Source organism: Pongo abelii, chromosome 11, assembly GCF_028885655.2.
Source record: "Pongo abelii isolate AG06213 chromosome 11, NHGRI_mPonAbe1-v2.0_pri, whole genome shotgun sequence".
Taxonomy (NCBI): Eukaryota; Metazoa; Chordata; class Mammalia; order Primates; family Hominidae; genus Pongo; species Pongo abelii.
Genome location: NC_071996.2, coordinates 142,063,800 through 142,135,888, shown reverse-complemented (window position 1 = coordinate 142,135,888; position 72,089 = coordinate 142,063,800). Strand labels below are relative to the sequence as shown.

At 49.9% G+C, this 72,089-nt stretch overlaps 1 long non-coding RNA gene across 4 annotated transcripts; it reads left to right on the top strand.

The window, feature by feature from the left end:
• The first annotated feature begins 36,421 nt into the window (after positions 1–36,421).
• LOC129058191 (uncharacterized) lies at positions 36,422–61,157 on the top strand. 4 transcript variants are annotated; one of them, XR_008523147.1, is made up of 4 exons: positions 36,422–38,064; positions 39,599–39,789; positions 40,979–41,115; positions 55,073–61,157. It is a non-coding gene; the product is annotated as an uncharacterized LOC129058191 (long non-coding RNA). The 4 variants fall into 4 exon arrangements; XR_008523145.1 differs by lacking the exon at positions 39,599–39,789; XR_008523148.1 differs by lacking the exons at positions 36,422–38,064; positions 39,599–39,789; positions 40,979–41,115 and adding an exon at positions 52,676–54,021.
• The last annotated feature ends 10,932 nt before the right edge of the window (positions 61,158–72,089 follow it).

Here is a 72,089-nt window from a genome sequence, read left to right as displayed (position 1 = left end):
CTATACACAACAGCCAAAAGGTAGACACCACCAAAGCGGAATAGTATGCAGCCTTAAAAAGGAGGAGAATTCTGACCCATGCTACAACATGATTAAACTTGAAGAAATTATGCCAAGCAAAGTAAGGCACAGAAAAACAAATACTATATGTTTCCACTTATATGAGATATCTAGAAGAGTCAAATTTATAGAGACAAAAACTAGGATGGTGGTTGCCAGAGGCTGTGGGTGAGAGGGAATGGGAAGTTAGTGTTTAATGGGGACAGAATCTCTGCTGTCCAAGATGCAAAGAGATGTGAAACCTTGGCAAAGTGCCAGGCATTTGACAAGCATTCTAGAAGCAAGCCAGCTCTGGTCTGTGGAGGAATGGCGGAGTGGTGATAAAGATAGTGCAACAATGTGAATGTATTCATAGTTAATGCCACTGACCTGTGCACTTAAAAATGGTTAAGATGGTAAATTTTTGTTATGTGTATTTTATCACAACTTGAAAAAATGCACATCATTTGACCTAACATTTCTACTTCCTTTTTTTTTTTTTTTTTTTTTTTTGAGACAAGGTCTGGCTTTGTTGCCCAGGCTGGAGTGTAGTGGCGTGATCTCAGCTCACTTCAACCTTAACCTCCTGAACTCCAGCAATCCTCCCACCTCAGCCTCCCAAGCAGCTAAGACCACAGGCACACACCACCACGCTCAGCTAATTTTTTTTTATTTTTTGGAGAAATGGGGTTTCGCCATCTTGTCTGGGCTGCTGTACTTCTAGTTTATTATTTCACCCGATTGGTTTTCAATTACAGAGTTCTAGCTACAAGCAGGTTCTTATCCATATTATTATTTTAAAAAAAATTTTAACAACCTAAATATTCAATAAGAAAGAGTTAGAATTCTGGGCAAGCATTAAAAATGATACGAGGCCGGGCACGGTGGCTCACACCTGTAATCCCAGCACTTTGGGAGGCTGAGGCGGGTGGATCACCTGAGGTCAGGAGTTCAAGACCAGCCTGACCAACATGGAGAAACCCCGTCTCTACTAAAAATACAAAAATTAGCCAGGGTGGTGGCACATGCCTGTAATCCCAGCTACTCGGGAGGCTGAGGCAGGAGAATCGCTTGTACCTGGGAGATGGAGGTTGTGGTGAGCCAAGATCTCACCATTGCACTCCAGCTTGACGCACCATTGCACCCCAGCCTTGGCAACAAAAGCAAAACTCCGTCTCAAAAATAATAAAAATAAAAAAATAAAAATGACATGAAAATATGTGTTGATGCAATTTTTGTAAAAAATAATTATAGTCATATATATGAAAAAATCTGAAAAGATCTACAACAAAACGTTAATTATAGATTATCTCTGAATAATACAATATTTCATTTTTGCTTAAATCTCTATTTTCTGCTTTTTTTCTTATACGTATATAATAGTTAAAATTTTACAAGCCAAAACATTATCTTGGAGATGCAACACTTTCTTTAATTATTATTATATTGATATTGCAGAAGCACCTTCAATATATTAGCTGCCATCACACAGATTATCCTATTTCATCATCAAAGAATTAAATAACAAAAAGACTTTTCCCATTTCACCACTGAAAAGCCTGAGTGCCATCCAGGCTTGGTCTAGAGCGTGCTTTCATAGCACCTCCTCATTTCTATAACACATTAACACACAGTTTTATTGCATGTTTGATGTAGACACAGTGGGTAAAGCAGAAATTGTCATCTCTATTTTCTACAGATGAGAAAACCCAGGTGCACAGAAGTTAAAAATCCCTGCCCCGCCATCGCCGCTGTGGCTAGTGGTCCTGCCTCTTGACTTTCCAATATCACCTGCGCATCTCACAAGCGGGAGAAGAAGAAGCAGTTGGCACAGTGATGTAGACCACTAGAAGTGGATCAACACACAGGCCCCGAGCCTGCCTCTGACACCCCAGGGGTTGGGTAGTGTAGTGCAGGGCCCAGTGACAAACCAGCAGATTCCTCGGGGGCTGAGCCAGCCACTGAGCCCTCCAGAAGCCAACCTTTGCCTCCTTGCCTGGTCCAGTCTGCAAAACAAGCCTCCCTGCTCTATGCCCCCATGCTCAAATGGAGCATCTGTGAGGACCTGGGCTGGGCTCAGCGGTCAGGGGCTCCGGACACACAGGTGTCCATCTACCTGCAAATTCGGCTGACACAGTGAGCAGGCCTGGCGGGTCTCCACCCAGAACTGCTTATTCCAGTCCTCTCCCAGCCCCCCAGGGAGCTCAGGGTCACCCACTCCTGCCTTCCCCTCTGGGATGATGCAGCTGCCACCTCCCGCAGGTGCTAGGGCAGGCCCTTCCTCAGGACAAAGCTGAGCTGAGGCAAGGGCTGCTCCTGGTCTCCTTGGTGCTCCTGTAGTCCTGCCCAGCCCAGACCCCAAAACAGGGCCCAGGGTCACCTGCTGGATCTTAGAAGGCTTCCCCAATTTCCCTGTGCTTCCAGTAAGGGGGGTGTAGAGCGGTAGAGCTTGGCAGCGCCCACTGCTAGGCAAAACGGCCTGTGAACGGGTTAGGAAGAGATGTCCCTGCTGGACAGCATAGGCCTGTGGGTGGGGGCTTGGCATCCTATCCTCCAGGCGAAGCTGCCAGGTGTGGGAAGCCAGCCTGCCCTCCCTGTGGTGGTAGCCCTGAGAAGGGTCTGCAGACCTAAAACCTACATGGCCTCTGGCCAAAAGTCAGTATTGGCATGTGGGCTATCGGTTTGGGGACTTTTACTCCAGACAGTAGACTATTCTTAGGATGCTAATGACAGTATTTACTGTAAAAGTTTTACCAACGTAAGAGCTATTTGGAATCCTCTGACTGAAGAAGCACTTCCTGGGTGTCCTAAATGAGCCCTAAACAGCACATATGCAGACTGGGGTACAGTCTGCCTTCTGCCTCCCAAATCACTGAAGCTGAGCTTGGCATGAGGAACTTGGGTTTTCAAAGCTCTAGGATAGAAAACTTCAGACAGCGGCTGCCTGGGGGTAGCCTGGCCAGTCATCCACTCTTCTGTCACCGTTGTGTGACAGCTACATGCCTTGTCCCTACACAAAAGGACCCTGGAGCAGGACGCCACCCACCTCCCCCCCCACAACCAAAGGATGGGGACGTGAATGCCTCTTGATGCCTCTGTCCCTCCAGAATGCACATCTGGCACATGACCTCTGACCCTCACTACACTTGACCAGGAGAGGCCTCCAATCCCAGGGCTCTGCTGCTACACCCCATTCCCCCCTTAAGGGAAACTCCAAGGGGCTGAGTAGTCATAGTCAGGGGTTATCTCGTGGTGCCCAGTTCCTGGTTACATTTGAAACGCTAATCGTTTAAATTAAAGAAAGGATGCTAGTATAGGCTACAAATCCCAGATTCAGTGCAGTGCATCGGAAATGGTGAAAGTCTTCCATCTTACCATATTCCAGGGCAGGACCTAAATGCATAGGCTGAGATTGGGAGAGAGTGAGGGGATGAGTTCAGGAAGGCTTGAGTCCAGGAGCCTGCAGAAATCCACCCTGGCTCACACAAATCATTGTCACTTATGGAGACAAGCTAGAAGATGAACCAACAGGCAGGGATATTTTGTCAGTAAATACTTCAGAACAATTGCCATGGGAAGCCGCTGAAGAACAAATAAAGGATGGATCTTCAAGGGAGGTGCACGATCCATCGAAACGAGAAGAGAGATTTTTGTAGTTTGTTCAGCAGGCCAAGTCCTGGCTGGGCCCCATGTGGGCATGAGAGACCCAGGCTCCCAGCCCCACCTGCAGCAGGAAAGCTGGTACTATAATACGTGGTTTAAAAGTGTAAATTGTCCCCAAAAGCCTGTCATTTCTTAGTCTCCCATGCAGGCTGTAGTGGGTTGAATGGTGGCCTCTAAAAGATATGCCCACCCAGAGCCTGTGAATGGGATCTTGTTTGGAAAAAGGGTCTTTGCAGATGCAATTAAGAATCTTGAGATGAGATCTTCCTGGATTAGGGTGGGCTCTAAATCCAATGACAGGAGGCTTCATAAAGAAAGAGAAGGAGACAGATGCAGAGAAGAGAAGGTGACGTGAAGACAGAGGAGGTTGAAGCAACACATACCTAAGCCTAGGACCACAAGGGCGGCTGACGCATCCCCAAGCCTAGGACCACAAGGGTGGACACGTCACCAAGCCTAGGACCACAAGGGTGGCAGCATCTCCAGAAACTAGATGAAAAGCAAGGAACCAGTTCTCCCCTAGAGGCTGTGGGAAGAGCGTGGCCCTGTGGACACCTTGGCTTTGGACTGGCTCGTCTCCAGGACTGTGAGGGAATGCATTTCTGTTGTTTAAGGCCCCAGGTCGGGGCAGTTTGTTACAGAAGCCCTTGGCACAGACCTAAGAGTGCCCATTCAGTGGGCAATTTCTCTGATTAATCTTAAGAGCCTCTACCTGCCCACCCACTGACTGACCTGCCGATTTCTTTGAACTCTCTTGTGATTGGGCTCCGCAAGAGGACAAAAGAGGGAGGAGTCTTCGAGGTGGGTGCATGACTCGTTGAAACCAGGAAGAGATGCCTGGGTTTGCTCAGTGGGTGAGCCAAGTCCTGGATGGGTCCATGTGGGCATCAGAGGCCCAGGCTCCCAGCTCCACTTGCAGCAGGAAGCTCTGATGTGACCAGTGGGTCCTGCGATGGCACCAAGTGACCCTGCACAGCCCAGGAGATGCCACATTGGTGATGGTTCTCCTGGCCAACAACCACTGCCCAAATGGCCCTCAAATGGAACCTTCAAGTCTTGGCTCAAATGTCCCCTTCTCAGTGTCCCCTTGGTCCCCCAGGCAGTACCCCTGGCTCACCCACCCTCGCTCTTCCTTTTCTTTTTTCTGTAGCTCTCATTACTATGTTGTATACTATGAGGTTTTCATATTTACTATATTCTGGATGGAAGCGCCAAGAAACAAGCTTGCTCAGTCTCTTGCTCCCTGACATTCCTGGTCCCTGGGACCCTGCACGACCGTGGCAGGTGCTCTGTGACACACCAGCTTGATGAAATGGGGGATCGAGTTTGCATCCAGGAACCAGATGGAATGCTACATATTGCATTCTCTGCTCCCTGCCTGGGGGCTTTCTCTGGCCAAAGGAACTGCTTAGCCCTCTATAGAGCAGCCCAGAAGTACCAGGGACTTAAAGCCAGAGCCAATGAAGCATGCAGCCTGCTTTAGAGTCCCTTGGGGGAACAACAGTTCCTCAGAGGATCCTAGGGCTGAGTCCCAACGACCACAGCAGGACCCTGCTCACTGACTTCCCCCTCAGCTCTCCTCCCTGCTCTCTCTCCCAGGTCACAAGCCTCACCTGGCATCTCCTCCCAACTAAACCACTTGCATCCAAGTCTTCCTTCCCTGTTTTCAGGGAAGCCCAGACTAACACACAAACGTGGGATTCCACTGGCTGCTCCCTCACTCAGCAGCTAAAATATGCTCTTTGTAGTCAGGGGACTCACATGGGTCCTGAAATGAAGTCTGGGAAGGCTTACTTCCAAAACCACCAGGCGCTTTACGCTCATTAGTAGTCATCTAGATTCTGAATCTGCAAAGAACTATCCCCCACCACACAAAACAGCCATTCAGAACACGTTCTTGGCAGGGGAATTGCTCATTCAAAGGCTCAAGACACAAGCCAGAGGCCAGTGCGCCTCCTTTTCATGTTTGAAAGAATTCACATGGACCGCTCACGGGGCTCGGAGAATCGGGTCTGTTCTGCGGCTGCTGCACTTGGGCAGAGAGCAGGCAGTCCCAGGCAGAGATTTTCACGGACTGATTTCACTCCAAGTGGGAAACGTGTTGTCAAAGCAGGAATGCTGCCGTGGAGTGTCTTGGACCCACATGTGACGGGGACTGTGCCTGCCGGTGCACAGAGCCTTGTGGTCTGGTCATCCGCCCCAGCACACCCCCAGCAGCTCCCATCTCCCAGAGGCTGCCACACTTCCACCTGGACCCCCCATGCTGGCCCTGCCGCCTGACCACTCCAGGGCTGGGCCCATCAGCCTGCTTGTCTTGGCCAGGAGACCCTCGTGGCTTTTCAGTCATTCTGCAAAGCAGCTTCTTGCTGTTGCTGTTTTTAGTTTCTGGTTGGAAGAATGTAAATGCCATGGAGCAGATGAAAGCTGGGCTGACAGTGCAGTGGCAGGAAATGAGGAACTTTGCTGAGCTGAACAAGGGAACCTGGAGGGTAGACCCAGCAACCACGGAAACCACTTTCCCCCAAATAGACCAACTTGACCGAAAAATCAGCTACCAACTACATGTGGCTCAGCTGGGAGCCAACACAATGCAGGAAAGTTCAGCCTCACCAAGGTTCAGCTCTAGGGCAGGGGCCTGGCTACCACTAGAGGGGGTGAGCAGGGCAAAAAGATTAGGGGGCCTTCACTCAATGACATTTTATAACAGTTTTTCTAAATATAAATGTAACAAATGTTTATATTACGGAAAATTTGGAATCTATAAAACGTTGAAACACTGAATTTACAAGCTCAAGTCTTGCCTTTCCATGTTGCTCTCAGACTCTTTTTAAACCTAGGTTTCACATTGGCTGCCCTCATTCTGTTCTAACATCAGAGCTCGTATGGTGTTTCCAGACTATTCTTGAAGACTGACCACTGTGGACATCTTTGTTCATGAAGTTTATCTCCCTTTACATGAATTTTATTCTCCCTCTCAGAAAGGAGCATGGTCTCAAGGGTGAGAGGAGAGCCAGGTCCCGGCCCCGCTCTGGGCTTCACATCATACATAAAAGTGTAAGTAGTGGGTCAAAGGTAGGATCCCCCTCAAAATTTAATATTTAAATAACAATTTTTTTATAGAAATAACACATTCTCATCATAGAAAAATAAGTTTTGTATGATGATTTTTTGGTCAAGTCCATCTATTTGGGGGAAAGTGGTTTCCGTGGTTGCTGGTTTCTATTCACTACTTTAAATTTTAAAATAGTGTCAGAATTCAGGTTTCCTTTTCCTCATGTAAGGAGCTTAGAAGTCATCCCTTTATCCTAACAAGTGAAAAGCTTAATGAACTGAAAAATTAACAACTATTCTTGGGTCAACCAGAGAAATGAGGTCACAGGGCAAACTGCTGCTTTCCAAACTGAAGATAAAAAAAGGTTGGGGGGTGGGGGGCTAGGGGAGGGATAGCATTAGGAGAAATACCTAATGTAGATGACGGGTTGATGGGTGCAGCAAGCCACCATGGCACATCTATACCTATGTAACAAACCTGCACATTCTGCACATGTATCCCAGAACTTAAAGTATAATAAAAAAAAATTGAACTATGAGAAAGAAAGAAAAAATAAAAAACAGGTGGATACAGAGAATCCAGCCCACCAGAGCAGACACATCTGCAGGAATCAGGGCTGGGTCGAAATCCTGGGCTGTAAATGACAAATTGCCAGAGGCTCAGGGTGGGCAAGTTTGAGAGTTAAAAACTACAGGCAGGCCCAATCACAGGGGGCCCTGGCGTCTTTTGTGAATTTTACCTCCAGGAGCTCCACCAGGTTCTCACGATGAAATCAGGGGAGAATCTCCTCATGCTTCTGGCAGGGAGAGAGAAAAAGGAACCAGTTTAAACTACATTGGGGCATTCTGAGGCCTGCCCTCAGAAGAAACTACATTACCAGAGCCTAACCTGCTGGGATTTTAGCAGAGCCTAACTACCTAGGAAGAGAAATACCCAGCTCCAACCCCCTCTACACATTATGTCCTAGCTAGGAGGGGAGAGAAAAACTGAGAAACACTTGTGAAGTTCACAGTCCAGAGGCATAGTCTTACCAAAGGACCAAGACCTACTCATAGAACTATAGGACGCTCCCTCCACTTCTCTCCCCATGCCTTACACCACATCACTGAAGGCCTGTCTTCCAGAGTTCCTTTTACCCAGGATGTCATGTTAGGCTACCAAGAAAATAATTACAAGGCATACCGAAAGGCAAAAAACAGTTTGGAGAGATAGACAAAGCATCAGAACTAGACTCAGATAGGGCAGGAATGTTGGAATTCTCAGACCAGGAATTTAAAATAACTGTGATTAATATGCTAAGGAAAAAAAAGAAAGGAGACATGAATTACTAATAGCAGACATAAAGGAGGGTACATCACTACAGACACTATGGACATTAAAAGGGTAATAAAGGAATACTACGAACAACCCTATGCCCACACATTTGATAACCCAGATGAAATGGGCCCATTTTTTGAAAGATACAATCTGCCAAAACTCACACAAGAAGAAACAGACAATATAAATTGGCTTATATCTGTTAAAGAAATTGAAGCAATAATTAATAACCTTCCAAAACAGAAAGCACTAGACTTAAATGGATTTCCTGGTGAATTCTACCAAACATTTAAGAAAGAAATTATGCCAATACTCTATAATATCTTCCAGAAGACAGAATCAGAAGGAATACTTCCTAACTCATTCTAATACTACTTAATAGTTCCTAACTCATTCTTCCTAACTCATTTCAGCATTAGGCCAGCATTACTCTAATACCAAAACCAAAGACATTGCAAGGAAAGAAACAATAGACCAATATTTCTTATGCATATAGACGTAAAAACTCTCAACAAATATTAGCAAATTGAGTCCAAGAATGTATAAAAAGAATTGTACACCATGACCAAGTGAGATTTATCCCAGGTTGGCAAGGTTGGTTCAACATTTGAAAATCGATTAATGCTTAAGAATGAAAAGAATAGCCACAGACTGGGAGAAAATATTTGCAAAATATCCATCTGATAAAGGACTATTATCTGAAATATACAAAGAACTCTTAAAACTCCACAAGAAAATGTACAACTCAATTAAAAAGCAGGCAAAAGTCTTGAGCAAATATCTCACCGAAGAAGATATACAGATGGCAAATAAGCATATAGAAAGATGTTCCACATCATATGTCGTTAGGGAATTGCAAATCAAAACAATGAGATACCAGTACACACCTATTAGCATGGCCAAAATCCAAAACACTGACAACACCAAATGCTGGCAAGGATGTGGAGCAACAGGAATTCCCATTCATTGCTGGTGGGAATGAAAAAATGGTACAGCTACTAATATGGTTAGGCTTCGTGTCCCCACTCAAATCTCATCTTGAACTATAATCCCCATGATCCCCATAATCCCCATAATCCCCATAATCCCCATGATCCCCATAATCCCCATAATTCCCATGATCCCCATAATCCCCATAATTCCCATAATTCCCATAATCCCCATAATCCCCATAATTCCCATAATCCCCACATGTCAAGGGAGAGACCAGGTGGAGGTAATTGGACCATTGGGGTGGTTTCCTCCATGCTGTTCTCATGATAGTGAATTCTCACAAGATCTGATGGTTTTATAAGTGTTTGGTAGTTCCTCCTGTGTTCATTCTCCTTCCTGCCGCCTTGCGAAGAAAGTGCTTTGCTTCCCCTTTGCTTTCCACCATGACTGTAAGTTTCCTGAGGCCTCCCCAGCCATGCTGAACTGTGAGTCAATTAAACCTCTTTCCTTTATAAATTACCCAGTCTCTGACAGTTCTTTACAGCAGTGTGAAAATGGACTAATACAGCTGCTTTAGAAGATAGTTTGGCAGCTTTTTACAAAATTAAACACACTCTTACCATATGATTCAGCAACTGTGCTCCTTGGTATTTATCCAGATGAGCTGAAAACTTATCACTAAGGTCCTAATTTGTGGATCCCTATAAATCTTACCTTATTTGGAAAAAGGGTTCATGCAGTTGTGATTAAGTTAAGGATCTTGGGATGGGGCTTGGGACTTAACCTGGATTATACAAGTGGGCTCTATATGCAATCACAAGTATCCTTGTAAGAAAGGGGCAGAGAGAGATTTGATACAGAGGAAAAGGTGATGTGACCACAGAGGCAGATCCTGGGTGATGTGACCACAAGTCAAGGAATGCCAGCAGCCAGCAAAAGCTGGAAGAGGCAGGAAACATGCTCCCCTAAAGCCTCTGGAAGGAATGTGGCCTTGCAGACTTCTGGCCTGCAGAATGAGAATAAATTTCTGTTGTTTTAAGCCACCACAACCATCTGTTGCTCTAATGTATTACAACAACCACAGAAAATTCATGCACAGTGACTACCCAGATACTCTCCCTCAGTTACCACTCACATCTTAACTACACTGGCTTCACCAGTTATCCATCCATCCACCCCTCTAGCCATGCACTAATCTATCTTCTTTGTTACGCAACTCAAGGTAAATTACAGATATTCATGCACTTCTAAACACCTCAACATGCTTAGCATTAATTATAATTCAATAATTTTTTCTTTTGATGTAAAATTTATATACAATGTACAAATCTTATATGTGTATTTGCTGAGTTTTGACAAATGTGTGAGCCAACCTCCTGTCAAGACATAGAATAGCACTTCACCCTTCCCGGCCAATCCTCTCTGTGTTCCACAAAGACAATCACTGGTCTGATTTATTTTACCATAAAATAGTTTTGGCTATTCTAGAAGACTATATAATTGGACCATAAGTATGTAACTTGTATGTCAGGCTTCTTCCAATCAGCATAATAGTTTGAGGTCCATCTATGTTGTACATATCAACAGATCACACCTCGTTCCACAAAGGAGCTATGCCCCAACCTGTGCATCCAGGTAACTAAGGATGTATGCCTGAGCTGTTTCCAGTTTGGGGCACTGATGAACAAAACGGCTGTGGTCATTTTTGTATATGTTTTTTTGTGAATGCATGTTTTTCTTTCTTTGTATCAATACCTAGTAGAGGATCATTGGGTAAAATGATAAGAAGCCACCAGAACTTTCCCAAAGTGACTGCGCCAGGTACTCACCCACAACAAGGGTGGTTGCATCCTGCGTCCCCAGCCTTGCTGGCATTGGGTGTTGTCAGTCTTTTTCATTTTAGTCCTTCTTGTAAATGCAGACTGCTGTAGAAATCACCACATTCAGCACTGTATATAGAAGGAAACTTTTCTAGTGCTGCTACATATTTTTCTAAGGCATGATTTTAATGGGCCACATGTTACTAATGGTATGAATGTATTTCATCACACCCCCTGCAACCACTCAGTCTTTTAAAAAGTAAATGTCACTGCCTCCCATATTTCAGCCACAGGCAATCCTGTCTGTCCCCTGAGTCTGTAATCCAGTGAGGGACATGCACAGGTCTGCAGGCATCTGTAGGATAACGTGATGTATTCAGGCAAACATAGCAGACTTAGGAAGCCTTAGAGCAGAAGCCTGACTCTGAGAGATTGGAAAAGGTCTCTAGAACTGATGGCCAAGCTCAGTCCCAAAGGATGAGTATGAATTCCTCAGGGCAGGGTGAGGATGTGTACAGAGGAGGAAGATGATGGAAGCAGAGAAGGCTCCTGACAGGTCTAAGGGGTCGGGGGAGGGAGGAGACAGAGGGGCCCAGGAACAGTCCTTCCTGGCTGGCCTGTCCTGCGGACATAGGGTCAGAGTGCTTGGAGCTTGAATCCAAGGCTTCACCTTTGGTGAGTTCACCGAGATCCCCCTCCCATCCCTTTACGGGAACTCTCATCTCAGTCTCTTGGCCAAGGCCAGTGTGGCTCATCCCTCCCTTAGCCCAAGGCTGGTGGCCCCATCTCTAGTTCCTGTCTGCCTAGGTCTTTCCAGCCTCTGGGTGGCCCCTGGTGGACAGGACGTCAGTTGACTCCAAGCCAGCTCTCTCATGGTATGGGGCCTGCACGTGGGCACCCCACCTACCCCAAAGCTCTCTGGGGATGCAGTGTTTCTCAGACAAAGGCCCCACTCTGCAGCTCCAGCCTGTCTCAGGTTCTCCCAAGTGCAGGGGAGTCATCTCCACTGCCGCCCTGGAACCAGAGTCAGAATGAAACCCTCCTCCAGGGCAGGGCTCCCCAACCCCTGCACAGCACTCTTCAAAGGAATCACCTTCCAGTCTCCAACCATCTCTTCTCAGCCTCTCCACCTCTTTTGTAGGCTGGAAATGGATGGTCCACTGAGGGTATAAACTGGTTTTCTTCCACCTCTGCAGGGCCTCCATGACAGTCTTCAGCTCACTCTGGAAGACGGTGCCTTGGGTAGGACCCAGGCCCTGTTTTCACGTCCTGGTTCATTTGCTTTTGCTCTGAATCTTCTCTCTCTCCCCAGCCTGTGGAGTGCGTATCAAGTTGTAAGATGGAGAAACTGCCTCACATTCATCCTGCATTCTTCCAAAACTGTTGTTTATTGTGTGAATATGTTTATAACATTGGGGACAGAAAAATTTAGCCTTCTAAGATTGGAAAAATCTTTTCTCAATATACTATCTCAAGCGGGAAGTTTCAAAAGTTGATTTTGAAGTCCAAATGCTGAAAATAGGCTCCTTTGTTTTCCATTGTCCTAGGAGGGTCTCCCTTCCTTGAGGCAGGGATCTTGGACAATGCTCATGGCTGCAGGGTCTCCAGGCAAGTGTCCTTGGATAAAAGATAATTGCCAGGAATGGACATTACTCTGCAGAACTGCCCCCAGCCCTTTTGGCTTCTCCCCCACACCCAGGTCTATGCTGCCCCAGGACCTTGGCATGCCCTGCCTCCTCTGCTGGCCATGCTTTCCTCTGGTCTTACTATGGTTGGGAAGAGTTTTTATGAGTTAACCTCAATGCTACCTCCTCAGGGTGGCCAGCCCTGAGCACACGACCTAGGTGAGGTCCCATCGTTTTTACTGTGCATTGTCTTTCCTTTATAGCATTTATCACAAATTACAAGTATGCATGTTACTGGCTGCTTACCTACTTATTAAAAGTCTCCCTCACTCTAAACATAAGTTCCTGAGACTCCATAACACTTTTTAGTATCTGGCACGTAGTACATAGTAAGTGCTCAGGAAAATGCCCTCATAAGCAAAAGTAAGTGAAGGAAGAAATGAACAAATCAAGAAAATCTGCATCTCAGGAGTTCTTCCTGTACTCAATTAATTGTACATTGCAAGAAAATCCAGACACACAGAAGAAAAATGCCAAGCAGTGCAGTGAGAATGAAGAAGTTGTTTCCAGATTTTTCCTACTGTTAACAACGAGGCCAGGAACCTACTGGCATGTTAATGTCTGTGTGTCTCTGATCGTTTTTTAAAAATAAGTAGGTAGAGGCTGGGTGTGGTGGCTCTCGCCTGTAATCCCAGCACTTTGGGAGGCCAAGGCGGGTAGATCATGAGGTCAGGAGTTCAAGACCAGCCTGGCCAAGATGGTGAAACCCCATCTCTACTAAAAATACAAAAATTAGCCAGGCATGGTGATGGGCACCTGGTATTACAATACCAGCTACTCAAGAGGCTGAGGCAGAGAATTGCTTGAACCTGGGAGGTGGAGGTTGCAATGAGCCGAGATCGCACCACCGCACTCTAGCCTGGGCGACAGAGTGAGACTCCATCTCAAAAAAAAAAAAAAAAAATCAAAAAAAATAAGTAGAAGTGGAATTACTGAGTCAAATGGCACAAACATTCTCGAGAGTTTATGTACTTGTTGCCGTCTAGAAAACTGTCAGTCAGTAGAACTGTGTATCTAGTCCCCAACTCTATGGATACTGGGTGACATTGGCATCAGACAGAGACAGAGACACGAAAAAGAGGGAAATAGAGAGACAGAGATGTGTGGACATATCAGATAGTTGACATAGCACTGACTGCTGGAATAAGCAAATCTAAATGCAGTCTGTGCTGGGCTGTACTGCTGGTCCACGTTCTTCTCTTCCTCCCCTGCCCTGCCATGACTCCACTCATCCGTGGAGGAGTACATCTTCCCCATCCTGTTGGTGCTGGACTGGGTTGTGTGACTGGCTTTGGCCACTGGGGTGCAAGCAGGCATGAGGGTAGCAGAGGATGTAAGTGGTTCTTGCACTTCTGCCGGGAGAGGAACATGCCCTAGGCAGCCAGCAGTCCCAGGATAAGGAGGTGCATGGAGCAGACCTGGAGCCACTCTGACCTCAAGTGAGACCATCAGAGTCCCAGCCAATCCCCAGGTACATGTGCTGTGTAGGGATGGGGGTAAGGTGGCAAGGAAGAGGTGGGGTGAACACTAGGAGGCTGTTGCAATGCTCCAAGCTAGAATTGTTGATAATTTGGGTTAGGGTGACAGGTGGATGTAGTGAAAAAAACAAGTTATAATTACAACTATATTTTGAATGTGAAACTGAAAAGACTTACTGACAGATCGTGTGGTAGGTTAAAAATGACTACAAATTCTTTGCCATTTCTTCCATCAAAGTGACTGATATGGTTTGGATGTTTGTCCCCTCCAAATCTTGCAATGAAATGTGATCCCCAGTGTTGGAAGGGGGCCTGGTGGGAGGTGCCTGGATCATGGCGGCGGATCCCTCATGAATGGCTTAGCACCATCCCCTTGGTGATGGGTGAGTTCTCACTCTTTTCCTCCATGCAAGAGCTGGTTGTTTTAAAATGTGGCATCTCCCCCACCCCTCACTCTCTGTTCCCTCTCTTGCCATGTGATGCACCTGCTTCTCCTTCACCTTACACCATGATTGGAAGCTTCCTGAGGCCTTACCAGAAGCAGGTGTCAGCACCACACTTCTTATACAGTCTGCAGAACTGTCAGCCAAATAAACCTTTTTCCTTTATAAATTACCCAGTCTCCAGTATCCCTTCACAGCAATGCAAAACTGACTAATACAGTGATGGAGTCTTCTTCCCTTCTCCTTGAATCTGGGTTGGCTCCATGCTTTGACCAATAAACTGTGACAGAAGTCACACTGCATAAATTCCAAGGTTGGGCACTAAGATCTGTAGTTTTCACCTTTGTTCTTGGAATGCAGCCACCAAGATGGAGAGGCCACCTGGAGCAGAACCAGGGAACTCTGATAGCTCTTGCTGAGCTCCCAGCCAACAGCCAACACCAGCTTCCAGCAATGTGAATGAATGTCCCAGCCTTCAGACAATTACAGCCCTCCCAATACTAGGCGGAACAGAAGAATCAGCTGGCTAAGCCTAATCAACCCAAAGAGTCATGAGAGAAAATACATACTGGCTGTTATTTAACTATGGCAAGTATTGTCTTTATAGTTTACTAATGTAGAGGAGCAGCATCCAAGTAGCTTCAGCCAAGGAGCCCCACCCATATCTGGACCTGATTTAGAGATGAGATCCTGGACCTCAAGCCTGAGTCTGATGCTGTAATGGGATAGAATGAAAGGACTTTGCTTAGGAGAGATATAAATAATTTGTGGTCATAGAGAAGACTGTGCTGGATTAAAGATGGCCCCACATTCTCTGACACTCTTCCCATAAAGAAGCCAAGCCATGTGGAAAGGCCATATGGAAGACCACCAGGAACTCAGTTCCAGCTGAGCCCCCAGCTGAAAGCCAGCACCAACTACCAGCCATGAGGTGAACTATCCTGGAGATTCCAGCCCAAGTGATCCTCCAGGTGACTGCAGCCCCAGCCAAAACCACAAGAAACTGAAGAACCACCCAGCTGAGCCCAATCAACCCACAGGATTCAAGAGATAACGAATGGATGCTAGGCTGTAAGCCACTAAATTTGGGGATAGTTTGTTGCATAGCAACGGGTAGTTGAAACTATAGGTGGGAGAGGAAAGAGGAGTCAAGACTGACTCCAAGATCGTGGGCCTGAGCACTAGCTGACTGGTGCTGTGGTTGGACCACGGAGGAGAGGGTGGGGTTTTATTCAGGGGTGGAAATCAAGCATTCAAGGTTGAATATTTTAAGTTTGAGATGTCAGTTGGACATTTAGTTGGTGATGGAGAGTAGACGATTTAGCATCTGAGTTTGGAGTTCAGGAGGAAAGTTCATATAAATTCAGGAGTCATCACTGTGCTGATGCTGTATTACACCATGGGCTGGGTGAAGTCTCCCAGAGAACGGACATAGCTGGAGCAGAGAAGAGCCAAGGGCTGAGCTCGGGACACACTAACTTGGAGAGGTTGGAGGAGGAGGAAGAGCCATCTGCATGGACTCGGACGGGAGAGGACAGAGAGGAGAAACTGTGGTGGGGGGTGTCCTTGAAGCAAAGGAAAGGTTTCAAGAAAAGGCTGTGACCAAAGGTGCTGAGAGGGTGAGTGGGGAGAGGGTGAGTGGGATGAGGGTGAGAATTCACCCTTGAAGCTGGCGGGAAGATCATTACTGACCTTGACAGCAGTTTTAGTGGCCCTGAGGCTGTGGAAGCCAATTAGACTGGCTTGAGGAATGGGTGGGAAGTGAAGAAGTGGAGAGAGGTGAGGAAGATCAGGAACACTTGCAAGAAATGTTGCTAAAGGAACACGGGAATGGGGCAGTGGCTAAAGGGACACAGGGGAATGGGGCAGCGGCTGAAGTGACGCAGGGGAATGGGGCAGCGGCTTAAGGGATGCAGGGGAATGGGGCAACAGTTAAAGGGATACAGGGGAATGGTGCAGCATCTAAAGGGACACGGGAATGGCGCAGCAGCTGAAGGGACACAGGGGAATGGCGCAGCGGCTGAAGGGATGCAGGGGAATAGGGCAGTGGCTGAAGGGATGCAGGGGAATGGCACAGTGGCTGAAGGGATGCAGGGGAATGGGGCAGCGGCTAAAGGGACACAGGAGAATGGCGCAGCAGCTAAAGGAGGAGGGGGATTAAGAGAAGATGTGTTTAACAGCACGGCTGTTATGCATGTCTTTAAGGTAATGTGCAAGATCTAAGACCAAAGAAAAATGTGATGATGTAGAAGGTGACTGAGGAGCAAAGTTCTTGAGGTGAGACACGTGTGAAAAGGGGGTTCATCCTTGGCAGGGGTAGCTCATCCTCAACAGGCAGGAAGCATGCGTGGGTATAGATGCCAGTGGGTTTGCAAACTGGGAGATGAGGGCATTTTATTGATAACGAAGTCTTCCAAATAAGAAGTGAGGACATCAATTGAGATTGAAGAATAGAAAGAGAATAAGGAGTTTGAAAAGAAATAAGGGGCTGGGCATGGTGGCTCACGCCTGTAATCCCAGTACTTTGGCAGGTCGAGGTGGGTGCGTCACTTAAGGCCAGGAGTTCGGGACCAGCCTGGCCAACATAGTGAAACCCTGTCTCTACTAAAAATACAAAAATTAGCTGGGCATGGTGGTTCGCACCTGTAGTCCCAACTACTGGGGAGGCTGAGGTGGGAGAATTGCTTGAACCCAGAAGGCAGAGGCTGCAGTGAGCTGAGATCACACCACTGCACTCCAGCCTGGGTGACACAGTGGATGCTCTTATAAAAAGAAGAAAAGAAGTGAGGAAGGGTGGTAAGCCTTTTGGAGACACGGAAGTGACTGAGGAAGTGAGTGAGGGGAGACACTGCCTGGTACAGAACACTCAAAAGATGTCCCTAAGAAGGGGAGGAGGAGAGAAAAGGACTGAGCACCAGGGAAAGAACACTCAGGAAGGAGAGAACAACAGAGCATGGAGACAGAGACAAGCATGTGGAGGGAGGTGGTTCTGGACAGCTGGCTTCCCAGGAATGTGGATCCCCTTGGACCAGTATGGGGCACTGACCTAGAAGAGGGTGAGAAGGGGGCGCCATTGCCCGGGAAAAAGGCATGATCAGAAACTCAATGCTCTCAGATTGAGAAAGAAAATCTGGCCAAAGTGCTCACCATTGGGCAATCTCAGCCTTCACTGTTTCATTCTTTCAAACTTTCTGCAGGTTTGAAAAGTTGGGGGGGAAAGAAAAGGAAATTCTGCCTGACCCCCACAGTCATAAGTCTTCAGGTAAGAAAAGGGACCGACTGTGGCTCTGGGTCCCATTGCCCAGAGTTGACCCTCATAGGCCCGGGAGGATCAGGCTTGGAGATGGCAGGGTGTGGGCTTGACAGCACTGGGACCAAGGTCTCTGGGAACATCCATGGGGGTGACCCTGACCCAGCTTAGTGCAGAGGGAGTGGAAAGTGCTGCCTCAACAAGGCGAGGCCTCCTGGGAGTGGAGCCCAGGAGGCAGCTCACCTCTGGGTGGGCCAGTGTGCCTGTTGGACACTAGACCACGAGTCCTGAACAGTGACCCCAGTGACAGAAGAGGCACCACAGAGGGGACTGATTACAGCCCTTGTGGAAATCAGACACAATGTCCCCAGCGCTCAGACTGTGTAAGACTTGGGTTCTTGGCGGGAGGGGCAAAGGACATTTCAAGAGAGAAAAATCTAGCACTTCAAAAACGTGTGGGGTACCTATTTCAGGGAGCAGAAAAGTTGTCTTTCTCAGGCATCAGGTAGGATGAGAAAAGCAGTAGCAGAACCCGACAGACCAACTGCTCAGCCAGCAGCTGGCATTGGTGGTGTGCCAACAGCCTCCCTGGCCCATGCGGGCCTCAGGACAGCATGTGAGCTGCAGTCTCCTGTCCTCTTGTGATGTCCAGCACAGTGTGTAGCTAGCCAGGGGGCAGGTCTGACACCATGCTGGGGCAGGATGGAAGCAGTGAGGGCTGGGCCCAGGTTTGGCTGCCCGGGAATGAAATCCAATAAGTTCTGAAGGTGGGACTAGAAAGATGAGGGTGATGTAGCCAGAGGGAGCTGGTGGCTATGAGTGGGCAGGGCAGGCAGTGCACGGGGCACAGGGAGGCTGGCAGGATACTTCCGTCTCAGGGAAGGCAGGGCCAACTCTGGGAGACCCGAAGAGGCTCAGTGGGGGGCCCTGTTGGACAAAGCACATCAGGCAGCCAATGGGGAGTTTTAAGGAAAAAAAGCGCTTGGACGAGCTTTGTGTTATCAGACAGGCGGTGTGCACACGGAACGCAAGCGAAGTCTGCCAGCAGGGAGATGTCAGCAGGGCCAGTGATAGGCGCAGCTACCTGAACCAAGTAACAGACAGTGAGAGAAGGGCCTTGGGATGAGGAGAAGCTTGGGAGCTGGGATCCAGATCCCCCAGCACAGCTGCTGAGCCAGCCCCACCACTCACCTGCCCTTGGCATAAGGCCGTCATGGTGCAAGCCATTGGCCCTCAGTGCAGACCTCAGGCCAGGTCAGCTGGGGCAAGGGCACCTGGGGCAGAGGACATCAGCGTCAGGGTGCTCACAGGCGTGTCTGCTGCTGCCCCTACTGGCCATGCAGGAGGATTGCACCTCCCTGCACCTGGAAGCCAGGAGCAGCCACTGACTCACCTTGACCAATGAGGTGTGTGCACGTCCCTTCCTAAGGGCTCGAGAGTGACTCTGTGTCTACCCCCCCAGCTGCAACTACAACCCATGACACTGGATTAATAACCCTGGGTCAGCCTGAGCCCCTCACCAACATGTGAAGAGTGAATGGCAGAGAGATCTCAGGAGTTCCAGCCACCAAGACTTGAGGTGTGTTTGTTACCACACACAAACTAGCCCATTCCTGACTGATACATCCCCTCTGTCACTCCTCCACAGGGATATCTGCCTCTGCCTTCAAAAGGAAAGAGGGCACTGCTGGAACAGTCAACCTTTATTTTTCTTCAAAACAGTGCCATCAGCAAGATTTCTTTAGCAAATACTTAAAATAGCATTTGCAAAGGACATGCCAGGTCCTGTTTGAAAGGCTTTACTTACCATTGACTCCCTTAATTCTCACCACAATCTTATAAAGGGAGTACTATTCTTATCCCTATTTAAAAGTGGGAAAGCTCAGGCACAGAGAGAAGTAATTTTCCCAAGGTCACCCAGCTATTAAGTGGCATAGTCAGGATTTGAACCTGGGCCCTCTCACTCCATACTTAGTAGTGGTTCAGCTTAACCACTGAGATCTGCTGTCTCTTGGGAAGTGAGAGCTGCTGGTAAGAATTTCAGGGAAAGGTAATTTCATTTTGTTCTTCATGAAACATTAAAAAGTGCTTATCTGTCCATTGAATAAATGAGGTGCCTTTGCAGACCTGTGGTAGTCCCTGGAGGCCTCCCGCCTCCTAAGAAAAGACAGGCAGGCTTCTGGCCTTCACCAAGGTACTTTCCTGGTGGACTTGAGGCAGGCAGGCTAGTGGGTTTCCTGTCTCCATGTGGTTTAAAGAAAAAGAACAAAAGCCCCTTACTCAAGCTGTGGCTTACGTAACTTCCAACCAATCAGCAACAAAAGACCCCAGAAGCTCCTGCATTAGGAAGCTAGGGACTTCCCCGGGATCCAACATGTGCAGTGACCCCTCCTTCATTTTAATGCTAAAAATCATGCCTGGGGTGGAGATTTAAAATGCAAATGTTACACGTGATGTATGAAGAAGCATGTAGAGCCGCTGGAGAAAACCCTCCTATGCATGGCCTGGCGAGACCCTTCCCTGTGAAATTAACCCACAGACTACTGTCAGGGAGTGGCCCGCCTGCACTTTCCTTTCGTGGTACTGACTTCTTGTGCATAAGCTAAAATAAAGCTTTCTCGTCCTCTTTGCTGCTTTGTCTGGTGATCTCTCTTGATTTCTGTCCTGGGAGATTGCCAGAACCCAGGGCAGCAGTAACAGACTCAGATCCAACCAACTCCCAGAATGCTACAGCCAGGAGGGAGCCCAGAGACTCCTCTCACGCCTTGATAATTCAGGGATAAGGACACTGTTCTGGGCGAGTCATTGCATTCTCTGGGCCTGCTCAGTCCCTCCCACCTCGGCTGCTCATCCCAGGCGAGACAACCATAGCAACAGCTCACACCAATCTATAGTCACTGGGCTCAGCTGCTGCTGTCAGAGTGGCCTTCAGCCCACAATTGAGGGCCTCTCTTATGACACCTATGGAAGAGGACCCACCACCAAGCCTGTGCCAGGGTTGGATGGGCCCCCCAGAGGCTCTGGAGCAGCCCGCAACACAGCCCAGGAGCACGGGGCAGTCGATATCCCCGTGGCTGCCTACCCCGTGGCTGCCTATCATCCCCTACCATGGCTGATAAAATATGGAGGGCAGAGGGAGGTAAAGGGCAGTGGCCGGCCCCCAGCAGATACACAGCCCACTCTTCCTGCCGCAGCTGCAGGTGCTTGGTCCTGCCATGATGCAGGCGTCCCCAAGGACCAAGAAACCGGCTGATGTTGTTGTGGAGCTGGGCCAGCTGGATGGGGCAGCTCTGGCCTCTCCCATCATGACTCACTTCTGTTTCCTCACTCTTTTTTTTTCTTCTTCTTCTTCTTCTGAGACAGGGTCTTGCTCTGTCACCCAGGCTGGAGTGCAGTGGCTCAATCTCAGCTCACTGTAGCCTTGACCTCCTTGGGCTCAAGCAATCCCCACACCTTAACCTCCCGAGTAGCTGGGACTACAGGCACACACCACCACACCTGGCTAATTTTTGTATTTTTGTGGAGACAGGGTTTTGCCATGTTGCCCAGGCTGGTCTCAAACTCCTGAGCTCAAGCGATCCACCCACCTCGGCTCCCAAAGTGCTGGGATTATAGGCGTGAGCCACCGCGCCCGGCTGTTTCCTCACTCCTTCCCTGGGTTCACCATCCCACTAAAGCAGTGACGTGGGAAGTTTGGTTTACGGCTCTGTTTTCTGGAGGACCTGGGCTAAGACAGTGGAGTCAAGAAAAATCAGGGGCTGCCCAGAGTCACTTCCGTGTCACCGGCAGAGCTGGGCGGGCCAGCCTCCTGACTCCCAGTCCAGGCTCATTCCGCTGCAGTGCACTCCCTCCTCAAGCCCCTGACCCCCGGTGGTCTAGACCAGCATTTCCCAAGGGACATTGCGAGAAACACAAGGACAAGGAGACACGCCATGGAAACAAAGCCATCTTGTTAAACAGTTTGAGAACCCCACATTCTAAAGCCCCCTGGAGATTTGCAACACACTCACATATATGACCTTCAGTTGACCCAACAGCTCCCAAACTCATCGCCTGCAGAAACTTTGGTGACGTGATCCTTTGGAGGACGCCTCATCCAGGGCTCTGGGAACTGTTGTGGGAAAGTCTCTTCTGCGTGCCTGTGCCCCTGGGCTGCTGTAACACAGAACAACAGAGATTTATTCTCTCACAGTTGTGGAGTCCTGAAGTCTGAAATCCAGGTGCAGACAGAGTCTTGCTCCCTCCAGAGGCTTTCGGGGCCATCCCTCCCGCCTCCTGCAGCTTCCCGCAGCCCCCTGCATCCCTTGGCAGGTGGCCGCATCACTCTGAGCTGTCTCCACCTTCATGTGGCCTCCTCCCCTGTGCTGCTGTGTCCCCTTCTGTCCCTTATAAGGTCAACTGTCCTCGGATTTAGGCCCCACCCTAATCCAGGACCATCTCCTCCCAAGATTCTTACCTTAATTATATCCTCAAAAGCCCTTATTCCAAACAAGGTCACATTCTGAGGTTCTGGAAGGACATATCTTTTGGGGTCACTCTTCAACTCTCCGCAGCCCCCATTTTCTTCCATCCCTTTTGAAGTTGCCTGCTCAGCCTCCTCCCCTGCTCTCCAGGGCATATTTTCAGCTACTTGTTCCCGTTACCTTTCTCTACCCTCTTTCCACCCTCTGTTAATAAAATCCCCCGGGACCTCCTCCCCCACTGTCCCTGCCATTCCCAGAGGCCATCAGGAAACTGTGGTCCAGCCACAGTGGTCTGGCCACACAGGGAGCCACGTGGTGACCTCCATCTCCAGCCAGGATGACACCAGTCTGCGGTTCCCAGCTCGTCGTCCAGACGGGATCATCCAGGCCCCACACGCCTGCAGCCCCTCACCCGCCCTCTTCCAGGTCCTCTTCGGGCCCTGGCATTTGCTCAGCGACAGTCCAGGCAGTTCAGCCTTCAGGGTGCTGGGTGGGCCACCAAGAGCTGGCTGCCACCCCTCAAGGTGTGTACCGAGCAGAAGGTGAGAAGGCGCTGTGTTCCTGAAAGTGCCTCTGAAATTCCACTGAGCATGTCCTGGCAGGGGCCGCCTGCCTTCTGTTCTGTCCTGAGGGCTGGGGTTAGGCCACCGAGGTTCCAGCACTTACTCTTGGCTGTTACCAGCACTAAGTGGGGAGGCTGAGTGCACGGGAATATTATTTCAACAGCCTTTAAGAAAACCAGCTCCACCTCATAAAACTCTTGGCTGGTACCTTTGCTCTTTAGCTTCAGATTTAAATGCCATCGGCGTGTTTCTCAGCAACATTAATTAAAATCCTTTTAAAGACTGGGCTGTTCTCCACACAGGAAGGCTCTCACCTGGGGGGCACTTTCACAGGTGAATTGGCTCCTTAAAAGCTTTTCAATTAATGTCATTCCCCATAATTCTTATTTTTCCAAAAAGTAAGTTTTTACAACTTCGCTGCCTTCGTCCCCAGTGAGCTGAGCAGTTGAGGGGGAAATGGGGGCAAGGTGGCTCTGAAGAGGGGCTCTCCGTGGGAGGCCGGCCTGGCCGCCAGCGCTAACGTGTGGGGAGTCCACACAGGGGCATTGCTTCAATGACTCGCTTCTGAAAAGGGAGGGCTCCCCCGCTTGACTTCACACACTGTTTCTGTTCAGAAGAAATGATCTATAGAGGACTCCTCAGCCCCCACGTTTTGATCTTCCGTGGAGATACAGATACAGCCCAGGACTGGCGCTTGGCCCCCTGCTCAGCTCAACACAAGTGACACTCACCCCAGTAACGGGCACCATGGGCACCACTGGTGCCCTGCGTAGGACCAGAGATATTGCATCTAACTTAGTCCTTTCAGCTGTATCATGAGGCAGGTGTCGTTACTTCCTTTTAAAAATGCAGAGACAGGCTCAGAGAGGCCAAGTCATTTGTACCAGGTAGCACAGCAAGTAATTGGGAAATGAGAATTTTATTTCAATTCTTCTGGCTCCAAAGTCTGTTTTATTTCACCTAGGCTACTTTGTGAAAATTATGAAGAGTGAGTTAATTTCAATAGTAATTTAATAAAGATTAAAGGTAAAACAAAGAATTAGGGATGCCGAAATGCATGGCTGGTGTTGAGAGCCCAGGCTCACACTGTCCACCCCGCCCCGCAGGGGTTCTCAGCCACCAGCATCCCCTCTCCACCTGCTAGAGAGACCATGCGAAAGGCAGAGCTCAGAGGGCTCTCGGGGACTCCCCAGCAGAAGCCTCAGAGGCTGGAGCAGAGCCCGGTGTGGCTGTAGCCCCAGCTGGTTCCAGGTGGACAGATCAGCCCTGGGACCTTCAGTGCCTGTGGGACAACAGGAAACCCAGGCGCAGCACCTCCTAGACGCAGCACCCCCAGGAACAGCACCCCCAGGCGCAGCACCCCCTGAGACGCAGCACCCCCTAGATGCAGCACTCCTGAGATACAGCACCGCCCGAGATGCAGCACCCCCCAGACGCAGCACCCTCAGATGCAGCACCCCCTGAGACGCAGCACCCCCCAGACGCAGCACCCTCTGAGATGCAGCACCCCGAGATGCAGCACCCCCCAGACGCAGCACCCTCAGGCGCAGCACCCCCCGAGATGCAGCACCCCCTGAGACGCAGCACCCTCAGGCACAGCACCCCCTGAGACGCAGCACCCCCCAGGCGCAGCACCCCTGGGCCATGGAGCTGCTGCCCTGCATCTGCTGAATCAAGAATGACACGAGGCACGACATCAGCCGGCTTCGGCTGAAAGCAGAGCCTAAGACGCAGAGCTTTCCAGGCCGTCCTCTGTTGGGGGCTGTGACCCCCACTAACAGGAGTAAGAGCAAGAGTGGGAGTGAAACGAGAAATGTTCCCTCGTCCGCCTCGCAAGGTGTGCAATGGGGGTGTGACTCACTTCTTCATGCCCCGCTCTCGGACCTCTAGGGGAGCATATAGACGGGTAGGCTGTGGGGCTCTGACCCCAGGCAGTGTCTAGGGGTGAATGTTTTCAGCTCCTGAAGCCCCCGTGGGCGTGTGTCACAGTGTTGTCTTTTAGTTTTGCTGTCTCTAGGCAGCTTGTGTTAACCAGCTCAATTACACCCTCTGCCTTGTCGCAAGGACAACGGGCTTTCTGTATCCCAGGTTCTTCCTTGGTGTACCAGAAGGATCAGGTCACACGTGGGCTTGGAGAATGAGTGCAAGGTTTTACTGAGTGGAGGTAGCTCTCAGCAGAGGGGAAGCCAGAAGGGCGATGGAGTGGAAAGGTTTTCCCCGGGAGTTGGGCTGCTCAGTGGCCTGGGCTCTCCTCTGACTGCCCCAGCCAAACTCCACATCATTCTGCTTCTGCCCGTCGGTGTCCTGCCGGCATGCCAGTGTGTGTCAGGGCGTTCCTCTCCACATCCAGCCACCCGTGTGTGCCCCCGCTGATGTGCTCCTCTTGACATCCAGCTGCTTGTGTGCCTGCCTGCTGGGGTCTCAGGGCTTTTCATAGGCACAAGATGGGGGCGTGGCAGGCCACGGTGGTCTTGGGAAATGCAACATTTGGGTGTGAAGGCAGGAGTGCCTGTCCTCACCTAGGTCCGTGGGCACAGGCCCGGGGGTGGAGCCCTCGCCAGGGACCCACCCTTCTTCCCTACCCAGCACTTCCCTGCCCCTCTCCCATATCAGGAGGAAGAACCGGCACCAGGGAGTGTTGTTAGCTCACCCAAGACCAGCAGTGCGGCGGGCCACACCCCGGGCGGTGCACAGACAGGCCCAGGGCCACCGGGCCGTGGAGGAAGGGTGACGGCTGACTCCATCTCCCACTGACCAGCACTTGCCAGAGGCCAGAACCCCCTAGTGGCACAAGCGTTGATTCCCAGGGGATTCCAGTGTCCTCGCCCTGACATCAGCAAGAAGCCAGGGCCTGGGACAAATTATAGGACAGCAGGTAGATGCCCAGCAGGGAGCCTACGAGGGGGGCTTGGCCACCACACTGTCACACCTTCCTCTGCGTCCACGAGGACTCTCCCAGAAAGGTCTTTACCGTGCACACATTGCACTGCAGTGCACTCTGAGGGGCTCGAGGAGGTGTTGGGCCTCGCATTAGCACCAACAGGGTTCAATGCAGATGAGGGGCGGGACACAGCAGCCCAGGGAGCAGAGGGCGCCTGGAGAGGTGAACTTCCGGGGGCTTCAGGAGCCCCAGGAGGCTCTGCACGTCCAGAGGCTGAGGAGTCAGCAGAGGTCTCAGATTCCTGGATCCCACAGGCCACAGACAAGGTCTCGCGTGGAAACTGGGGCCACTGCATTACTGAATGAGCTAGCCTGGGGGGGCGGCCAGGCCTGGGAGATGGGTGCTGTCCCCATCCCTGTCCAGTCTGATCTAAATTAAAACTTGAACTTCTCACCAGTTTAAAGCTTTTCTCCACCCTCAGCTCAGGCCTGACGCACAAAGTCCTTGCACAGCAGGGCGGAGCGGAGGAGGCCATCTGCTTCTACCCCGACGCTTCTCCTTCGCCACCCGCCACCAAGGTTCTCTACAGTGCGAGGAGAGTGGGAGGGGAGACAAGGGGCTGTTGTCGCCTGCACCGATGCCCTGCCCTGACATTTGCCCACACGCTTGCCGTAGGGACCTCGAGCGCTGCCTGTCCTCATGCTGTGCCAGCTGACCGCTGCCCATCCACCCCAGCTCGTGCCCCCAACGGCCCAACTCTCCCACCTTTCCTGCCTTCCCCTTGGGAGAAGCCTTCAAGCTGGCTGGAACTCAGCCATTTTCTGGGGCCCCCACCCAGTAGCTTGGGCTCATCCCAGATTGAGATGCAGAGAGATGTGATTCCCAAGCTGGGATTTGGAAGTGGGGCCTGCAGCCTGGCCAGGATCAATGCCAGTTGGCAACGGGCATGGCAGAGGCTAGCCGAGACCCAGAGAGATGGGCCTGATGCTTCCCCTGCCCACACCAGGCAGGGGCCACCCCATCCCAGCAGAGTCTGGACCCAGCCCAGAAAGACAGAGGGAAGAAACCCAGAATTGGCAGAGTTTACACAACGGGGTTGATCCGGAAGACATTTGGTTACGCTTGTGTTATCGGGCTCCATGGAGCCTTGATTCCAAAAATAAGCTTGCTTATGGAAAAATAATAATCACTTTTTGAAAGTTTTTATTAAAGTATAATACACAGACAGAAAAGTGTGCATATCATAAGTGTTGGGCTCAGTGAATTTTTTTCATGAACTAGGGATACCCATAAAAAAAAAGTTACTTTTTAAACTTTACGTGTGTGGCCTAGGAGAATATTGTTCCACTGCACAGGAAATGAGTCTTCCTGCCAACAAGGGTCTTTAATCCCCTTGCAGAGCCCCTCACAGACACACACCGCCCAGAGAGGTCCCAGCCTCCAAGCAGAGCATTTGGGCCTCCAGGAGGAGAGTGGCTAGCACATTTCTTGATGGGGACCTGGGGGCTGATGTAGAACACACAGAATGGCCATGCACGACAATTATCTGTGAAGCTTGCAGAGCCCTGGCTGCACCTCAGGCCAATTAACCAGAACCATGAAAACAGGACCCAAGCATCGTGTTTGTGAAAGCTCCCCAGATAGCCCCACAGGCAGCCCAGCCTGAGGACCATGATTTGAGTTCACTGTGTAATCTGTGTAACTAACTGGTTTAAATATACACTACACCTAGTTCCCATCCTACCAGTGGTTTAGACAATCTAAATGAATCCTTTAATCTTATGCGAGAAGTTAAAGAACCGCCCAAGGTCTAGTCAGCCTGTGCGGTAGCCTGCTCAGGCTGTCATGACAACGTACCCCAGACAAGGGGCTTGAACAGCAGGTATCCTCACAGTTCTGGAGGCCAAGATCAAGGTTGCAGCAGGAGTGGTTTCTTCTGAGGTCTCTCCCCTTGGCTTGTAGACACCATCCTCCCGCTGTGTCCTCACTTGGGCATCCCTCCCTTGGTGCTGTGTCCTAATTTCCTCTTCCTATAAGGCCATCAGTCACTAGGGTGCACCCCAGTGACCTCACTATAACTTCATTACTTCTTTAAAGACCCTGCTTCCAAATACAGTCACACTCTGAGGTACTGAGGTTAGAACTTCAATATATGAAAATATATTAATTGAGTGGGGCACAGCTCAGCCCATAACAGCCAGATACATCTTACCTGACTAGCAAACGTGCCTGGTGTCAGGTCTGGGAATACGGGGTCGGAGGAGCCCCTTACACAGGATGCTGTCTTCCTGAGAATGCAGTGTGATGGGCCCTCCTCTGGATGAGCTGGGCTTCCAGCACCCAGAAAACCAGACCTTGCCAGCAGCCCCTGCTGAGGCTGGCTTTCCCTGGCTGCTTCCGGAGAAATCTCCACACCTCACGTGGAGGCTCTGCCACGCAAGTGAAGGTGAATTTGAGCAGGAAAAGGCTTGGGAAAGGAGGCACTTCGAGGCTGTTGCAGTAGTCCTGGGAATAGGTCACTGGGACACGCACTGAGGTGTGGGCTGTGAGGGTGCGTGTCATCCGTGGAGTCATTTGCAGACGTCTGCAAGCAGAAAGAGAGCCAGACTGCATGGAGGACTCACCATGGTGGCCTGAGGACGCCACACTTGACGTGCAAGGGGCAGCAGCCCAGCTCCAGGACCTTCTGCAAATGTGTCCCTGTCTGGACTCCATAACTGCAAAGGTGTTTTATTTCCTGGAACTTTTAGATCAAAGGACATTGTTTTAGGACTCTGAGCTGCTATTTCCATTTCTCTGGAGAAATCGTAAGAGGCAACAGCCAATTACTATCAGTGAGGGTTGAAGGAACAAGAAAGAAAAGGGCTGTTATCCCTTCAACAGTGAGGCTCATCAAAGACCACAGAGTTTGCCAGTCTCACTCCTCAGGAAATGCATTGCTTGAAAGAAACTCTGCCCCAGTAGAAGATACTGAATGGAAATTCCTTTGGCAGGAGGAGACAGAATCAGGCCCTGCAAGTGAATTTGCACCAGGAAATAGACTCTTATGTGCTCTTTGAAGCTACCAAGAAAAGAGAATATGCCCCATTTGCTGCTTCCAGGGAGGTGAAGGCCGTCTCTCCACCTACATCAGCTGGTGGGGGAGCCCCCTGGGTGACCTCATCTTGCCCAGACCACCCATCCGCCACTGCTTCCCTTAACCTTCTTCCTTAAGAATGGTGAGACGGCTCAACTGGAATGTTCCGGATGAAAAGAGACACTTCGTGATGACTTCCACTTGCGTTACTCCCCTTTCGCTTTAAAAGGGTTAAACGTTGCCAGGGTTTTATGTGTAAGTGGATCCGAAGACCACCCACGTGTTGGGAAGCTGAAGTTGCCAGAAACATTCCCTGATTTCCAATATCTCCCTTCCTGGAGCTGAGAGCTTCATCTCACTACTGGCGGCTTAGTGTTTTGCACAAAGGTTTGAGTTCTCAAACAGTTTTAAGCAAGAGAGCCATTTGTGAAATAAAATTTTACACAGCAACGTAATTTCTAAAACGGGGTGGGGAGCACCCTCGTCAGTCCCCAGTGCGTCGCTCCATCTGTCCATGGAGTCCCACGATGTGCCAAGCACCGCACAAGTCCCTGAGGACACAAATATCTGAGACCATCTCATCTTGCACTCAGAGTATTGACAGCCTCCAGCAGGAAAGATGCTGCAGCAAACAGAAAACTTTGATTCGCTGTGACGAAGGAGAAACAATGAGGAGAGATGGGGTGTGCTTCTGACCAACTACACTGTAAATAAGTCAAATTAATGCGACTCCAAAACCTTAACTAAATGATTCTGAAGATGAAAGAAGAAAGGAATAAGAATAATTCAACATTTTTGGAAAGAGGGGCAGTGGAGGAGGCTTGCCTTTGCGGATATTAAAACAAGCGAGAAAGCAGTCAAAACAGGAACTTCATGCTGCAGCCGATGACAGGTAGAGGATGCCCCTGAAAAAGACGCTTCTAGCAAAGGCTGAACACGTGGACAAAGTCGCGTTATGGACGATTAGACTGAGGATGGAATTTTCAATTAATAGTGCTTAAAAGTGTGACTCCTTGGGAAAAAAATCAAGTTAAGAGTGTCACTCCAAACCATATCCCAAAGTAAATTCCAAATAGATCGACAAGTTGAACGTTGAAAAGAAGCCATAAAATCTTTCAAAGAAAATAGAGGTGAACATTTAACTGACTTTATAGTAAGTTGGGTAAGATCTCTTAAAGAACTGTATTGTCTTAGTCCATCTTCTGCTGCTATAACAGAGTACCTGAGGCTGGGGAATTTATTAAGAAAAGGAATTTGTTTCTGCCAGTTCTGGAAGCTGGGAGGCCTCAGGTTCAGGCGCTGCATCCGATGGGCTTCTGGCCAGGACCTCCTGCTGCATCAGAGCATGGCCATTATAACAGCCCCATGCTCGTGGTAACCAACCCCTCCTGTGAGAACCCACTGATCTACCAATCTACGAAGGGATTACCCGCCTCCTAAAGGCCCCGCCTCTCAATACTGTTACCTTGGGGATTCAGTTTCAACGTGAGTTTCAAAAGGAATAAACATATTTCCCTTTGAAATATTTCATAGCAAGTATGAAAACAAATAACAAAGGAAAATTTTATCTAAAATGGGAAAGTATTCATACCTCAAATAATAAAATTAAGCAAATAAGAAGTCAGGAAAAAATACAAGTAACAAAGGTAACAGAGAGTTCATATCCTTACTGTAGGAAGGGTGCTTTAACACAATTATTTTTTAAAGCCAAGCTTTCAGTAGGAAAAAGAGGAAAATACCTCATAGGCAACTCACAGAAGAAAAAAAGTAGAAATGGATGATGAATGTAGAAAGTATATTAAACCACACAAATGTTTTATTCTTTATACATTGCTATGTTTTCTCAATTTTGTAAACAATCATGTTATTTTCATAATCAGGAAAGAGTACAGCCAGTGTGAATTCATCTAGGTAAAGCTCAAAGCTAATCTTTCCAGCCAGGAGTTCAGGACAGGGTTCACCTCCAGGGGCTGATCGCTGTGAGGGGCGGGAGGAGGTACTCATGTTCTTTCTAAGTCTTGATTTGCTGGAGATCACATGAGTGTGTTCAGTAAGTCAAACTTCATCACAGTATACACTTCTAAAGTGTGTACTTATCTGTATTTGTATATGCTTTGATTTTTAAAGTTTACTTTAGCAAACTCAAAATATGTCTATGGCAAAAGAGATCACAAAAAAGAAATATATATATATATATAGAGAGAGAGAGAGAGAGAGAGAGAGAAAGAGAGAGACGGAGTCTTGCTCTGTCACCAGGCCGGAGTGCAATGGCGCGATCTCAGCTGACTGCAACCTCTACCTCCCGGGTTCAAGCGATTCTCCTGCCTCAGCCTCCCGAGTAGCTGACAAAAATATTTTTAATGCAGATGACCAATAAGGTGTTAATGCCTCAAATATACAGTAAGCGTTTATGAACCCACAGGAAAAAGCCAGACATCCAGCAATAAAGTGCGCAAGAGATACGAATGGGCAGAAGTGAGTGAGAGCAAATAAATCCAGCAAACCTGAAAAGATGCCTGAAGTCACAAGCAGCCAGGGAAGAGCATATTTGCGCAACAGAAAGTCATCATTACACCCATCAGGCCACATAAAAAATTTTAAAGAAAACTGTAACATACTTTGCTGGCAGGGAGATGGAGAAAGGTCTCTAATACACTGCTGAGGGGCGTGTTAAGATCCTGGCCTCTTTAGGAAGCTGCAACTGCTATTAAAATTAAAATACAAAGACCCTTCAGGTTGAATTCAAGCTAATGGAGAAGCTAAGTAGACAAAACCGCCTTGCATTTTCAGGGAAACAGTTCTTTTCCTCCTGGTCTTCAAAGTTGTATGAGTTCCACTGTTGGATTTTCCTCATTTCTTCATCCTGGAAGGAGAGGCTGGCCCAGACCAGGGTCCATTCCCTGGTGCTGTCTGAGGACTCGTTTGGTCCTCAGGAGGCCTAGACTCATGCACAGATCTCTTCTCGGGTCCCCTGGCTCCCACTCTGCCACTCCATCCATCATGTGCACTGCAGCCAGCAGGAGCCTCCGAAAACACATCTCAGATCACGACACCATTTCTCGGTTGCGCTGGAATGAAACGTTCCTACCACACTGTCCGGGTCTGTCCCTACCAGCCCCTCCAACCTCCTTTCTCCAAACCCCGAGTGCCCTCCTGGCCCAGCCCTGCCCCTCTGACCTGTTTCAGTTTCCGAGCTGCACCGAGCTCTCGGCCATTTGGTGCCTCTCGTGGCCTCCAGTGCTGTCCCTTCCCTTTCCTGGGGGTGGAGAGGCCTCCATGTGTGCTCCCTGTCCCAGGAATATTCCCAGCACTTGCACGGTGGTGATTCATGAGTCTGTCTCCCTCGAAGGCTGGAGCTCAGGAGCTGGGACCCTCCACCTCACCGTCTGCCACGCCCCAACCCCAGCAGTGTCCCGCACGAGGAAGGAGCTGTAAGTACTGATGACTGGCACACTCAGGCCTCCTGCCCTCTGGCAGCTGAAATGTGAATGGCCAGTGTTGTGTGCTGGGAGAGGGAGGGGGGGAGAAAGGAGGCGACCCCAGCCATCCTGGTGTCTCCTGGAGGTGGCAGTGCAGGCCCAGGACCTCGAGCCTTCCCTCACTGGCCAGGCGTCCTCCCAGTCCCTCCCATGCTGGGTGTCCAGACAACAACCCACAGGCCCAGAGGCCACTCTGGTCTTAGTCTTGGTCCAGGCCAAGCAGGGACTGGACCTGCTTGGTGAGGACTGTGGAGAGGACTGTGACCTCTCCATCCGTTTGTTTCTGAACCTAAAAAATGGGCAAAGGGGAGGAAGAGAAGGACGATGACCCCCAGGGCCAGCTCCACAGGTGTGAGGCCTGGGCAGACTCATAGGGCCCGGCTGAGCCCACAGGGACCCCGCGCTCTGTTCAAGGCCTGGCCATCGCTGCCTTGGAAGTCTGAAGGCCTTCTGAACTGGGGGCCCCCACTTCCATTTCGCCCTGGGCCCCATAAACAGCACATCCAGGCCTGAGAGCGCCTACGCAAGAGAGCTGTGGGCTGAGGGCTGAGGCGCTGGCTGCCAGGCTGCACCAGGCTTGCAAGGGCCACTGGCCTGACTCCTCACAGTCTGAAGACACCTGAGGACTCCTGCAGCCATCAGCCACCCCCTGCCGCAGGAGGCAAGTGCTGGAGAAGCTCAGCACCTTTTGCTTCTCTCCCCCACTGCTGTGGAGCCCCCTCTATGTACTGAGAAAAGCCAGGCCACTCCAGGAACTCGCCCTGCAGCTTCCCGTGGACACGTTACAGCTCCTGCCCCTCGAGCTTGGCGGGGGGGACTGTAAACCCCTCTCCTCTCCCAGGTGGGCCCTCGCCAGGGCAGCTTTATGACAGGGATGATGGGCCTCGAAGGGGAGAGAACTCTGTTGAATATCAATATCCGGGCTCATTAGGAAGGAGATATTTCAAGAATTATATATGCAAACAGTGAAAAGGCAAATGGTTTTAATAATGACTTATTAAAAGGCCTTTCCCCGGACTGAGAGTCCCATAGCGCATAAAGCCCCCAGCACTTAGCGGGATGGATTTAAGCAGCAGAAGGCACGCTCCGTGCAATTCTCCCCATAGCTCGGCTGACACGGGTCCCCTCTTGGGGGCTCTGGTCTGGTTTGTTTTTCAGCGGCCCGGGAGGCTCGGGTCTGGCTGGGTGCTGGGTTCCCATGGCTGCTTCTGGCTGCAGCTTCAGATGAAACGTGGACTCTATTCTTCCAGAGCTTTCCGAGGGCACACTATAAACCCAAGCTGGCCCTAGTGAGGCACCTCCTTTCTGCGCCTCAGTCTCCTGCATCTGTGGCTGGGGAGGGGCTGAAGTCGTGGGCTCTGAGCCTTCTCCATGGTGGGCACCCCCCTCTGTCCGGATCGCTGCCAGCTGTGCTTGGATGGGCCCAGGACACAGAGGGCAGCAGAGCCGGCCGAACCTGGCACTCAGGCGCCAGCCCCACAAGAAAGCCTCAGTTGAGGGATGAAATCCAAGATTATTTAAATACCTTCTGTTCTAACTTTGAAAAGCAGATGAGAGAAACACTTGAGTTGACCTCTGAAAGTACAGCCTCTAAAAGCGGGCTCTTGAATTCACTTCACCTCATTTCCATCATCCGCAACACTTTTTCCGCTGTGTGCTAATAGCTCTTGAGAAAACGTGGTTGGCTTAGCTGGAGATGGGATGGGCTCCCCTGGAGGACTGGCCATGGGAGGGCAACGGAAACCCACAGGGCACCAGGTGACTGTCTGGGGAGTGGTGTGCAGGGGCAGGACACCAGCCCCGGAGCCCTGGAGGGGCCCAGAAGACCCTCACTCCCTGAGGGAGGCCGGGACTAGAGGCGAGGTGAGGGAAGCCAGTTCCTGGACACAAAGAGGGAGGCCAGAGGAGGAAGGGCCGAGCGCCAGATTGGAGCCCTGGTAGCCGCCAAGGCGATGGAGCCCTGCAGGCGGCAGGTGTGGGCTCAGGGACCTCAGCTGGGCCAGAGAAAGACCCAGTGCAAGAGTCAGGAAGTGCTGTTCTGGGCAAGGCCTTGGACAGCAGAATCCACCGCCCATTCTACAAGGAGAAAATCAAGGGGCAGACAGGCAAGGCACAGCCCCCAATTCTCATGGGGAGTTGGGGCTGAGCTGGGGTCTGCACCCAGCTCCTATACCTCAAGGCAGAGCCCACTCCAGCAGGCCAATCTGCACAAGGCTGGACCAGTTAAGGAATGCAAAGCAAGCAACTGGCTACTCCCAATGTGAGCAGCTTAGTGTGAACTGCGCCAAGCTGGACAGGGCAACGCCCAGCCCTATTTAATCGATGTATAATAAAGTCGGGGTCCATCAGTAGGCCCTCTGGGACCCCACTCTGACTTGCCCTTCCAGCCTGACCTCCTTGGGAGTACAGCTCAGTCCCTGATCACACCCCACACACACCCAGCCCCACGGAGCCACTCCTCTAGGATATCCCTGACTCCAACCACACTAGACCCAGCCCCGCTTCAGAGTGACCAATTCCCTTCCATTTGCCTGGGCCTCGGGATGGAGAGGGGACTGTTTCCCTGAATGCAGGACTTTCCATTTTAAAACCAATGAAGTCCCAGTCAAACCAAGATGAGCTAGAGACCCTAGCCCTCTTCTTCCAGCCTCATTCCTTCCTTCACATCCCCACAGCCCAGGCCAGCCTGCCCCTTCGGGGGGGGCCTTTCCCATGCACCCAGCCTGACTGTCCTCATGGGGCCTCCCTGCCACTGACCACTTTCCTGCCTGACCCAAAGACACCCAGGCACAGTGCTCCCAAATTACCCCATCCGCAAGCTCCTCTGCTGCCTGCAATGCCCTACCTGTTGCAGTGTGAAACACACAACCTAAAGGGCGCCCCATGCTGGGACAGACCCTGGGAGGCAGCCCTGCTGGCAGCAGGCCCTCTGACACACGTGAGACAAGGCGGAGGGCAAGGGCCTTCTGGGGGCATTTTGGGGAAAGGAAGGTCATTTACGCTATTCCAAGATCCCGGCTCTGTGGGGAAGCTGTGGGGCCCGGAGTGAGGGTCTTCTCTTCCAGCAGGGTGACTGCTCAGAACGCAGTAGTTAAACAAAACATCGTGGAGACTTCTGTGAAGCACGCATTCGTTTGAGGTCTCCTCTCACCCATCATTTTGCTGCCCCCTCCGACCCCAAAGACCAGCATTAGGGAGTGAGTGTACAATCCCCGGGAGCCAGTTTCCAACAGGCTGTCCTGTTCTGTGGGACCCCCGAGCCAAGCTTGTCTCGGGATAATGGTGTGCAGAGAAAGCTAGTGGATGACCTGAACTGTGCCACTGTCAGCCAGCAGCCTGTGCTGGGAATCGCTGAGATGACCCTCCACAGTATCTTGGGGCTGGAGACAGCTGGGAGATACCACCCCTAGTCCTGAAAGGCAAGGGGCTGTGGGAGTAGCTAATGGCAGCTTGAGACAGACCCACCTGTCCTGGGTTGGGAGCTGGAGAGAGACCCGCCTGTCGTGGGTTGGGTTTTTCAGAAGCAGGAGTTCAGACAAAGTCAGGATACAAGATGTTTGTGAGGGTCCAGCACCTGGACAGGAGGGAGGAGGGAGGAGCGGGTGGAGGGAGACTTTCAACTGTGGTACAGGCCTGTCTGGAAGCTCCCAAGTGCACAGTACCCATCCAGCATCCCACCTCGGGTCTCCCAAGACCCTCTCCCAGTCTCCGGGTGTGAGCTGGGCATGAAAAGCTTGACCCAGGCCGGTTGGGGCTCATCATTGGGAAGATCCTGAAGAGCTAACAGGTGGAAGCTGTGTTCTGACCACTCCCCAAAGCTAGGAGCAAGTCCTTCCTGGAAGGGGCATCTGGGTGGCACATCTCCAAGTCTGTCACACAGGCTGAGAGAAGCCGAGACATCAGCAGAAGGGCAGAAGTTGAGACGTTTGAGTGTAGGCACAAGTAGAAGGCAAATGACAGCAACAGACAGGGTGGGAGCCAGGCGGCCTTGCCCAGCTCCTGCCCCCTTCTACTCTGTGTCCCTGGCTGCCAACCTGACCAGAAGCCGAAGAGCAGAGAAGCCGCTGGGGTCTGGCCCGTGCAGTCAGCCTCCTGCAACACGGAGCGTGGCGAGGATGGAGGTGGGTCTGGACCAGCAGTAGACAGCCAGCACCCTGGTCAGCAAAGCATGGCACTGTCCCTAAAGATACAGAGCTTCGCCAGTCAGCAAAGCACGGCACTGTCCCTAAACATACGGGGCTTTGTTTTCCTTTGATTATTATTACTTGCATTTGAAGGAGCTTGGAAAACATGAGGAAGATTACAGAAGACTAAAACACACACACACACACACACCCCAGCACATGCGTGCACAGACAGAAACACACACTTGCCACGTACACACACATCATGCACGATACACATCACACACACATATGCATCTGCACACATGCACACACAGGCACACACAGCATGCACACACCCCATAAATATGCACATGTATGCACACATGCTCATATAGGCACACACTCTCACACACCATGCACACACACACAAGCTACACTTTGTTGCGTTGATTCTTTTACAGCTTTCTCAAATGTTTCTATAGATGTTGGTGCATTTGAATATGACACTTGTTCAATTAATTTTAATAATATATACTTTTCAAAAATTACCTTCTTCAACTACATTTTTAAACTCTTTTAACTTAGAATGGTAAGAATTGTTCTCTGCAAATTCTGGTTTATCCAAGGCTAGTCTTATGAGGGGCATTTGTGTTTTCTTACATTTCTTCTTGGTTAACAAGTTAGTAGATTATCTATTCTATTTTTCTAGAGTCAGCTCTCAGGCTTCATTTATCAATTCACTTGTTTCCATCTTTGAATTCGTTATTTCTGCTGTTATCTGTAGTCCTTACTTCTGCTTTCCTTGGGTTTGTTTGTCTTTTATTTCACGTGATTTCTTAATTTCCTTTAACAGTTTTTAAACTGTGGAATTATTTTCTCAGTATAGTCCAAGCTACATCTAATAAGCTCTAGCATGTAACTTTTTCTTTTTTGTTCTTTTCTAAATATTGTGTCACTGCTGATTTGGTTTTTCTCTTTTATCCATGAGATGACTGTTTTAAGTTCCCAGGAAGTGGGTCTTCTGGTTCCAATTTATTCCTGAATTTTTATTTTGACTGTCATTACACTGTAGTTAGAAGATATGACCTCTACTATCTCCAGCATTTAGGATGTATTGCGGATCCAGGGACACAGGAAGTAAGGTGAGCTCTGTCGCAAGATGGTTACAACATAGACTTCCATGTCAGTCTTCCATTATTTGCATACTCGAGACTCTGATGTGCTGGCTGATTTGCCAAGAAACCCCCGCAGCAGACTGCGTTCGCAGGGCAGGGCTGAGTAGCAGGGGCAGCACCTCTCACAGGGGCAGGGCCGCTCGCCCAGCCTTGAGGAAGGGGGACCCAGACATTGCCTTTCTCAATACTGAGCCCCTAATCAGGATTTCTGGTGGTCTGGGGTCTGGGGCTAGGCTATCTGGACCGTCAAACTCTTCCCACTGCGCCATCAGCCCCACTAGGAAAGAAAGGGGAGAAATTAGGGCTTTGCTTTAAAGAGTTCAACGGTCAGAATGTGTCCCTCGCAAACTGACATGCTGGAAGCCTCATCCCCAAGTGAGGGCGGGGCCTGCCATTAGGAGGTGATGAGGTCACAGAGGCAGAAACCTCACGAATGGGATCAGGCCCCTCATCAAAGAGGCCTGAGAGACGACACCTACCAGCTGGAAGGCGGCTCCGCACCAGACACCGAAGCTGCTGGGCCTTCGATCTCGGACCTCCATCTTCCAGAACTGCGAGCCACTCATTCCTGATGTTCCTAAGCCAGGCCGTGTACGGTGTTTTGTTACGGCAGCCCAAATGGACCAAGATAGGAGCTAAAGGTAACTGACAGAGCTAACAGACAGGTCCTCAGCTGCAGGCCTGGGGTAGAAGGGCTGCCAAAGGGGCTGTGGGGGTGACTGCATCCCTGTGGCCCCACTTGGCACAGGGGCTTTGACTCACTGCTGGAGCTGCCAGGCTTTGAGTGGACAGGCCCGGCCTGGGACGGGGCAACAGCGGCAGAAGGCAACTTGGACAGAGGACCATGTCTCTCCCCTTTGTCTGGAAAGAAGTCCCCATGTCGAGTTCAAGGGAGGAGTGAGGCTTCAATTGGAAAAAAAAAAAAAAAAATCTAATGTCAGTCTTGCTACCAGTCTTTGCATATGGCCATTTTGGCTAAATTTTATTTGATTTGGAGGGAAAAGGTAATGTGACATCATCCACACTCTGAGTAATATGGAGCAATTATTACCTGTTAAGCCTACTTACCTTCGTCTCCAAAACCTACCAGGGACTGGGAGATTGAGAGTGCCCACAGCTGTAGTGCCGCCAGTTTCTCCTTGTGGTTCCAATCCCTCTTCAAATAATTTATTTTTTTTTTTTTGAGACAGAGTCTTGCTCAGTTGCCCAGGCTGGAGTGCAATGGTGTGATCTTGCTGCAACCTCTGCCTCCCGGGTCCAAGTAATTATCTGCCTCAGCCTCCCGAGTAGCTGAGATTACAGGCACCCTCCACCACGCCCAGCTAATTTTTGTATTTTTAGTAGAGATGGGGTTTCACCATCTTGGGCAGTTTGGTCTTGAACTCCTGACCTCATGATCCACCCACCTTGGCCTCCCAAAGTGCTGGGATTACAGGCGTGAGCCAACACGCCCGGCCTCTCAAATAAATATTAATACTGTCTATTATATTTAGTTTTATGGAAGCGTGTAACTTCATTATGGATTGAACATTTTATCAACAAAAAGAAACCCTCTTCATGCAGTTTTTCTTCTTTGAACTCAAATTTTCTGGTATTAATATCGTGACTCCTACTTCACTCTGGGTTTTATTTTCTTTTTTATTTACTTGGAAATATTCTCATGATTCTGTGTTCATTTTTCTTATTGTAAACATACAAAAAGTCTTGGGTTTATGTGGCCCCTAAGAGTCTTTTTCTTAAAATGGGTAAATTTATCCCATTTAGATTTATAATTATAATTGATACATTTGGTCTTATGTTATAGGATCTTATTTCAATCTCCTGGTGGAATGCTTCCTAGGGGTTTTCTTCCATTGTTGTTTTATATATTGTTAGGTTGTTTTCTTTCTCTCTGTCCTCTCCTATTCCTTGGAAGAATACAGTCATCATGGTTGTTTTCATTGTAATACTTTTTTATATAAATATAATGAAATGAATACGGGGAGAAGTTAATTCTGCTGAGTGGAGTGGGATGTCGAAAGGATCATGAGGAAGCTAAAGTGCAGTGGCCCCATAACAGCTCATTGCAGCCCAGAACTCCTGGGCTCAAGCGATCCTCCTGCCTCAGCCTCCCAAGCAGCTGGGACCACAGGTGCACAGCCCTACACCCACCTAATTTTTTTTTTAATTTTGTAGAGATGGGATCTCTCTATGTTGCCCAGGCTGGTCTCAAACTCCTGGCCTCAAGCAGTCCGCCCACCTTGACCTCCCAAAGTGCTGGGATTCCAAGCATGGGCCACCACACCCAGCCTTAATTCTCTTCATAACTTTAAAAATACTTCTTATCCTGTGTTTCTGAACGTTATGATCTACTGTAACAAAACAAAGTGAGTAAATTAGCAGAATTACACTTATTCCAACTTCCCCAGCTACCTATTTTTGGCTGGTGTTCTCTGCACATTTTTTGCCATTTTGGTTAATCTGTTGTGATTTTTATCTTATTAAAATTATTAACATTTATTCAGAAAATACTTAATGATTATTCCCTAAGTTCCAGGTTCTGTTGCTGCTGGTGTCTCAGTCATACACAAAACAAAATATGTCCTCAGAATAAATAATCTGTCCTCAGAGAGACTGCAGTCTAGAAGGGAAGAGAGACGTTAGGTGACTAATTCCACAATAGACGTGTAGTCTGCCTTGGTCTGTTCAGCTGCTATAACAAAACACTATGAACTAAGTAGCCTGTAAATAATAAAAATTTATTTCTCACAGTTGTGGAGCCTAAAATGCCAAGATCAAGGCACACTCATTGTGTGGCGAGGGCCATTTTTCTGGCTCATAAACAGTGTCTTATTCCTGTGTTCTCACATGGTGGAAGGGACCAAAAAGCTCTTTTGGGTCCCTTTTAGAAGGGCACTAATCCCATTTATGAAGGCACCATCCTCGACCTACTCACCTCCCAGAGGCCCCATGTCCTAATAGCATCACCTTAAGGGTTAGAATTTCAATATATGAATTTGTAGGGGCTGGGGGGTCACAAACATTCAGATTGTAATATAAAACTTTTCAGCTTCTTTGAGAGTGACACTTACCTTATCATTGGTGGCACTTTACAATCTCCATCAGCCACATGGAAACCTGATTAGATTAGTGATCAGGGAAACGTCTATGTTCTGATGTGTGTCCAGACTCAAGACTATTATTTGGACTTCATTTCACATTTAAACGAATTCCCTGCTCACCATCTGCCCTTTCTTTGTCCAATCCATGTTTAGTTTATGATTTGGATTAATCTTTTGGTTGGTTGAAATAAATCTTCATGTAGTAGTAATAGCTGTTGCTCTTGATGACATCGTTTAATTGAAAAAGTGCATACACGGGAACCAAGTTCTCTTACATGAGATATTGTCTTCTGCTGCATTATACAAGTAGGAACTTTGGCTAGGAGAAAATCTTGGGTTCACAGACTCTTCATCTGAAGAATTACAAATACTGGCCTTTCTAACACAATGTTGAGATAATTCTGAGGCCAGCCTCACAAGTTCCTTTACTAAATGATCCTTTTCTTATCACTAGGTGCTTGTGAGATTCCATGCATCATACTAGAGGTGTGAGCACTGCACCTAAGGGTGCCTTGGATCATCCCTGAGATGCAGGCACTGCACCAGGAGGTGTCTTGGATCATTCCTGAGGTGTGAGCCCATCATCAGGAGGTATGTTGAATCATCCCTGAGGTAACAGCACTGCACCAAAGGGGTCTTGATTCATCCCTGAGGTGGGAGCATTGCCCCAGGAAGTGTCTTGAATCATCCCTGAGGTGTGAGCACTGCACCAGGAGGTATGTTGGATCATGCCTGAGTTGTGAGCACTGCACCAGATGTCTTGGATAATCCCTGAGGTAAAAACACTGCATCAGGAGATGTCTTGGGTCATCCCTGAGGTTCAGGCACTGCACCAGAATGAATCATCAGAAGAAGGAGTATTACATCAAGAGGTGTTTTGGATCATACCTGAGGCGTGATCCTCCTTGAGGTGTGAGCACTGTAACAGGAGGTGTCTTGGATCTTCCCTTCGGTGTGATCACTGCACCAGGAAATGTCTTGGATCATCCCTGAGGTGTGAGCACTGTAACAGGAGGTGTCTTGGATCCTCCCTGAGGGGTGAGCACTACACCAAGAGGTGTCTTGGATCGTGCCTGAGGTGTGATCACTGTACCAGGGGGTGTCTGGAATCATCCCTGAGGGGTGAATACTGTAAGAGGAGTGTTTTGAATATTCCCGGAGGTAAGAGCACTTCACCAGGAGGTCTTTGGATCATCATACCTGACGTGTGAACATTTCACCCAGAAGTGGCTTATATCATTCCTGAGGTGTGATTCACGCACCAGGAGGTGTTTTGTACCATCCCTGAGGTGCAGGCACTGCACCAGTAGGTCTCTTGCATTATGCCTGAGGTTTGAGCGCTGCATCAGGAAGTGTCTTTTATCATCCCAGAGGTGTGAGCACCGCACCAGGAGGTTTCTTAAATAATCTCTGAGGTGGGAGCACTGCAAAAGGAGGTGTCTTCATTCATCCCCAAGAAGGAACTACTGCACCAGGGGGCTTTTTGGATAACCCTGAGGAGGGAGCACTGCACCAGGAGGTATCCTGGAAGATAACTGAGTTGTAACCACTGCACCAAGAAGTGTCTTAAATAATCTCTGAGGTGGAAGTACTACACCAGGAGGTGTCTTGGATCATCCCTGAGGTGCAGACACTGCACCAGGAGATCTGTAGGATTATGCCTGAGGTTTGAGCACTGCACCAGGAAGTGTCTTTTATCAACCCTGAGTTGGGAGCACTGCACCAGGAGGTGTCTCAGATCATCACTTAGGTGGGAGCACTGCACCTGCAAGTGCCTTGGATCATGCCTGACATGTGAGCACTGCACCAGCAGATGTCTTGGCTCATCCCTGAGGAGGAAGTACTGCAAGAGGAAGTGTCTTGCATCACACCTGAGGTGTGAGCACTGTACCAGGAGGTGTCAAGGATCATCCCTGAATTGGGAGCATTGCACCAGGAAGTGTCTTGCATGTTGCATTGTCCCTGAGGTAGGAGCACTACACCAGGAGGTATCTCGGATCATCCCTGAGGTGTGGGCACTTCACCAGGAGGTGTCTTCAATCATTCCTAAGGTAAGAGCAGTGCATCAAAGGGGTCTTGGATCATCCCTAAAGTGGGAGCAGTGCACCAGGAGATGTCTTGGATCATCCCTGGAAAGAGAGCACTATGCCAGGAGGTGTCTTGGGTCATCCTTGAGGTGTGAGCACTGCACCAAGAGGTGTCTTGTATTATGCCTGACTGTGAACACTGCACCAGGAGGTGTCTTGGATCATTCCTGAAAGTTGAACACTGTACCAGCAGGTATCTTGGATCATCTCAGAGGTGTGAGCATTGCACCAAGAGGTGTCTTGGATCATCCCTGAGGTAGGATCACTGCATCAGGAAGTGTCTTGAATCATCCCTAAGGTGTGAGCACTGTAACAGGAGGTGTCTTGGATCCTCCCTGAGGTGTGAGCACTGTACCAGGAGGTGTCTTGAATCAACAGAGAAAAGAGCACAACACCGAGAGATGTCTTGAATCATGCCTGAGGTGTGAGCACTGTACCAAGACGTGTCTTGGATCATCCAGGAGATGTGAGCACTTCACCAGGAGGTCTTTGGATTATCATACCTGATGTGTGAACATTTCACCCAGAAGTGTCTTATATCATGCCTGAGGTGTGATTCATGCACCAGGAGGTGTTTTGTACCATCCCTGAGGTGCAGGCACTGCACCAGTAGGTCTCTTGCATTATGTCTGTGGTTTGAGCACTGCACTAGGAAGTGTCTTTTATCATCCCTCAGGTGTGAGCACTGCACAAGGAGGTGTGTTAAATAATCTCTGAGGTGAGAGCACTGCACAGGGAGGTGTCTTCATTCATCCCCCAGCAGGCACTACTGCACCAGGAGATTTTTTGGACAATCCTGAGGAGGGAGCACTGCACCAGGAGGTATCTTGGATGATAACTGAGTTGTAACCACTGCACCAGAAGGTGTCTTAAGTAATCTCTGAGGTGGGAGCACTACATCAGGAGGTGTCTTGGATCATCCCTGAGGTGCAGACACTGCACCAAAAGGTCTGTAGGATTATGCCTGAGGTTTGAGCACTGCACCAGGAAGTGTCTTTTATCAACCCTGAGTTGGGAGCACTGCACCAGGAGGTGTCTTGCATCACGCCTGAAGTGTGATCACTTTACCAGGAGGCATCTAGGATCATTCCTGAGGTGGGAGCACTGCACTGGGAAGTGTCATGGAGCATCCCTGAGGTGGGAGCACTGCACTGGGAAGTGTGTTGCATGTTGCATCATCCCTGAGGTAGGAGCACAACACCAGGAGGTATCTTGGATCATTCCTGAGGTGTGGGCACTTCACCAGGAGGTGTCTTCAGTCATCCCTAAGGTAAGAGTACTGCACCAAAGGGGTCTTAACTCATCCCTGAGGTGGCAGCACTTCTCCAGGAGATGTCTTGGATCATCCCTGGGGAGAGAGCACTACTCCAGGAGGTGTCTTCGGTCATCCTTGAGGTGTGAGCACGGCACCAAAAGGTGTCTTGTATTATGCCTGACATGTGAGCACTGCACCAGCAGGTGTCTTAGCTCATCCCTGAGGAGGGAGTACTGCACGAGGAGGTGTCTTGCATCACACCTGAGGTGTGAGTGCTGCACCAGAAGGTGTCTAGGATCATCCCTGAATTGTGAGCACTACACCAGGAGGTGTCTTAGAGCATCCCTGAGGCGGGAGCATTTCACCAGGAAATGTCTTGCATGTTGCATCATCCCTGAGGTAGGAGCACTACACCAGCAGGTGTCTTGGATCTTTCCTGAGGTGGGAGCATTTCACCAGGAGGTATCATGATTCATCCCTAAGGTAAGAGCAGTGCACCAAAGGGGTCTTGGTTCATCCCTGGGGAGGGAGTACTACTCCAGGAGGCATCATGGGTCATCCCTGAGATGTTAGCAGTGCACCAAGAGGCATCTTGTACTATGCCTGAGTGTGAGCACTGCACTTGGAGGTGTCTTGGATCATTCCTGAAGGTTGAGCACTGTACCAGCAGGTATCTTGGATCATCTCAGAGGTGTGAGCATTGCACCAGGAGGTGTCTTGGATAATTGCTGAGGTGGGATCACTCATCAGGAAGTGTCTTGCATCATCCCTGAGGTGTGAGCACTGTAACAGGAGGTGTCTTGGATTCTCCCTGAGGTGTGAACACTGCACCAGAAGGTGTCTTGAATCATCAAAGGAAAGAGCCCTATACCAAGAGGTGTCTTGGATCATCCCTGAGGTGAGAACATTGCACCTGGAAGTGTCTTATCATGCCTGAGGTGTCACCCATGCACCAGGAGGTCTCTTGTATAGTCTCTGAGGTGGGATCACCACACCATGAGGTGTCTTGAATCAGGCACAGCACCAGATCTCTTGGATCATTCCCTGAGGTGGGAGCACTGCACCAGGAGGTGTATTGGATCATCCCTCAGGTGTGAACACTGAACCAGGAAGTGTCTAAAATCATGCCTGAGGTGTCAGCACTGCACCAGGAGATCTCTTGGATTATGCCTGAGGTTTGAGCACTGCACTAGGAAGTGTCTTTTATCATTGCTGAAGTGTCAGCACTGCACCAGGACATCTCTTCGGACATCCCTGAGGTGTATGCACTGCACCAGGAGTTGTCTTGCATTATTCCTGAGGTCAAAGCACTGCATCACAAGTGTCTTGGGTTGTGCTTGATTGTGCCTGACCAGCAAGTGTCTTAACTCATCCCTGAGGAGGGAGTACTGTAAAAGGGAGTATCTTGGATCATCCCTGAGGTGGGAGCACTGCATCAGGAGGTGTCTTGGATTATCCCTGTGCGTTGAGCACTACAGCAGGAAGTGGTTTGGATCATCCCCGAGGTGTGAGCACTGCATGAGGAAGAGTCTTGTATTGTGCCTGAGTGTGAACACTGCACCAGGTGGTTTTTTGGATCATTCCTAGGTATGAGCACTGCACCAGGAGGTATCTCAGATCATGCCAGAGTTGTGAGCACTGCATCAGGAGATGTTTTGGATCATCCCTGAGGTTTGAGCACTGGACTAGAAGGTGTCTTGGATCATGCCTGAGTGTGAGCACTGTACCAGGTGGTTTTTTGGATCATCCCTAGGTGTGAGCACTGCACCAGGAAGTATCTTGGATCATGTCTGAGTTGTGATCGCTGCACCAAGAGGAGTCTTAAATCATATCTATGTTGTGAGCACTGCACCAAGAGGCGTTTTGGAGCATCCCTGAGGTGTGAGCACTGCACCAGGAAGTTTCTTGGATCATGCCTGAGTTATGACCACCACACCAGGAAGTGTTTTGGAACATCCCCGAGGTGTGAGCACTGCACCAGAAGGTGTCTTAGATCATGTCTGAGTGTGAGCACCCCACCAGGATGTACCTTGGATCATGCCTGAGTTGTGTGCACTGCATCAGGACGTGTTTTGGATCACCCTTGAGGTGTGAGCACTGCACCAGGAATTGTCTTGGATCATTCCTGGGTGTGAGCACTGCACCAGGAGGTGTTTCAGGTCATCTATAAGGTGTGAGCACCGCACCAGGAGGTTTCTTGTCTTATGCTTGAGTGGGGGCACTGCACCAGGAGGTATTTTGAATCATACCTGAGTTGTGAGCACTGCATCAGGAGGTGTTTTGGATCATCCCTGAGGCGTTAGCACTAGACCAGGAGGTCTCTTGGATTATCCCTGAGTTGCAAGCACTGCACTAAGAGGTGTCTTGGATCATGCCTGAGTGTGAGCACTGCACCAGGTGGGTTTTTTTGGATCATCCCCAGGTGTGAGCACTGCACCAGGAAGTATCTTGGATCATGTCTGAGTTGTGATCGCTGCACCAAGAGGAGTCTTAAATCATATCTATGTTGTGAGCACTGCACCAAGAGGCGTTTTGGAGCATCCCTGAGGTGTGAGCACTGCATCAGGAGGTGTCTTTGATCATGCCTGAGTTGGGAACACTGCACCAGGTGTTTTGTAACATACCTGAGGTGTGAGCACTGCACCAGGTGGTGCCTTGGATCATCACTGAGGTGTGATCACTGCAGCAGGAGGTGTCTTGGATCATCCCTGTAATGTGAGAACTGCACAAGAAGGTGTTTTCAATCATCCCTGACATTGCAGCCCTGCACCAGGAGATGTCTTGGATCATCCCTGGGGAGAGAGCACTACTTCAGGCAGTGTTTTGGGTCATTTTTGAGGTGTGAGCATTGCACCAGGAGGTGTCTTGGATTATCCCTGAGGTAGGATCACTGCACCAGGAAGTGTCTTGAATCATCTCTGAGGTGTGAGCACTGTAATAGGAGGTGTCTTGGATCCTCCCTGAGATGTGAGCACTGTACCAGGAGGTGTCCTGAATCATCAAGAGGAAACAGCACTACACCAAGAGATGTCTTGGATCACGCCTGAGGTGTGAGCACTGTACCAAGACGGGTCTTGGGTCATCCCGGAGGTGTGAGCACTTCACCAGGAGGTCTTTGGATCATGATACCTGACATGTGAACATTTCACCCAGAAGTATCTTATATCATGCCTGAGGTGTGCCCCATGTACCAGGTGGTGTTTTGTATCATCTCTGAGGTGCAGGCACTACACCAGTAGGTCTCTTGGATTATGCCTGAGGTTTGAGCACTGCACCAGGAAGTGTCTTTCATCATCCCTGAGATGTGAGCACTGCACCAGGAGGTGTCTGAAATAATCTCTGAGGTGGGAGCACTGCACAGGGAGGTGTCTTCATTAATCCCCAAGACGGCACTACTGCACCAGGAGGTTTTTTGGATAACTCTGAAGAGGGAGTACTACACCAGGAGGTATCTTGGATGTTAACTAAGTTGTAACCACTGCATCAGGAGGTGTCTTAAGTAATCTCTGAGGTGGGAGCACTACACCAGAAGGTGTCTTGGATCATTCCTGAGGTGCAGACACTGCACCAGGAGATCTGTAGGATTATGCCTGAGGTTTGAGCACTGCACCAGGAAGTGTCTTTTATCATCCTGAGTTGGGAGCACGGCACCAGGAGGTGTCTTGGATCATCACTTAGGTGAGAGCACTGCACCTGCAAGTGTCTTGAATCATGCCTGACGTGTGAGCACTGCACCAGCAGGTGTCTTGGCTAATTCCTAAGGAGGGAGTACTGCAAGAGGAGGTGTCTTGCATCACACCTGAGGTGTGAGCACTGGACCAGGAGGTGTTTAGGATCATCCCTGAATTGTGAGCACTACACCAGGAGGTGTCTTAGAGCATCCCTGAGGTGTGAGCATTTCACCAGGAAGTGTCTTGCATGTTGCATCATCCCTGAGGTAGGAGCACTACAACAGCAGGTGCCTTAAATCTTCCCTGAGGTGGGAGCACTTCACCAGGAGGTATCTTGAATTATCCCTAAGGTAAGAGCAGTGCACCAAAGGGGTCTTGGATCATCCCTGGGGGAGCACTACTCCAGGAGGTGTCTTGAGTCATCCTTGAGGTGTGAACACTGCACCAAGAGGTGTCTTGTATTATGCCTGAGTGTGAGCACTGCACCAGGAGTTGCCTTGGATCATTCCTGAAGGTGGAACACTCTATGAGCAGGTGTCTTGAATCATCTCAAAGGTGTGAGCATTGCACCAGGAGGTGTCTTGAATCATTCCTGAGATAGGATAACTGCATCAGGAAGTGTCTTGAATCATCCCTGAGGTGTGAACACTGTAGCAGGAGGTGTCTTGGATCCTCCCTGGGATGTGAGCACTGCACCAGCAGGTGTCTTGAATCATCAGAGGAAAGAGTACTACACCAAGAGGTGTCTTGGATCATCCCTGAGGTGTGAACATTGTACCCAGAAGTGTCTTATCATGCCTGAGGTGTGACCCATGCACCAGGAGGTCTCTTGTATCGTCTCTGAGATCAGATCACTACAGGATGAGGTGTTTTGGATCAAACCTGAGGTGCAGGCATTGCACAAGGAGGTCTCTTGGATCATCCCTGAAGTGGCAGCACTACATCAGAAGGTGTCTTGGATCATCCCTCAGGTGTGAACACTGCACCAGGAAGTGTCTTAAATCGTACCTGAGGTGTCAACACAGCACCAGGAGGTGTTTCTGATCATCTCTAAGGTGCAGGCACTGCACCAGGAGGTCTCTTGGATTATGCCTGAGGTTTGAGCACTGCACCAGAAAGTGTCTTATCATCCCTAAAGTGTGAGGACTGCACCAGGACATGTCTTGGGTCATCCCTGAGGTGTGTGCACTGTACCAGGAGTTGTTTTGCATTATTCCTGAGGTCAGAGCACTGCATCACAAGTGTCTTGGATCATGCCTGATCATGCGTGACCATCAAGTTTCTTAACTCATTCCTGAGGAGGGAGTACTGTAACAGGGGGTATCTTAGAACATGCCTGAAGTGTGAGTACTGCACCAGGAGGTGTCTTGAATCATCCCTGAGGTGGGAGCACTGCACCAGAAGGTGTCTTGGATCATCCCTATGGGTTGAGCACTACACCAGGAAGTGGTTTGGATCATCCCCGAGGTGTGAGCACTGCACCAGGAAGTGTCTTGTATTATGCCTGAGTGTGAACACTGCACTAAGTGGTTCTTTGGATCATTCCTAGGTGTGACCACTGCACGAGGAGGTATCTCGGATCATGCCAGAGTTGTGAGCACTGCATCAGGAGATGTTTTGGATTATCCCTGAGATGGGAGCACTGGATTAGAAGGTGTCGTGGGTCATGCCTGAGTGTTAGCACTGTAGCAGGTGGTTTTTAGGATCATCCCTTGGTGTGACCACTGCACCAGGAGGTATCTTGGATCATGTCTGAGTGTGATCACTGCACCAAGGGGTGTCTTAATTCATATCTGAGTTGTGATCACTGCACCAAGAGGTGTCTTGGAGCATCCCTGAGGTGTGAGCATTGCACCAGGAGGTGTCTTGGATCATGCCTGAGTTGTGACCACTGAACCAAGAGGTGTTTTGGAGCATCCCTGAGGTGTGAGCACTGCACGAGGAGGTGTCTTGGATCATGCCTGAGTTGTGACCACTGCACCAGGGGGTGTTTTGGAACATCCCTGAGGTGTGAGCACTGCACCAGGTGGTGTCTTGGATCATTGCTGAGGTATGATCACTGCAGCAGGAGGTGTCTTGGATCATCCCTGTAGTGTGAGAACTGCACACTACAGGATGTTTTCAATCATCCTTGAGTTGGAAGCACTATACTAGGAAGTGTGTTGGATCATACCGGGGGTGTAAGCACTGCACCAGGAGGTCTCTTAGATGATGCCTGAATGTGAGCACCTCACCAGGATGTACCTCGGATCATGCCTGAGTTGTGTGTGCACTGCATCAGGACGTGTTTTGGATCACCCTTAAGGTGTAAGCACTGCACCAGGAATTGTCTTGGATCATCCCTGAGTGTGAGCACTGCATCAGGGGGTGTTTGGGTTTCTCCATAAGGTGTGAACACCGCACCAGGAGGTGTCTTGGATCATCCTTGAGGTGTGAGTACTACACAAGGAGGTGTCTTGGATCATCCCTGAGGTATGAGCACTACACCAGGAAGTGTTTTGTATTATGCCTGAGTGTGAACACTGCACCAGGTGGCTTTTTGGATGATTCCTAGGTGTGACCACTGCACCATCATGCCAGAGTTATGAGCATCGCATCAGGAGATGTTTTGGATCATCTCTGAGGTGTGATCACTGTACCAGGGGGTGTCTTGAATCATCCATGAGGGGTGAACACTGTGACAGGACGTGTCTTGAATCATCCCTGAGGTAAGAGCACTGCACCAGGAGGTCTTTGGATCATCATACCTGAGGTGTGAACATTTCACCCAGAAGTGTCTTATATCATGTCTGAGGTGTGACCCATGCACCAGGGGGTGTTTTGTATCGTGCGTGAGTTGTGACCACTGTACCAGAGGGTGTTTTGGAACATCCCTAAGGTGTGAGCACTGCACCAGGTGGTGTCTTGGATCATCTCTGTAGTGTGAGAATTACACAAAGAAAGAATTACACAAAGAAAAAAAATTTAATCATCCCTGGGGTGAGAGCACTACACCAGGAATTGTGTTGGATCATGCCTGAGTGTGAGCACTGCACCAAGAGGTATTTTGAATCATGCCTGAGTTGTGCGCACTGCATCATGAGGTGTTTTGGATCATCCCTGAGGTGCAAGCACTGCACAAAGGAGTGTCTTGTATTATGCCCGAGTGCGAACGCTGCACCAGGTGTCTTTTTGGATCATTCCTAGGTAGGACCACTGCACCAGGAGGTATCTCAAATCATGCCAGAGATGTGAGCACTGCACACATCTCTGTGTCTTGGATCATCCCTGAGGTGTGAGCACCGCACCAGGAGATGTCTTGGATCATCCCTGAGGTGTAAGCACTGCACAAAGGAGTGTCTTGTATTATGCCCGAGTGCGAACGCTGCACCAGGTGTCTTTTTGGATCATTCCTAGGTAGGACCACTGCACCAGGAGGTATCTCAAATCATGCCAGAGATGTGAGCACTGCATCAGAAGATGTTTTGGATCATCCCTAAGGTGTGAGCACTGGACCAGGAGGTCTCTTGGATCATCCCCGAGTTGAGAGCACTGTTTCAAGAGGTGTCTTGGATCATGCCTGAGTGTAAGCACTGCACCACGTGGTTTTTTGGATCATCCCTAGGTGTGAGCACTGCACCAGAAGGTATTATGGATCATGTCTGAGTTGTGACCACTGCACCAGGAGGTGTCTTATATCATATCTGAGTTTTGAGCACTGCACCAAGAGGTGTTTTGGAGCATCCCTGAGGTGTGAGCACTGCACGAGGTGGTGTCTTGGATCATGCCTGAGTTGTGACCACTGTAACAGGGGGTGTTTTGGAACATCCCTGAGGTGTGAGCACTGCACCAGGTGGTGTCTTGGATCATCCCTGTAGTGTGAAAACTGCACAAGGAGGTATTTCCCATCATCCCTAAGGTGGGAGCACTACACCAAGAAGTGTGTTGGATAATGCTTGAGATGTGAGCACTGCACCAGGAGGTGTCTTAGATCATGCCTGAGTGTGAGCACCTCACCAGGATGGACCTTGAATGATGCCTGAGTTGTGTGGGCACTGCATCAGGATGTGTTTTGGATCACCCTTAAGGTGTGAGCACTGTACCAGGAATTGTCTTGGGTCATCCCTGAGTGTGAGCACTACACCAAGAGGTGTTTGGGGTCATCCATAAGGTCTCAGCACCACACCAGGAGGTTTCTTGTATTATGCCTGAGTGTGAGCACTGCACCAGGAGGTATTTTGAATCATGCCTGAGTTGTGAGCACTGCATCAGGAGGTATTTTGGATCATCCCTGAGGTGTGAGCACTGCACTAGGAGGTGTCTTGGATCATCCCTGAGGTGTGAGCACTGCACTAGGAGGTGTCTTGGATCATCCCTGAGGTGTGAACATTGCACCCAGAAGTGTCTTATGTCAGGCCTGCAGTGTGAGCACTGCACCAGGATGTGTCTAGGATCATCCCTGAATTGTGAGCACTGAACCAGGAGGTGTCTTGATTCATCCCTGAGATGTGAGCACCTCACCAGGAGGTATCTTGGATCATCCGTGAGATGTGAACACCTCACCAGGAAGTGTCTTGGATCATGTCTGAGTTGTGAGCACTGCACCAGGAGGTGTCTTAAATCATCTCTGAGGTTTGAGCACTACACCAGGAGGTGTCTTGAATCATGCCTAAGCATGACCACTGCACCAGGAGGCATCTTGGATCATGTCTCAGTTGCAACAGGAGGTGTCTTGGATCATCCATGTGGTATAAGCACTGCACCAGGAGTTGTCTTGGATCATCCCTGGGATGCAGGCAGTGCACCAGAAGGTGTCTTGGATCATCCCTGATATGGGAGCACTGCATCAGGAGATCTCTTGGATCATCACTGAGGTGTGAGCACTGCACCAGGAGGTATCTGGAATGATTTTTGAGGAGAGTGTAGTGCACCAGGAGGTGTCTTGGATCTCCCCTGAGGTGGGAGCACTTGCACCAGGAGGTGTCTTGGATCTACCCTGAGGTGTGAGCACTACAACAGGAAGTGTCTTGGATCATCCCTGAGGTGTGAGCACTGCAACAGGATGTGTCCCCAATCATCCATGAGGGGGGATCACTGCACCAGGAGGTGTCTTGTATCATTGCTGAGGTGGAAGCACTGCACAAGGAGGTGTCTTAGATCAACCCTGACTTGTGAGCACTGCACTAGAAGGTGTCTTGGATCATTGCTAAGATGCAAGCACTGCACCAGCAGATGTCTCAGATCATCCTTTAGGTGGGAGCGCTACACGAGGGGTGTCTTGGATCATCCCTGAGGAGGGAGCACTACACCAGGAGGTGTCTTGGATCATTTCTGAGGTGCAGGCACTGCATCATGAGGTGTCTTGGATCGTCGCTGAAGTGTAAGCACTGCACCAGGAGGTGTTGTGAATCATCGCTGAAGTGTGAGCACTGCACCAGGAGATGTCTTGGATCATCCTTGAGGTGTGAACATTGCACCAGGAGATGTCTCAGATCATCCCTGAGGTGCAGGCACTGTACCAGTAGGTATCTTGAATCATTCCTGAGGTGCAGGTGCTGCACCAGGAGGTGTCTTGAATCAGCCCTGAGGTGTTAGCACTACACCAGGAGGTGTCTTGATTCATCCCTGAGGTGTGAGCACTGCACCAGAGGTGTCTTGATTCACCTCTGAGGTGTGAGCACTGCACCAGGAGCTGTCTTGAATCACTTCTGAGGTGTGACCATTGTACCAGGAGGTGTCCTGTATCATCCCTGTGGAGGGAGCACTGCACCAGAAGGTGTATTGGATCATCCCTGAAGTGTGAACACTGCATCAAAAGGCATCACGAATCATCCCTAAGGCTTGAGCACTGCACCAGGAGGTGTCTTTGATCATGCCTGAGATGTGAGCACTGCACTAGGAGGTGTTTGGATTATCCCTAGGTGGGAGCACCACACCAGGAGTCTTGGATCATCTTTGAGGTGGGAGTACCACACCACGAGGTGTCTTGGATCATCCCTGAGGTGGAAGCACTGCACCAGGAGTTGTCTTGGATCATTCCTGAGGTGTGAGTACTGCACCAGGAGGTATCTTGTATCATCCCCGAGGTCAGAGCACTACACCAGGAGATGTTTGGATCAAACCTGACATGTAGGCACTGCACCAGAAGGTCTCTTGGATGATGCCTGAATTGTCAGCACTGCACCAGGAAGTGTATTTTATCATCCTTGAGGTCAGAACACTGCACCTGCAAGTGTCTTGGATTGTGCCTGAGGTGTGAGTACTGCACAAGCAGTTGTCTTGGCTCATCCCTAAGAAGGGAGTACTGCGCCAGGGGGTGTCTTGGATTATGCCTGAGTTGTGAGCACTGTATCAGGAGGTGTCTTGGATCAGCCCTGAATTGTAAGCACTGCACCAGGAGGTGTCTTGGATCATCCCTGAGGTGGGAGCATTGCACCAAGAGGTGTCTTCGATCATCCCTGAGGTGTGAGCACTGCACCAGGAGATGTCTTGGATCACCCCTGAGGTAGGATCACTACACCAGGAGGTTTCTTGGATCATTTCTGAAGTGTGAGCACTGCACCACGAGGTGTCTTGGATCATCCCTGAGGTAGGACCACTACACTAGGAGATGTCTTGGGTCATTCCTGAGGTGTGAGCACTGCACCGGGAGGTCTCTTGGCTCATCCCTGAGGTGTGAGCACTGTACCAGGAAGTGTCTTGGATCATCCCTGAGGTGCAGTGATGTGGTTTGGTCATGTCCCCACCCAAATCTCATCTTGAATTGTAGCTCCCATAATCCCCACATGTCATAGAAGGGACCCTGTGGGAGGTAACTGAATCATGGAGGGAGTTACCTCCATGCTGTTTTCATGATAGTGAGTTAGTTTTCAGATCTGATGGTTTTATAAGGAGCTTTTCCCCCATTTACTTGGCACTTCTCCTTCCTGCCATCCTGTAAAGAAGAACGTGTTTACTTCCTTCCACTTTGATTGTAAGTTGTTTGAGGCCTCCTCAGCCCCGCAGAACTATGAGTCATTTAAGCCTTCTTTCTTTATAAATTACCCAGTCTTGGACAGTTCTTTACAGCAGTGTGAGATCGGACTAATAAACACCCCCATGATTCAATTACCTCCTACCAGGTCCCTCCCATGACACATGGGGATTATGAGAACTACAATTCAAGATGAGATTTGGGTGGGACACAGCCAAACCATGTTATTCCATTCAAGGTCCCTTTAAAATATGTCCTCACATTTCAAAACACAATTATGTATTTCCAACAGTCCCCTAAGGTCTTAATTCATTCCATCATTATCCCCAAAGTCCAAATCTAAAGTCTCATCTGAGACAAGGCAAATTCCTTCTGCCTATGAGCCTGTAAAATCAAAAGTGAGTTAATTACTTCCAAGATACAATGGAGATACAGGCATTGGACAAATACACCCATTCCAAATGAGAGAAATTGGCCAAAACAAAGAGGCTCCAGGCCCCACCCAAGTCCAAAATCCAACAGGGCAGTAACCAAACCTTAAAGTTTCAAAATAATCTCCTTTGACTCCATGTCTCACATCCAGGTCATGCTGATGCAAGAGGTGGGCTCCCATGGCCTTGGACTGCTTCACCCCTGTGGCTTTGCTTTCACAAGATGGCATTGAGTGTCTGAGGCATTTCCAGGTGCACAGTGCAAGCTGTCAGCAGATCTACCATTCTGGGGTCTGAAGGACGGTGGCCCTCCTCTCACAGTTCAACTGGGCAGCACCTCCGTGGGGACTCCTGGTGGGGGCTCCAATCCCACATCTCCCTTCTTCAATGCCCTAGCAGAGGTTCTCCATGAGGGCTTTGCCCCTACAGCAGACTTCTGCCTGGACATCCAGGCATTTCCATACATCCTCTGAAATCTAAGCTGAGGTTCCCAAACCTCAATTTTGACTCCTGTACACCCACCGCTCCAAGACCACGTGTAAGCCACCAAGGCTTGGGGCTTGCACCCTCTGAAGCAACAGCCTGAGCTCTATGTTGGCCCCTTTAGCCACAGCTGGAACTCACTATCACCAAATCCCTATACTACACAAAGCAGCAAGGCCCTAGGCCTAGCCCATGAAACCTTTTTTTCCTCCTAGGCCTCTGGGCCTGTGATGGGAGGGGCTGCTGTGAAGAACTCTGACATGCCCTGGAGACAGCTTCCCCGTTGTCTTGGTGATTAACATTTGGCTTTTCATTACTGATGCAAATTTCTCCAGCTGGCTTGAATTTCTTCTCCGAAAATGGGTTTTTCTTTTCTATCACATCATCAGGCTGCAAATTTTCCTAACTTTTATGTTCTGGTTCCCTCTTAAACATAAGTTTTAATTCCAAACCATATCTTTGTGAGTACATAAAACTGAATGCTTTTAACAGCACCCAAGTCACCTCTTGAATGCTTTGCTGCTTAGAAATTTCTTCTGCCAGATACCCTAAATCATCTCTCTCAAGTTCAAAATTCCACAGATCTTTAGGGCAAGGGCAAAATACTGCCAGTCTCTTTGCTAAAATGTAGCAAGAGTCATCTTTATTCCAGTTCCCAAAAAGTTCCTCATCTCCATCTGAGACCACCTCAGCCTGGACTTCATTGTCCACATCACTATCAGCATTTTGGTCAAAACCATTAAACAAGTCTCTAGTAAGTTCCAACTTTCCTGGAAGACATCTTCCTGTCTTCTTCTGAGCCCTCCAAACTGTTCCAACCTCTGCCTGTTACCCAGTTCCAAAGTCACTTCCATACTTTTTAGTATCTTTATAGCAGCGCCCCACTACCCAGTATCAATTTACTGTTTTATTCCATTCTCATGATGCTATGAAGAACTGCCTGAGACTGGATAATTTATAAAGGAAAGAGGTTTAAATTACTCACAGTTCTGCAGGGCTGGGGAGGCCTCAGGAAACTTACGATCATGGCAGAAAGCAAAGGGGAAGCAGGCATGTCTTCATGTGTCTGGAGAAGGAGGAAGAAAGCAAAGAGGGAGGTGCCACACACTTTCAAACAACCAGGTCTCCTGAGAACTCATTCACCATCACAAGAACGCAAGGGGGAAATCTGCCCCCATGATCCAATCACCTCCAACCAGTCCACTTCCCCAACACTGGGAATTACAATTCGACACGAGATTTGGTTGGGGACAAAGAGCCAAACTATATCAGTGCTTAACCTTATTTGAGTTGTCACACGCAACCAGGAGGCTTGAATAACCCACTGCTTCCAGACTAGATGGCTTTCTGTGCGACCCCAAGAGAGACTCCCAGCCTCTGCTGATTCCTATGTAAATTGTGGGTTGGAACTGGATGGTATCGTAGGCTCCTTTAGCTCTGTATGATTCTCATGTAAAATTCCACCCAGCAGTCAGGCAAGAGGTGCACTGGGGAGAGGAGGTGGAACCCGCAGGTTGTTCATAAAATCCTGAAATCCCCTGGCTCTGTGCTTCAAACAGGCATCTTCCCAACATCTATGACTGTCTTTGAACTGCTCATAAAGAGCGCTGATTAATGTGACACTTCACATGCCCACCATGAAATTAGGAAGGCCCTTAGATCTCCTTCAAACCCACGGTGCCGGTGCCTTCGCCCCATCAATCAGAGATGAAACTGTGATTGCGTTGCAAGGAGACAAGGCCATCCTGGAGTTCTGCCATGAAAGAATCACTGGGACTCAAAGGAGGGGAAAACAAGGGAAGAGGAGAGGGGGAGAGGGAAAGAGAAGCTGCTTCCAGAAGGAATAAATCTGTGCGTGTACTTTGATCCTGCTATGATTTTTATTTGTTTTAGCCACATCCTTTTCACTGCACCACTCAGCTAAAGGTGCTTTAAATTAGATGGTGCTAGGAAACCCTCTTCCTCCCCCACTTCTTCCCCTGCCTGCCACACAGGCCCAAGGTCTTCAATCAGTGTGAGATGTATAATCATGCCATGCTCAAATGTAACTGGAATAAATTGAGACAAATAAACTCAAAGGCACCACATGCATTTAGAATGCTCTTTGCCAGGGTTTCCTAATGTGCTTGCAGGCAGCTAACTCTCAACGCAAACAAAAAGTGGCAGTGTTTACCCAGCTTTGCTTTGGAGCATGTTGAGAGCCTCTGACTCACAGATCGCTGCTGATTGAATCTGCACATACATCGGTGTTCACTGTCCCCCAGCTAGCTTCCTTCCCTCTTCCGCACTCCTCCCTTTCCCAGGTGTCCAGGCTGAACAGGGACTTGTTTGGGGTCCTCTGTTCCTCTCCTCTACCTGTCTTCAATAGGATAGCACAAAGATCACAAAGGCCTTGAGAGCAGAGATGAGAAGTGAGAACCGTGTCTCACTGTGAGGACCCCAGGACCTTTGTTCAAACAAAGCAAAGCAGCACCTGGCATGGCCGGCCCATTCTGCTCAGCATGCAAGAGAGAGCTGCCTACCAGAAACCTCCTCTTTGATGCTCTTGTTAAAGAAGATGCCTCAGGGCGCCTTTAAGGGAAGATCTGAAATGAACCTCTTACCTTCCAAAACCTTCTTTCTCAGCCAATCTTGTTCCATGACCAGCCATGTGGCTGTGGATTTACTGGCTCTCTGGACCCTCACCCTCCCGTCAGGGTGCCATCTTATCCATGTCTCTGCTTGAGGGACACACATGTCAGCTCTCTGCTCCTGCACTGCCAGGCACAGCTATGATGGTCTCAGAGCCATTGGTCCCCAGCACAGAGGTGACCTTCAAATGGTACCATGATGATGAAGGCGGTAGGTGCCTAGTAGCTACGGACTTTGGATTATATCCATTTCCAATGATTAACAAGAAGCCTCTTTAAGTATGTACTTTTTTTTTTTCAGAAATAAGGTCTCACTCTGGCACCCAGGTGGGAGTGCAGTGGTGCAGTCATGGCTCACTGCAGCCTCAACCTCCCAGGCTCAAGCAATCCTCCCACCCCAGCCTTGAAAGTAGCTGAGAGTACAGGCACACCATCATGCCTGGCTAATGTAGCTGGGAGTACAGGCACACCATCATGTCTGGCTAATTTTTTAAATTACTATTTTAATAGAGATGGGGTATTGCTATGTTTCCAAGGCTGGTCTCAAACTCCTGACCTCAAGTGATCCTCCCGCCTCAGCCTCCCAAAGTGCTGGGATTACAGATGTGAGCCACTTTTCTGGACCAAGTATGTACATGTATAAATAACACCCATTTTCCTGTGATTTCCTTAGCTTCGCTCTATGAACTGCTAGCTTGTCATGCCTCCTTGTCATATTCTCTGACAGTTTCCACAGTCTTATGCCCCATGGTGTCTCTGCTTTCTTTAATTCCTCTTTGGCTGCCAAGAGTTCATTTTCTCAGCCTGTGACAGCACCCCATGTTCCCCAGTTTCTTATGGGGAATCACAGCTCCCCTGCTACATTTAGTCTGTTGGGAGCACAATTCCGGGTAATCAGCTTCTACGGCAGAAGTAACAGGGCCTGAGCAGCCTCTCACTAGATTTGGAAGAACTAGAGAGCAGGTCCGGGTGGCCCACCGCCCAGCCCCTAACACCATGCTATGGCACTTCCTGCCCCCTGAGTTTCATTGATTCCACACCTGGCACCCAGCCCTCAAGTCCATTCTGGGAGCATCCTGTCCCTCCCCAAGACAGACACACGCACTGGATATCCTTTCAATAAAACCATCTGGGATGGGATCCAGTCTGGAAGGTAAATCTTAGAAACCTTTCCCTTGTCTTCTTACGCATCTCTTTGGAATTCTTACATCTTAGATCAATTCTGCTAGTTAACACTTCCCAGGAAAGTCACCATCCCCTCTGATGTCAGATTGTATCAGGAGAGAGTCTGTGGCAGGGACAGTAACATTCCTCAGCATTCAACCCAGTCTCCACATTGTCCTGCATTCTTACCACACAGCCAGAGCAGGGGCATGTGACTGGTTCTGGACCAGTTTGGGCAAGCGTGGTGTGTGTCACCTCTGGGCCAAAATATAGAAGAAACAGTGTGTGAGCCCCCAGGGGTCCCTTCCACTGCTCTACTCTCCCAAATGGTGGAGTCTCGATCAGCCTGGGTCCTGGGTGTCTCGGTAGAGCAGAGCCCCAGCCAACCTCCACAAAACACGTAGCCTGAAAAAGAAGTAAATCTGTGCTGGGTCAGTTTCCGGGACACCAGGATTGGCTCCAACGCGTTCCTAATATCAGTGATTTCTATGTCTTGGCTAAAAATACCTTGCTATCCCCGAGGAGACAAAAATACTCTCCTATATGTCCTTCTGTAATTTTTCAGTCTTTCTTTATTACTGCTAAATCTTTAATGCAGCTGGAATGTATTGTGCGTATGGAATGGATTGTACGTATGGAATGGATTGTGTGTACGGAGTGGCAGAAGGCAATGTTACTTTTTAGGTAACATTGTTTTCCCTGTGGATAGCCAGTGATCTAAAATCTTGTATTCAATTCTCCCTACTTATTTGAAATGCCGCACATATCAAATGATAAATTCTGCCACATATGGTCTCCAGATCTGGAATCTCTGCACAAGGATCAGTGCACTAACTGGAATTACAGTGCCTGTTGTCAGTGTCAGTCGTTTTGGGGAAGTTACTTAGCATGTTCACCAATTCTCCTCGAGCCAGTGCCTACTCTGGACATTCGTGATACAAAAGGGCAGGGCTGCATTCCAGGTGAGCATGTGTAGGAAGGCATGAGAAACCTCGCAGGGAGCAGACACTGTGGGAGGTCGGGGAGAGCCAGACGGACCAAAGTTTTCCTGAGGAAGGTCAAGGGGACTTGCCAAGCCCACCTGATGGACAAAAATTGAGAGCAGAAGAGGGCAGAGCCCATCGGCCCCTGAAAATCTCCAGCTCCAGGACCAAGAAGCAGGGTCCTGGAGGCACCATCCCTCATGCCAGGACAGCGCTTGAGACTGTTGAGAGGCATAAGCCCAGGGGCCGGGCGCGGTGGCTCACACCTGTAATCCCAGCACTATGAGAGGCCGAGGTGGGCAGATCACGAGGCCAGGAGATCGAGACCATCCTGGCTAACACAGTGAAACCCCGTCTCTACCAAAAATACAAAAAAGAAAAAAAAAATTAGCCAGGTGTGGTAGCACGCGCCTGCAGTCCCAGCTACTCCGTAGGCTGAGGCAGGAGAATAGTTTGAACCCGGGAGGCGGAGGTTGCCGTGAGCCAAGACTGTACCACTGCACTCTAGCCGGGGTAACAGAGCAAGACTCCATCTCAAAAAAAGAGGGGCACAAGCCCAAATCAGACCCGCACTGCTCTCCAGCACCTTCTAGACACTGATAGAGGCCTGGGCCATGGTCCATGAGGGGGACTGGGTGTGGCAAGAGCAGCTGCAGGTGCAGCCATTGTTGGCCAGTATCCCAGGAAACCCCATGCCGGCAGCTCACAAAGCCATGGACTGACGACTTCCCTTTTCAAGATCAGCTGTGTCTTCTCTTCCTCAGGCCACCACTCTTTCCAATAACAGGGTAGAAAAAACCCTTGATGAAAAAAAGGAAACAGGACATGCTGGACAAGTTAAATCACTTAATATTTCAAAATATTATTCGACCACAATAATTACAGTTGTGTAAGAGAATCTGCATTTGTGTGGTTCCTTAAATTGTACTCTTTTTTTAATAAAAATTCTTTTTTTGAGACAAGGTCTCACCATGTTACCCAGGCTGGTCTGAAACTTCTGGGCTCAAACGATCTTCCCCCCTCAGCCTCTCAGAGCACTGGAATGACAGGCATGAGCCACCACGCCCCGCCAAATTGTAGCCTTTCTTCCTGTCTTTAAAATTCACTTGACTTCCCGTTCAAAATTGCAGACTGAAGCGTTTACATCTTCTGCCACAAATCCCATTAAATTAACAAAGTAAGTATGGAACTATGAATATATTTCCTATAGCACTAGAAATAGCGAATGGTGCCTAATTCTGGAGGATGTAAGTAGAATCCATCACACCGATGCCAGAACAAAACAGAGGGAGAAGCAAAGGGCAGCACTGGCGTGGGACAGGCTTTCCCTGAGGAGCCTCAGCAACAACTCATGCATGGCAACATTCGTGACTTTCAGCAGGAAGGGGCATGGGACTGTGATGGGACTCACAGCAGACCTCCTAGGACCTCTAGAATAGATATAGAGAGCTTGGCTGAACCACCCACCCTGCCCCCGACCAGGCTTCAGCTAGCGACAGCTCCCTAAGTCATGGGGTGACCTGCCTGGGAGCCATAGTAAGAACCTGCGGCCACAAAAAGACACAGGGAGTGCCCGGTCGCCAGCTTGACAAAGGAAGGAAACAAAGGCTTGGGAGGGTGGCAAAGTCACCCCAGGATAAAGCCTCCTAGGACATCTTAACATCCAGGACATTCCAGTAATTTCGCTTAGTAAAAAGTGACCCAAGAATTGCAGTTCAGGAACCAGGGGATCCCGCAGGGACAGCCTCCCCCTTGGCCCCACTGAGCTATTGGCTGAACAAACACAAGCCCCAAGCTCCATTCTAGGCAAGGGGAAACACATCCTGCTCCTTGGAGGAGCTTGAAAATGTGCAATGTGTCCAGCGGAGCCCAGGGCAACTCCAGTCCACGAGGCTTGAGTGGTACCGACGAGCCAGGTGTCAGCCCTCACTTCCTTCCCCTTCCCCTGGCTGAAGCACCTTAGAGACAGGGCAAACTGATCACTTGTGCCCAACAAATGAAGGCCAATGGGTAGCCTGAGCCCCCAGTGAGCACCGCCTAGGAACCTGGACAGCCAGCTGCTGGGGTTCACACACCCGCTCAGGAGGGAGGGCACGCGTGCCCATCGGTTCTGCCCGCCTGCCCTGGGGGCTGCACCGTGACCAACTCCAGCCTCCCGGGTCATCTGCCACTCCAGCCATCCAAAAGAACCGCCAAGAAAGGGCAGCTTCAGCCAGCTCTTGAGGTGGGAAGTGACGGGTTCCAAATTGCCTTTTAGGAAAATATGCACCAAGAAAGGATTGGACCAGGCTGGATAATTCCTTTGCTTGGGATCTCAGGGGATGAAGGGTTCGGGAAAGCCCGAGTTGTCAGGGAGGTGTGGATTCGAATCTCAGCGCTGACTCTGACAAGCTGTGTGACTTCAAACAACAACCACCCGCTTTCTGTCCAATAGGGACGGAAACGCCACCTGGCCAGGCCCTTCAGGGATGTGACCCCAGTGGGCCCGGCCTGGGGCAAATGCTGTGAGATGGCACCGTGTCATGTTGGCATGGGCTGCAGCCCCTCATGAACATTTCCTTTCGGTCCTTGTTAGCTGGTGTCTTTGGGTGAGTTTCATGGTGGTGTCTCATGGTGAGTGTGAAGCACGGCAGCAGGGAGCCCCCTCCACCCGCCCCACTCCCCCAGGACTCCAGGCTCCCCTCTCACCACTTGTACAGAGAAGACGTCAGCCCACAGAACCATGTGCTGTGTAAGCTCCTCACTGCAAACGCCCCCAAAGGTCAGAGACCAGGGGACCCACAGGAGAACGAGAGGCCTCTGCCTCTGAGGTCAGGCCTCTGACCATGGCCGTGGGTGCTGTGATGCCCTGCACGGCTCTCCTCCCCCAGGAGGCCCACCTGGCTCAGCTCCGTCTATGGGGAAGGCCACAGAGCTCTGGGGGCTGGCTTTCCTCAGCCCCAAGTAATTACAGACATGTGTCTGCACATGTCACTGGTCAGACTCCCACGACCCTGCAGTAGATCCTCATTAACCCGGGGACTCAAGGACTCTGAGAGGAGCAAGGGGCCGAGAGGAGCGAGGGAGACCTGGGCGCTGGCAGGGATGGGGAACCTGCAGAGAGGCCCAGACGTCCTGTGCCCATGCTGATGGGCAAGGTATGCCACCTGCCCTGCGAATGACGAAGGGGGAGCCTGCCGCGGGGCCAGGGACGGGCACGGGGAGCCTGAGCAGAGCAGGTTGGGGAGCCACAGAGAAGAATTTATGAATCGGCGTCCAGCCCCCTCCCCTCTCCCTCCTGAGCACAGCTATTAAACCCCTTCTGGCCTCCAGATGCGCAGTCTGCAAGCTATTTCCCTTTTGTTATTTCAAGCTCAGGGCCTTGATCTTTTGCCACTTTGGAAGAAGGGGAGAAACAAAGGGATCTGGTGCTGTTGCTTAATAGCACGGCTGGCTTGGCCCCGCCGGGCCGGCATGTGTCTGATGCTCTGTGCCGTCACTGCAGAGCCATCCCTTTGATGGGAGCAAGGCAGGGACCCGGCCCAGGAGCCCTCTGAGAGCCGCTCAGCAGCTCCCTCTCCTGTTCCCGCAGGCCTTCACCTCATGCATGGGGAGCCAGCCCACTGTCTTCCTCCTCGCCACAGTGGCCACTTAGAGACAAGAAGTAGATAATGCAGAGCCCTTGGGGTCCCCGACGGATTGGAGCACAGTGCAACCAGTCACCAGGGCTGCCGGGCCCTCGACTGCACTTCACTCAAGCTGAAGGTGCAGCATGCCCCGCGGGTCGTGTCACCCTCCCGCAGCATGTCAGGAAGAGCACTGAACTAGGAGTCTGCAGGCCTGCGTTCCAGTTGCCTGCATGCCCCGGGCAGGCTGAACCTCTGCTTGCCTGCTTGGCTTCTGTGGCACTGGCTCTGAATTCAGGGCTAGGCCCAGATGGGGACGCAGCAGACACTTGCTGAATGATGAAAATCCCAGCTCTGCCATGAGGAGCCATGTGACCGGGGCCAGTTCCATTTATTCTTCATTCCCTCCCTCCTGTATTCACACACCCCATAAGCACCCTGATCACCTGCTCCATGCCAGACAGTAAATGGATGCCACCCCTGCCCTCAATTGTCATTAGTGTAACAAGGGCTGTGACAGAGACCCTGATGGAAGGACATTGGGGTGCCCACCAGAGGGAGGAATAGGCGTCAGGATGGCAGCTTCCCAGGCTGACACCCACCTGAGCCCAAAGGATGGAGGGAGTTTCTCAAGTGAAGGAAAAAGGAAGAGCAGTCCAGGCAGAGGATGAAGCCTGGGGGTACCTGGAGACACAAGAGATTGAGGACATTTGGGGACCACTCAGGAGCCCGTGTGACTAGAGCAAAAACCTCAAAGAGACAGAAAAGATTTACTAAAGGGGACTGTGCATCCCCCTGAGAGCCCAGAAGCCACGCAGGGCAGACAGTAGGGAGGGGACCCACCTGCAAAGTGTGAGAGGCTGACCGGCCAGCTGGGTGGCTGCAGGCAGCAGCTAGTGCAGAGGCTGCTGTACCCCAAAACGGGAGGGGGGCCACAGCCAAAGAGGAGGGGGAGGCAGCTCTGAGAAGAACGGGGAAGAACAGTCACCAGGACCTGGGACTGCACACCCCTGAGCAGGTGGTGGCATGCGGGCCCCTCCAGACAAGGTGCCTGGCAGGAATATGAGTGCCATCTGGGAGGGGCTTTGCTTTGGCGGCACTTAGTGTACCATGACGGAAACAGGTAGCAGGAACGACCAGGCAGAGGGCAGGCGGATACAGCCAGCTGGGGTCAGACGTCAGGAGGGCCGTCTGGGCCAAAGGCAGGGGATGAGGCCACAGCAAATGTGGGGAAGCAGAGCCTGGAAATGGAGGGACCCAGGGCAGCCTCCACACTCAAGGGCCAGGCTGCAAAGTGGAAAGGTCCGCAGAATGCCAGGATAAGGTCTTGGAGACTAGTGTGGCCCATCCTGGGGAAACAGAGTCACCTGTCCCCCTGCTGCTACTGTGGGAGGGGAAGGTCTCAAGATACACGACCATAGGCTCCCACCACGGAAACACTCTTGCCCACACCGTGCTCCTGCAAACCCGCTCCTCACCCCACATTGTCCCAGGCCTGAGGGTGCAGGCTGTGGCCACATTTTCCCGAGCCACAGGCCTGTGTGGTGGGATCCACAGAAAAAGCCTTTCCAGATGCCTTTGGTTTGCACAAGGTGCTGCCACTCTCAGATCAAGGGGGACAAAGCCCTGGGCTGGGAGTGAAAGGCTGAGCCAAGTCTGAGCTCTGTCTCTGGTACACCAGTGACCATATCTTTCAGCCTCATTCACTCTGCTGGATGTTAACACACATGAGCACACCCACAGAGGGCTGGTGCAAGTATCAGTTGGGTATGGAAAGGAATGCTTTGTTCATTGTTAAAATAACATGAACATTAAGGATGTTAAGAATGTTTAAGTTCATCATCACCACCACCATCACTATCATCGCCACCATCATCACCATCACTATCATCACCACTACCATCACCACCATAATCACATCACCATCACTGTTACCATCACCAACACCATCACTGTCACCATAACCATCGCCACCATCACCACCGTTATCAGCATCACCATCACCATCATCATCATCACTATCACCACCACCATAATCACCATCACCATCACTGTCACCATCACCATCACTGTCACCATCACCATCACCATCACCACCATCAGCATCACCATCACCATCATCATCATCACTATCATCACTACCACCATAATCACCATCACCATCACTGTCACCGTCACCATCGCCATCATCACCATTACCATCACCACCATCACCACCATCACCACCACCAGCACCATCATCATCATCACCATCACCACCACCACCACCATCACCACCATCACCACCATCATCACCACCACCATCACCACCACAACACCACCACCACCATCACCACCACCACCACCATCATCGCCACCACCACCATCACCACCACCACCATCACCACCACCACCACCATCACCACCACCACCATCATCGCCACCACCACCATCACCACCACCACCATCATCACCACCACCATCACTATCATCGCCACCATCATCACCATCACTATCATCACCACTACCGTCACCACCATAATCACATCACCATCACTGTTACCATCACCAACACCATCACTGTCACCATAACCATCGCCACCATCACCACCGTTATCAGCATCACCATCACCATCACCATCATCACTATCATCACCACCACCATAATCACCATCACCATCACTGTCACCGCCACCATCACCATCACCGCCATCACTACCATTACCATCACCACCATCACCACCACCATCACCACCATCACCACCACCAGCACCACGATTATCACCACCAGCACCATCACCATCACCACCACCATCACCACCACCACCACCACCATCACCACCACCAGCACCATCATCATCATCACCATCACCACCACCACCACCATCACCACCATCACCACCATCATCACCACCACCATCACCACCACAACACCACCACCACCATCACCACCACCACCACCATCATCGCCACCACCACCACCACCACCACCATCACCACCACCACCACCATCACCGCCACCACCATCATCGCCACCACCACCATCACCACCACCACCATCATCACCACCACCATCACTATCATCGCCACCATCATCACCATCACTATCATCACCACTACCGTCACCACCATAATCACATCACCATCACTGTTACCATCACCAACACCATCACTGTCACCATAACCATCGCCACCATCACCACCGTTATCAGCATCACCATCACCATCACCATCATCACTATCATCACCACCACCATAATCACCATCACCATCACTGTCACCGCCACCATCACCATCACCGCCATCACTACCATTACCATCACCACCACCAGCACCACGATTATCACCACCAGCACCATCACCATCACCACCACCATCACCACCACCACCACCACCATCACCACCACCACCACCACCACCACCACCACCATCATCACCACCACCATCACCACTACCATCACCACCACCATCATCACCACCACCACCATCACCACCACCACCATCATCACCACCACCATCACCACTACCATCACCACCACCATCATCACCACCACCACCATCACCACCACCATCACTATCATCGCCACCATCATCACCATCACTATCATCACCACTACCATCACCACCATAATCACATCACCATCACTGTTAGCATCACCAACACCATCACTGTCACCATAACCATTGCCACCATCACCACCATCATCATCATCACTATCATCACACCACCATAATCACCATCACCATCACTGTCACCATCACCATCACCACCATCACCACCATCATCGCCATCACTATCACCATCACCTTCATCACCATCACCATCACCACCACCATCACCACCATTACCATCATCACCATCACTATCACCACCACCATCACCACCACCATCACTATCACCACCACCATCACCATCACCACCACCATCACCACCATTACCATCATCACCATCACTATCACCACCACCATCACCACCACCATCACTATCACCACCACCATCACCATCACCACCACCATCACCATCACCATCACCACCACCACCACCACCATCACTATCACCACCACCATCACCATCACTATCACCACCACCATCACCACCACCATCACTATCACCACCACCATCACCATCACCACCACCATCACCACCATTACCATCATCACCATCACTATCACCACCACCATCACCACCACCATCACTATCACAACCACCATCACCATCACCACCACCATCACCACCACCATCACCACCACCACCACCACCATCACTATCACCACCACCATCACCATCACTATCACCACCACCATCACCACCACCACCATCACTGTCACCATCACCACCATCACCATCACCACCACCACCATCACCGTCACCACCATCACCATCACCCCCATAATCACCATCACCACCATCATCACCATCACTTTCACTGTCACCATCACCATCATCACTGCCATCACCATCACCATCACCACCACCACCATCACCATCACCACCACCATCATTACCATCATCACCACCACCATCATTACTACCATCATCACTATTATCACCACCACCATCACTGTCATCACCACTATAATCACCATCACCTCCTTCATCACCATCATCATCACCATCATCACCACCACCACCACCACCACCATCATCACTATCATCATGACCACCATCATCACTACCACCATCATTATTACCACCACCATCACTATCACCACCACCATCACTATCACCACCACCATCACCACCATCATCACCATCACCACCATCATCACCATCACCACCATCACCATGACCGTCACCATCACCATCACCACCATAATCACAATCACCACATTACCATCACCATCACCATCAGCGCCATCACTATCACCACCATCATCACCATCACCACCACATCACCGTCATCACCATCACCATCACCATCACTGTCACCATCACCACCATCATCACCACCATCATCACCATCACCATCATCACCATCACCATCACCACCATCACCATCACCACCACAACCATCATCACTCTCAAGTGGTCTTCCTGTGACAGAGAACACGCAACTCTCTGAGTCAGCCCATCTCATTTATGGACAGTTTTGCTAATAGAAAGCTATTTGCTTCTTTTGTTTGTTTGTTTGTTTCCATTGTAATTGGCCTTCTCATCTATATGGTCTGTTGGGTATTGCTAGAAAAGAATACCTGAGGCTGGATAATTTATTATTTTTAAAAAAACAGGTTTATTTAGCCCATGGTTGTACAGGCTGGGAAGTTCGGGGGAATGGCAAGCTTCCCCCCACCTCTCTCTGGGAGTCACAGCAAGGAGACCCTGCCTCCCTTTTCCCCCTGTGATCAGGGTGCAGGGTGGTGTGACACAAAGTCCCTGCTTTGTGTCTTTTCAAACACAGAATAGAGAAGGGGGAGCAAGTGTTCTGGAGCTCCAGGCCTGGCTATATTATTTAGACTTTTATCAACCTGGCCATGTCATTTAGCTTTTCTGAGCCTGAGTTTCCCCAAATGGTTATGTTGAGAATTAAAGGAGGCCATATGATTACCTGGTACACAGCCTCACCCCCAAGAAGAGGCTAAAAATGTGTATCTCCCTGTGAGCTCCACTGAGGGAGGGCAGGTTCCAAGGAGTAGGCCCACAGGGAGAGCAGTGCCTGCTGCTGGGGTCGCCTCTGCGGCCCAGGGTTGCCGGTGGCTGGGCCCCCAAACGGCAGGGCCACAGGTGAGTGGGAGTTCTGTGAGGTGGGGTAGGTGGGACCCCTGGGACCAGTCGAACCTGGCCTGAGTAAAGCCTCCCCACAAGCTTTTGCCAGGGGCCCAGCCGACCCTCACTGGGTGCCAAGCCAGGCCTCTTGAAATGGCAGCAAGGAAAGACTCATTCAAGGTAAGAAGGAAAGCCAGGGCTAAGAGACAGCGGCCCCAGCATGCAAAAGGCAGGGTGTACAGGTGCCTGGCCAGCTGGCTTCCAGTCCAGGCCACATCACTAAACACCAACAGATTGACATACCCACCCTAGGCCTTGGCTTCTCGGCCCTTAACAGCAAGGCCAGACCAGCACTGCCCATGTACCAGAAGTAGCGTGTGCACGTGTGAGGAGGTGTGTGCACAAACCTCCAGGGAGGCGCTCTGTGATCTCCAACAGATCCCCAGGGACCCAGCACTGAAAACCGAACACAGACTCCAGTGGTAGATAATCCCCAAGAACCTCCAGGTTTAGTGGCCCAACCACCATGGCCGGTGCGGAGTCCCTGGGTGGGAGGGGGGTGAGGGGGCACCTCCAGAGAGCAGATCCAACGCCCGAGCAGCAGGGCCCCCACAGGACAGTAAGAACACCCCAACTTCTCCTTTGCTCCCTCTGGATAAGAAAGGCTACAGGATCTTTGTCCAAATAGCACAACGAGGCCAAGGGTGGAGATGAAAGCGCTGAGTTGGCACTGCAGGAATAGTTCCTGATAGGCCGGATCTCAAAGTTGGACGTTTGATTGATGAATTCCTCTGTGTAAAAATAAATAGCATGACGACCCAGCTCTCCACAAAGAGCAGAGCGGGAGGAGGAGCTGCAATGTGCCCCCCACATGACGAGCCCAGGAAAGCATGTAGGTCTGCATGTGTGTGCAGTCCGTGTCTGTGTAAGTAAATACACCAGCGTGTGTGTGAAATGTGTTCTCACATCAAGCGTTCCGACCCTCCGTTTGCCTGGGGAGGTGGAAGTGCTCAGAGTGAAAATCAGATGCAGACGTGTATGACAGCAAGTCCAAGTCTAATTAAAACAAGCTTCCCACCTCCCCTCTCCAGGAACTGAGATGACCCCTGCTGGATTCTCAGTAGCTTCCGTAGGTTTGGTGCGTTTTTAAAAGGAGCTAACCATTATCCCGTCAAGTACATCGGACGAAGTGTGTATGTTTCCATTTAAACCCCCTGAGTCTAAGATGGTATTTAATTCTGTGGAAACCACTGAAATCCTGCAGGATTCTGAGGAAACAGTCTATTGATTCACGTCAGTCCTTCCCAAACCTCTGACAAAATGAGAATTCTTTCCCGATGAGCCTCCCACCCCCGTAGCAGGGCGGACGCTTAGATGAAGCAAGAGCTTTGATGTGAGAGAAGTGCCGTCGCTTGAGCCAACAGACACAGCTGCCCCTTGAAGGGACCAAGGAGATTTCCCATAAATGAGCTCCGGTAAATTCCAGGGCTGAGGCAGGGTTTTGTTTCACCCTGGATGGCGAAAGAAAGAAAGAAAAATGGCATAATGCTGCACACTTACCAACATGTCATACGTTCTTACACAAATCGCACCACAGAACATACTCCCTCTTACCCACTACTACCAAAAATAAAGACAAAGAAAAGTTCAAGGATGCTGAAATCGCCAAAAACCACCAGCTCATGACAGACGCTCTAGAGGAAACCCGCTGTGGGGGTGCACAGAGAACGAAGTCCGGAGTAAAAGGAGTTGCGGGGCCCAGGCATACAGGCCAAGGACTTTTGCTCTCTCTAGTTTGGGGCCAATGGAAAACCCATATGAAACTCCCGTCACTCCAAGATGCGTAAATAAAAGAATTCCAGCACCTTAAGCTATACAAAACTTCAAAATGAAAATACAGCAAAGTAAAAAAGCAGATAAAGAGAGCACTTCAAAACATGGCAAGAAATTAAAGTGGAGACAAAAACTGTTCTCATATTCTCAAGTAAATGAAAGAAAATATGTAAAAATTTAGACATGTAGATATCTTTTTCATCTAGCTAACTTTTTAAGTATCTTATATATGTATATATGTTTATTTATATACATAAAGCACATATATTTATATAAATGTTTATATAAATCATATAAATATATATGTAAGTACTCTATATATATTATCTTACCTAATCCTTAAATTGAATTAATAGTCTTATTTCCATTTTACATATGAAGAAACTGAAGCACCTGAAATTGAAGTCAACTGATAATTATAACAATAAATATAAATGGGACAAATACACTGTTCCAGTTTCTATTTGCCGGGTAACAAACCACCTTAAAACTTAGCAATATAAAAGCCATTTTATTTATGCTCACAATTCTACAGGTCAGGAGTCAGGGCAGGCACAGAGAGGAAAGCTTGTCTCTGCCCTACCATGTTGGCAGCCTCATTCTGCTGAAATAGGAGATAGCAGGGACAGCTCAACTCGTGCCACATGTGTGGGCCTTGATTCTTCTTGACATGGCATCCTCTGGGGATTCTCAGTAACTTATGTAGATTTGGTGCATTTTTAAAAGAAGCTAACCATTATCCCATCAAGTATGTATGATGAACTGTTTATGTTTCCATTTAAACCTTC